Source organism: Sesamum indicum, linkage group LG2 (genome assembly GCF_026168435.1).
Source record: "Sesamum indicum cultivar Baizhima isolate 11 linkage group LG2, ASM2616843v1, whole genome shotgun sequence".
Classification (NCBI taxonomy): Eukaryota; Viridiplantae; Streptophyta; class Magnoliopsida; order Lamiales; family Pedaliaceae; genus Sesamum; species Sesamum indicum.
This window is the reverse complement of record NC_142658.1, coordinates 11241652-11313740: the sequence shown is the minus strand read 5'-3', so window position 1 is coordinate 11313740 and position 72089 is coordinate 11241652. Positions and strand designations below refer to the sequence as shown.

The following is a 72089-nucleotide window of genomic DNA, read 5'->3' as shown; positions in this document are numbered from 1 at the left end:
CATAATTTCCCTCCAAAACACCCACTTAACAGCCACATGAGTGTTATGTCGCTATTTTCGTCAATTATTTAATGGCCACGTGAGTACAAAAAATGAGACTCTTGTAATCATTCTCCACTCTGATGTCAATAACAAGATCTCCCTCCATCGCCATTTGTAGTCTTTAAAGTGAGAATCTCATTTGCAAGAGTTCTCATTTTTCTCAAACACGTTTTCTACCGTAATAACACATGATGCTTGATTTGAAAATAGTTGAATCACTTGTTAATGCCATATTTTTAGTGTGAGAAACTCAATTTTCGTGAGTTTAGAAGAACCCAGATGGTGTCAGCACTAACAGCAGGACGAAAAGTGAGAAAAATCTTAAGTTATTGTTTTTAAAGTGATAATCCAATAATCATTGGGACCAAAAGTAAACAAGGACTAAGTTAAGAGACCAAAAAGGAGATTTTTCTATGAGACACACATGCTTCGTTTTCCTCCAGAAAGCGCACTTAATGACAACGTATGCGCCGATTGTTTACTGGCGGGACTAAGAATAGACAAAATGTAGGATATTTTCCTTAAAGTGAGACTTTCATAATTATTGGGACTAAAAGTGAACCAACCTAAGTTATGGTAAGAAAAAATGAGATTTTTCTGCCTATCAAATACACAAGTATTGCATATCCATTATTTTACAACAAATCTAAGACAATATTGGTTGTGCATAATGGCAACTGAGTTTGTTACTGCATTGAACCTTGTTGTTTTTGATAGAGAAATTAATGCCTAATAGATGGCTACTTTCGATCCATGGGGACATGGGGATTTTCTATGCAAAATACTATATCATCAACGAGTTGGGTGATATGTTGTACAATATATATAGCTCAGCCAAGACTGCAAAAGATCATTGAGAGTCCTTAGACAAGAAATAGAAACAAAGATTCCGACTTGAAAAAATTCATAGCTGAAAAGTTTTTGAAATTCACAATAGTGAATTCCAAAATAGTAATGAGCTAGTCCAAGAATTCCATCTGATTGTGCATGATTTGTAGCTCAACAAATCCTCCTAGGTAGTTATTATGATGTAGAAGTTACCATCTATGTGAAAGGATTTCAAGAATTACCTAAAGCATAAGTGGGAGGAAATAGGGCTTGAGGATTTGATCGTCACACTAAAGATTGAAGAGGACAATCAATTATCTAATGTAAATTCCAAGAAAATCACGAAAAAAGCTAAGACAAATTTGATGGAATCAAGTGCAAATAATAGCGAGAAAAGAAAGTGTACTGGTGATAAGCCGAAAAATAAAAAGGCTGAAGAAGCTTAAAGGGAGTTGCTACAATTATGGTAAGCCTAATCACAGGGTCAAGAACGACCAACTCCAAAAAAAAAAAAAATCAATTCTTGACCTATAGATTTGGCATAATTCAATCTCTATATCGTAGTGTTTGAAGCCAACTTGGCGGACGACCCAAAGAGTGGTGGATTAACACTAGCATTACACACCATATTTGTTCTGACAATGGGATGTTCTCAACTACACCAATTATGGGAGGAAGCTGTTTATGGAGAATTCAGTAACCTTTGACATAGTTTGGCTTGACAAGATACTAAAAATGCTCGAAGGAATGAACCTCACTTTGATTAATGTGTTGCACGTTCTAGGTAGACCTGACTGATCAGTGGGGAAAATGCCTTTCCTCTAAGGACTCACCTCCTATTGTTGTTGGTGAAGAGAGTTTTGCCCCCTTTAAAGTGGAGGGAACTAAGTTTGCAGCAGAATCTTTTTAGCTGGTAAATGAATTTACCTTTCTCATGCAATGAAAAATAATTTATTACCAAAGAACAATCTGTTACCTCCTGTGTGAGGTTGAATTACTCGAGTGTGGACCTAAATATTTGATACTTATTTGGCACTAGGGTGCCTTAAGTTCTAGTTTTCCTCCAAACCCCCCACTTCTTTGGATGGTTTTCTTTATAAATCTACCTTACTATTTCTGCTTTTTCGTCTTATTGTTTTGCTGATGTGTTTTGAGTATTTTCTGCATAAATATGGGGGGCGATTAGTAGGCTTTCTCAACTTTTCGTACAGGGGGTACGAAGTAATAGCAGGATATTGGAATATCCCGGTACTTTACTAGGAATACATTTAAAACATGCATAAGTAACTTTTTGTAGGTAGTTAGTTGGACTTGGAATCTTACTAAATATTAAGTTGAATGTATCCATCATGTATACAAGTATACTCCTCTTTAGAGTATATTTGATGCTTATTTGGCACAAGATTCCTTGAATTCTAGTTCTCCCCCCTCTATTTCTTTTGATGGTTTTCTTTATAAATATGTCGTGTCATTTTTGCTTTATCGCCTTATTGTGACGTTGATATATTTGAGAATTTTATGCTTAAATATGGGGGGCGACTAATATGCTTTATCAACTTTTCCTAAAGGGTGTAAAAGGTAATAGAAGGATATTAGAATATCCCAGTACTTCACTAGAATGCACTTAATACATGCATGAATAATTTGTCTGTAGGTAATTAGTTGGACTTAGAATCTTACTGAATAGTAAGTTGAATACGTCCATCTTGTATGCAAATATGCTACTCGTCTGTAGTGTAGGAACTATATGTTTCCATAAGATGAGTATTCCTAAGAAATAAGTTGATTTGAACATATTTGGTGTAATACAATATACGATCTTTAGCTAAGTTTAGCTAAGTAAGGATATTCTTGCTAGAAGCGAAATCAGATGTTTTGCTGGCCTGCAAGAATGCTTTATGTTCTGAAGCAAGTTGGAAAATGCTTCATTGTATGTGTTACTCTGATGTTTGAGCAAGGTGGCTAGTGACCTCCTTCCTTCAGCAGAATAATAGCAACCAGGTTTACATTCCATGTAGCTTAGCGAGCTTGCTTTAAATCTTAAGTAAGCGAGTGTTTAAGCATGATTACAAGTTCAAGGATAATCCAGTTAGTAATCCAGCACATGTATACTTGTAAATTGCATCTTTTAAAGCTAAGTAAGTGTGCCAAATGAAGACAACTTGTTAGGGCTTATAGCCTAAAAAACGAGCAAGAATGCGCTAGCTAAGCGCGGCTTATTAAGGTTTATAGCTAGTAAGATGAGCAAGAGTACGCCAGCTAAGGATGACTTATTAAAACTCTAGACCAGTAACATGAAAAATAGTGCACTAGCTAAGAGAGACTTATTAGAGCCCGTCACTAGTTAAATGAGCAGGATTTCACCAACTAAAGGCAGCTTATTAGGGCTCGTGGCCGGCAGGGTTATCAACATTTTATCTATGCAAAATATAGCAAATGAACGAAAATTGTTCTTATTCAAGTAGCGGGATACTAATGGTTATTAGATGAAATAATAAACTCTTCTGTAAGGGCAAAATTTAAGAGTAAAACTTCCTGAGGTTGTAGGCATTTCATGGTCGTGAGAGTTTTCTTCCATCTTTATATTTGGGAAGTCGTGGTCCTTTCTTAGTGCCTTTAGGCAACTGTAGAGCAGGGTGTTTGTATATGGTCATCAGCATCCGTGTTGGGCTAGTCATAAGCGAGGTGAAATGCTCGTTCTGGGGTTGAGGGGATTGAAGCATCTTGTAGACTCCTCTATGCTCCTATAGGTAGGGGTACCTTCATTATCCCTCCTTTTGTCAGAGTTGTCTCCCTTCTTCACCAACTGAGCATATTCTAAATTAATGAATTTCCATTCACGGGCTAGTAGGTCATAGAAGTCGATGACATGCTTCTTGGCCAATGATTCAAAGAGAGATTCGACTTGAAACCTCTGCGTGAGAGCGTTGATCAGCATTTCCTAGCGGGCAGCTGGGACTTTCAAGATGGCGTTGGTGAAACATTGGACATATGCCCTCAGAGTCTTCTTTTTCTCCTGTTTTACTCCAAAAAGGTTTATCGTCAATTTCGGTATTTCTTGCTACTGTGAACTGGTATAGGAAAAAAAGTTGAGCTCTGCAAAAGAACGAAGTGATCCAGTTGGGAGCTAGTTGAACTGCTGTTAGGCAGAATCGGTTAGTGAAGTAAGAAATACTCAAAAATTAATATTATCAGTATACTTGTGCATACTGCATTATCAAACTTACGAAGGTGCTTAGCAGGGTCTGTGGTGCTATTGTAAGTAGGCAAGTGCATAGGCACCCTGAAATGATAAGGGTGTTCCTCTGCCATGATATCGTCGCTGAAGGGACCACACTCCGGTAGTAGGGCCTCCTTTACCCATTGGTGAAGTTCCACCACTTCTTTCCGAATAGAATACCAAATCTCTAGAGGTTCTTAGTTGACCCTCTCCTTGATGGTGGGATTAGCCAGTGTAGGTTCGTTCTGTTGGAGTACAAAAAGAGTCGATTTGTTAATTCCTTGATCTCGTTGAGTGCTGAGTTTCTCTTGCTTGGATGATTCTCCAACTTACTAGCACTGGAGCCCAGAGGTTGAGTTGATGGTCTTCACAATGAACTGGCGGAGCTGCTCACAGAAAAGTGGGTTGGCGACAACAGGTAGGGTTGCAGGAGCAAGAGCGGGAGCATTAAGATATCCCAATGTTTGTTCTGGAGGTGCAACTACATATCTTGCTACAACAAGGAGAGAAATGTTTCCCTCAAAAGAGTCATTAACACCACCATTATATGAGTCGGCCATTTCTCAGAACTCTAGAGCTTAAGAGTTTTCCACAGATGGGGCCAATGGCGTGTACTGGGGTCCAATCGCACCATAATGCTCAAAGGATCTTCATGAAAATCCAAAGATCAAAGGAAGACCTGAAAGAATCAAACTAACCTGCAAACTAGGGGTTCGCACTTTAATGCCTAAGTCAGTTATGGATTTACTGATAAAATAATTGAAAAACTTGAAGTAACATAAGAAATATGGTGAAATGATTGAAGTGGCTTGATAAAATATCAAGATAGAGTGATGATAATCGGTGGAGTGAAAAAATTATGAAGAAGCTTGCTGCAAATCAAGAGAGGAAAAGGAGAGTAAGAGTGAGGCTGCACAATGGCCTCTATTTATAAATTGATGGAGAGTGAATCTTGAAAGTGGTTGTGGCTTGTAATATACTGTTAGAAAGTTGTCTAAATAAAAAGAAAAAGGATTCTGATTTGGACTTATCATGAAGAAGTTATGATTCTTTGAATGAGTCACGCCAATCTGCTCGATTTATGCCTGTTTTGTTTTACCTGTTGCTTCTAGGTCAGGCCAATCTAGGAGGGGTTCATTGTAGATTTTTGAATATATATCTCTTACAATCACATGTGACATGTCATCTTGTTGTCAGTTGATCATCTTGCTAGATTAAGCTCGTTTCTGGGCTTGCCAAGTTATAAAAAATAGATGGGTTATGGACTTGATACATTGTTCATGGGCCAGTAGGGTCAAACTTGCTAAATTGGGCTCATCTTTAGGCTTGCCAAGTTAGAAAAAATAGATGAGTTATGAACTTGATACCTTGCTCATAGGCCAACAGGATCAGGCCTACTGGGTTGCTCGGTGCAGGCCCACATTCTTAGTTAAATGTTTGGGAAAAGAATATTTAAGGGGGCATCATCAACATGTATTAATTTCTTTATGCGGGGGATCAATGGAAATGGTGGATGAAAAGTTAAAGAATAATTTTATCTTTATTAGATTAAATTATAACAAGTGATTGGTTCCGATATGCGATACATAACAAGCTCATGACATGTGGATGATGCTTGATGGTGCCAGTCATCATCCAACCGTATCGAATCAATAGAATATGTGACAATCATTGAATGGTGTATCCTTCGACTGAAATAACATGTCTATTTTGATAAAATCATAGTCCTTTGGGTAAATTGGTTTGTCCATGTCGATGAAAAGTGATAACTTTTTACAATCATTTTTTTCAATTGGACATATCTATTCAATGTCACCTTTCCAACTTGTATAAATTGGTCCCTCCCATATCATTTTATTCCATCAATTTGGCAACCAATTTAGAGCATTTTAAAGTACTTTGCAAAATCAACATTTTTTCTTTTATTAAGAGAGTTTCACAATATTTTTTTTTGATTCGTGGTTCTCAAAGTTTGTAGTTTTACAACTTTGATATTATTAGTCATCGTGTCTTAGTAAACAAATTACCGTCACAGCTAGCACTAGAGCGAGGCAATATTGTTTTAAGGATAAATAGTTAAACTCTTACCTCTACTTACCTAATACAAACTACCGCATATTCTTCATGTTACATCATACACGAAAAAACCATTTAAATCTTTTCATATAATTTTCTGGAATGTATCACTGACTTGAAAATTCAAAAGTTATAGCCAAAAGTACGTCTACATCCTTAAAATATATGTGTACTGCTAATTAAATCTCAATGAAAAAAGAAAAAAATTGACTCAAAATATTTTAAAAAATTCTTACAGAAATCAAATCTTGTAACATAATTTGTTCGTATATGACCCGATTCGATCTGAACTAGAATTTCCAAAATATTGTCTATTATCATGTCTTGAATACATTACATAGATATAGCAGGAACGATAACTCCATATGGAAGATATCTCGGGCATAAGCAAAGGTGGATAAAGATAAGTTGTTCTATTTCCTGCAAAACGTTTAAGTTATTAATTTATGTGATGGATGCATCTAATCATATATGAGTGCAGTTTGTGCAATATGCCCTGTCGGCATATGGAATCAACGTCACGGGGTGAGTTTTACTTTTCCCAATTGCCACCCAATTCTGACTTCACAAGCTTTGAAACTTCACAAAATCAAACCAACAATAGTTGCATATGCACCCACCTCTTTGCTATCATTATCTCTTCATTATTTTTCGTTTTGATGAGCAGAAAAGTAATAGATTTCCCCAAAAGCCCCCAAAGCTCCTTGGCCTCACCTAAACCAACATATAGGGTAAATTATAATGAATCTTTTTTAGGTTAGATTTAATTGTATAAATACCCCTGTATTTTATAAAATTACAAATAGACCCTATAGTTGTAGCTGTAATTATAAATACATTCATTATTCAGTCACGAAATTTAACATAAGCATACTTTAAGTACATTATACTAATACCCTTAGGGGGTGTATCTGTAATTTTACGAAGAATAGGGGGTCTGAGGTGCAATATACTAACACACCTTCAGGGGTGTATATCTTTAATTTTAAAATAGTGAGGGATTATTTATGTAATTAAACCTAATTTTAAAAAATATCGATATAATTTATTTTTAAAAAAACACACAGAAAAGGGGGGGGGGGGGGGGTACACGTACATGTAAAAGTACATGTAATGTCTTCTGATGTAAAGGTAAAAAGGAGAGTTGGATTACTATTAACACACTTGCAAACTACACACAACTTTATTTTGTTTATGGAAATAAACAACTGAGTTCTTGTGTTCCCACCACTTTTAAGCCTCACCCATCTACTTAATTATTAAAGCTTACTTGGGTTTTGATCCCTCATTTCAACTTTTTAAATGAGTCTAATAATTAAGTCTATGTATGCAAATATTTTTTTACTAAGGAGAGGATATGTTAGTAGAATATTTAATTTTATGCATCATCTAATAATTAGAAACGGAAGTGAATTAGTCAATCACATGCTTCGGCTAGAAATCTAGACGAGAACTTGTGAATAATGATTATACAAAGTTATAAAATCTCAGTGTTTGCCACTTACATATAATAAAAAAGGTAAATAACGACGGGTTTTTCCTGAAATTTGCTATAATTACAAATACCCTAATAAATATCTCTTAAAAAAATTTGATTCTAGTTTCTCGATATAAATTGTTTATATTGAAAATAAACTTAGACTTAAGGCTATATGTGAAAATCCTTGTTGCCAAAATTATGCATTGAATTTTAAAATAGCTTTTTTGTCTAAATCAAATATATACCATCACACTCCAAATGAATATTCGTTGTACTGATTTTTGTAATTGGCCATATTTTTAAACTGATATTAAATATATGATAAGTGTAATATATTCTATTACATATAATTAGCTCAATTTAAATTAGAATTTTTCCTGATCGGAAGGTCAGTATTAAATATCAATATAATGCACTTAATGGGATATGTAAACTAAAAATAAATTATTAAGTGTATATTAATTTAGAGAACAAAACAACATTATATATTAACGGGATATGTAGATCCATTAAACTCGCATCATTATCTCATTCACCAACATATAATAACTAATATACTAATTATCAATATCAAATTGGCCAGAAGAGATGCTCAAAATTGTATAAACCACCAGATATTTTTGTGAACAAATCTAAGTAGGGGCATTTAGTTCTGGTGTTAACCTCCTGTATCAGTGCCTCATATGCATGGATTCTCTGCTGTAAACTTTCTTGCTGTAATATTAAAATAAAATTTCCTCCATGTAATATGAGTTTAAAAAATGTATCAAGAATTAATTGTTTATTAATTTTTTTGACATCATAGACGAATACAGTTTTAATTGATCATCTGCAATGACAATTACCCTTTTATTTTAAGTGAATTGATTGCAATTATATTATAAATTTAAATTATTAACAAATATATGAATCTACGTATCATGATCACCACCTACTGATATAATAAGCAGCAACTATTATTAGAATAGATAGTAATAATTATTGGGTCTTAATTTCGCCAATTAAAATATAACTCATTTTGACTTGGAATCCAAATACTCTGAACTCAAATATGTAATTGTTTTCAGCACAGAGCAACGGGACATCATTATATTTGTGTGTGGATGACATTTATGACTGTTTATTTTTCAAAATTTGGAGACTCACAGTACATGTTATACATTCAGTGCTAATGGGTTTGAATGAGCAAACTAAGGCAGAAATTATGAGGGTAAATTACAATGATCTTCGCTTAGATTTGACATAATTATAGACACCCTCGTTATTTGAAAAATTATCAATATATCTCTAATTCTATGGTCGTATAACAATTAGCTCAATTCGTTAGTCTCCTTTAGGGTTTCATCCATTTTGTGGTGAATTGACCAAAATGCCCTTGAAAACTAAGAACTATACTTTTATTTATTTTCTGTTTTTTATGAATTAAGTGGATAATTTTATTATAATTTTTCTTCCACTCCGTTCGATTTTCTTTTACTATTTTTTAATTTTTTTTAAAACTAGAATAAGGGAAAAGTTGACAATTTCATACCTCCATCCAAAAATTACACAATTTCATCAAACATCAGGGGAGTATTTGTAATTTTTCAAACGATAAAATATTTGTCATTATGCCAAAGTACAGCTACACCCTTTGAAGGGTGTTAGTGTAATATTTTTTACGGGGTGTTCGTGTAAGTTTTGCTTTTGAATAGGTAGTGTAATTGTAATTACAACTATAACATCAAGGGATATAACTGTAACTGTACAAAAAATAGGAGGTATTTGTATATTTTGGCCTAACCTCGGGAGGTATAAATATAATCTACCTTTCATTTTTTTATATAGATGCAATTTAGTCCATATATAAAATATACACTACATGCATGCACGTGTGTGCATGCAAACATATCAATTATTGGTAGAATAAATTCTCAAGTAAAAAGTACACATCGTATGGCCCGACCAACAAGTTCTAACTATCATTCAACCAGTGAAACGATAATCGTAAAAAGAAAACCAAATCGGTTATACTTGTCATTTGTGCATCAATGTTGTTCTCATCTTTTAGGCAAAAATTTGTAAGCATTAGTTGAACAAGAATGAAATCAAAGAATAAGATTCTTGTTGAGAAAACGTATTAATCATGTGTTAGTATTGCTTGTCATGAAAGACAGTGAAGTCTACATCAAGGTTGAACTAAACAGTGAGGTTTGAAATTAGCACTTTGCAGCCCCATTGATGACATTACAAGTCCGTCCATATATACATATGTTGTTTCTTTCGTAATACGTTGAGCTCGTTCGCAGGTTCAACTTATCGTTGTCTAGTCTAAAATTTAGGACATCTTAACTAAATATTTGACACTGCTTAATTTAAAATCATTAACCATTTACGGATTTATAAAAACACACACATTATAGTATATACTTCTATTTATTTAACAATTATATATAATTTTACTTAAGTATATTTACTTCAAGGACAAAATGTAAGTTCTGACGCCCTTGATTTGCTGCATTTGTAAAAAGGGTAACCAAATCAATTAAATATACAAAGAAACACAGAAAAAAGAACAAAGTATTGTGATATTTATTTTTTAATATACCTTAAATTTCATATTTTAGGTAATTTATAAGTTATAGTAAAATAAAAGAATATGAAAGAACGTAATTAATGAAAATCATAATAAGCGTTGACTCACTTACTATTATTTGATGCGGCTTGCGACTCGATCAGTGCCCTATTGTGCCAGGTATTGTCTGCTCTGACTTCGTATGAGTCTTACGGGTTTGTCCTAAAAAGGCACTTCGCTAGCGAGATCCACAAGAAAAAAATGACTATTGGCTACAATTTTAATAGCAGTGGACTAAAAATCGTGGTTTATAGACCACGGATAATAAAAACCGACGCAAAAACATAGATTTTCCACCAAAAAAAAGTTATTTGTCACGGCTAAGAGCCATGGTAAAATTATTTGTCATGACAAATGTTTTAGCCATCCTCGCAGATACCACGACCAACAACCATTGCATAACTGGGGCTAATGACTATTTGTTACGTCTATTTTATTTATAATCATTGCAATTAGCCATGGTTAAATGTTGCATTTTCTGTAGTGAGAAAAGGTCTTGGGGTTTATAAGCCACTCAAATTTCTCGTTTGCAACCAATGTAGGACGCTTTACCTACATCATCATCATCATCATCATCATCATTATTATTATTATTGTTATTGTTGTCATTGTTGTTATTATTATTATTACTGATTGCTACTTGCAAATAAAAGTGGCGGTCGAGTACCAACATAAAGTAGAAACTATCATGGCAGTAGTCCCATAATTTGCATAGGGATGAATAAGAATATATGTCAATTTTCAGATCGAATGTTCACTTTTGATCCTCCCTTGTTGCAATACGCAACATCCTTTAACTAAATTATTATTAACAAATAACTTGTAACTTAAATTTTTTTACTAGAATATTTGCAAAGTTCTCGTTTTATTTTTCTTTTTTTCGTATAAGATATCTTCTCTATATATATTTTGTTTGGAAGAAGGTACGTCCAACTCGTCCCATCTATAGATTTACATTTGCCTAAACTTTCAACACAACTCACACAAGAAAGTGGGTAGCTAAAGCAAGAACGAAAAAGTCATTTTTTACGTGCAACGTTTGAGTAGTAGGGGCCTCCCGAACGACATGAAAATAAGTACAAAAATATATAAAGATTTCTAGAAAGTTCGACTTTTGGCATGCTTTTATCAATTGCGACACACTCTAAAGACTATAGGAAAAGAATAAGTTTGGTTTTATAATGACAGTAATAATTCCTCCAAAAAGTTTGATTTTATCGCCTGTTGAATAACAACTTGAGTTAAAAAATTTTATTGTCACTTAAATATTTGTTTAGACATCAGCAAAACAACAAAGTTCTTGAGGGTCTTTTATTGCGCTTTAGTTTTATATATTGTTGTTAAAATGATATGTGACTGATGTTGAAAAGTGTAATTTACAATTCTCAAAGTATTGTGCATGTAATTTGACTCCTCAAAGTTATTAAGTCAAAAATTTTATCCGTAGAAAATTGTTAGTCAAATTTTTATTTTCATTGGAATATGTAACTGATTTAATGTTCGTTCTCTTATATAAATGCTTGTAATCTTGAAATTGTGAAATGAAAAATATTTGTAGAGCAAAAATCTCTCCAACGTATCTATAATTTTTCACTTCTCAAAATCTTCCTCCAAATTCCCAACAACTGACACAAGTCTCTTTTTCAAAAATTAAAAAAATATAATTAAATAAATTATTTATACTATTATATATGAAAATATTTTGTCGCTTTTCATTTTGAATACCTAAATTTACCTTTTTATTTGTTTCTTCCTTAAAAATATTCTGATCATAATTGATTTTAATATTTTTAATAATTTCACAATTATATATACTTTTTTCTCTGCCCACTACTCCACGTTTTTTCCTCACTTTACTTCTCCACATTTAACAAAAAAAAAATTTCCCATCATCTCATCTCACGGTTCTTTTTTAAATGCTCGTAGGGCCTATATGCGATGATGGCTAGTAATTAAAAAACGGGACCTTGTATCATATACGCGTGGATGTAACACCAGCACATGACATCAAAATATAATTGATGATTCTTCACCAAAATTCTATACTAGATAGCCATTGAACATATTAGTTATGGTATAATATTTACACATCTTTGTGCTTTTACTTATCCAAAGAAATAGGCCCGGGATGAATCAGGTTATTTTATAGCAGCAGTCAAAAGTTTTAGGCACTTAAAAATGGAGTGAAACTGGCTACATAATTGAAAATTAAACACCTTATTATTGAAATCCGACTCTAAACTTGTGTTTTATAACATTTTCAGGTATCGGGTTCATCAAATGGGATTCACCCCGTTATTACAGGACTTTTGGAGGAGCTCGACTGAGTTCCTCAACTTGCAGCTTGCATTATGCTATCGGGAGTCAAATCAAGCAGTAGATAAATTTTGACGACACCACTCATACAAACTTTCTAAAATTTTGTACTATATCATACAATAGTCTTTCGAACGGATCTATTATGTAAAAACTCTTTATTATTATATGTTAATATGTAGTTTGTTTTTCAGTTTAAAAAGAAAAATTGTATGTAAGGCAAGCTAACAATTATATCAACTCATACAAGGAGAAAAATAAAAGAATGAAGGAGACAAAAACATGATTCCTAATTAATAGCTAATTGTAGCTCTCGGGTGTTATTTTCATCGTGCAATTTCAGACCATAGTTGAATAAGATAGTCAAAAAATAATCCAATTGAGAAAAACAATAATAATACCATATATGTTTGTGATAAAATCAACCTCTTTTTAAGCATAGAATAGGAATGAATTAAATTATTTTATCTTTCAATTTGTTTGTTATATTTCATAAAAATTTCATGTCATATATATATATGTGTGTGTATTTTTGTCGTGTGATACGATTGTTAATACACTTTTAAAAAATTTATTGAAATATGTTTTGAAATATCAACTAAAGTATTTAACATTTCACTAATTAACAAAATAGTTAGTTGGCAAACATTCATTTTGGAGAGATATATATAATATTTTTATTTTAGTATTAATTTTATATATTTTAAAGTTGAAATGCGCAACATATATCTAATTTGTGTTTATTGCAAAATAAAATAGAATGAGATTGAATATAGAATCTCTTTCAAAGAAATTCATCCTCTCTTATAAAGTTTTTTTTTTTAAGACCATAAACTATTATTAATTAAAATAACTCGACTGCCATCTTTTCTGTCAAATATCAATACCTAAGAAAGATAATTATAACAATTATACAATGATCAACAAAATCAAATAAATAAAATTTAAACAATACTTACTTGCTGTAGAACAACATCCTACACATGTGGCAGGTTCAAACTCTAAGATTATGGGGCCTCAACTTCGCCAATTAAACTACAGAAGTTACACATTTGAAAATGTTCTATTCCTACATTCCAATAAAACTGTAAAAAAAAACATTATTTTACCTTATTTTCATTAACCATTGTGGAATGCGTGTTTGTATAGATAAATGAATTTCACTAATGGAAAAAGTCAAATATTAATCTAAACTTTTTGTCGCCTTTTGAATGATATACGAAAAATTCAGACCCTTAGAAGTTTATGAACTAACTATTTGCACAAGTTGAACTAAAAAATAATTGTTAATTCACCCTATAAATGGCAAAGTACCAACCACAAATGGAAATTTTTTATCCAACAACAGTCTTCTTTTTATTTATCTAGTGGCCGTTGTGGCACGTCGTTTTTGTGTGCATATAATAAATAATTTTTCACACTTTAAATTTTATTAGAAATTAGAGTGAGGTATACAAACCAATACATTACATTACAAAAAAGAAATAAAAGAAAAGAAAAATAATTTAATGTGAAAGGCATTTTTGACTTCACAAAAAATTGGTGCGGCAGTGTCACTAACCATCATTTGTAAGTATGAAGTAGTATAGATATAGATATAGATATATATCACAAGAGAGAGAAAGAAAAATCATGTGACAATTTTCATATCGTCAATAACTATCTATATTTATATGTTTAGTAAAGCAGAAACTCCGGGCAGCTACCGCAACGAGTGATTTCCTAGTTGGAAAGCACGAGTGGGCTATAAGCAAGGGGGGCTGCTTCTTTCCCGACCCTAGCCTGTTTCCCGTTAGCCCAAAAAGCGTTAGGGGAACAGGCATAGTAGAGGGGAAGGAGAAGCACCCCCAGAGAGAGCCAGAAATGGAGAGAGGGACCCGAAGGGGACCGAACGGTTAGCTAATAGGGGAGCGGGTAGAGAGCGGCTTCCTAGTTGGAAGGCGCGAACGCATAAGTAAGGCAGCAAACTAATACCTAAACAAAAGCAGGAAAGCTATGGCATTTCTTTCTTTACTCTCGCTTCCCGTAAGAGATAGAGATGAAGGTAAACTATCAGAGGAGGTTCTACAAGAGGCCTTAAAACGCACAAAAGAGGCAGCTCCTCTATTGCCGTAGGTGATCATAGAAACTAGTCGCAGTTATCGAATGAGGTTCTCGGGCTGCCTCACTTGCCTATTGGGGAATCATAAAGCGATAGCATCGAGACTAGACAAGACGGCTATGATTGGTATTTCCGGAGCTAGGTAGTAAGGAGTGAGGGGCTCGGCTGCATACCGCTCATTCCCCATTCCATTTACTTTCGAGTTTGGAGTGGGGCACAAAATGGGTACGTTGGATGAAGAAGATGGCTCCATACGGGATATATGGATGCTTTGGATTTGTGAAATATAACAAGGGCAAGCTACAAGGCAAACAACAAGGATTGGGGCATATAGTTTAATAAATATATTCATACTATTATAAAAGAAAACATTTTATGTACCAACTTTTAAATAATCAAATTTATCCCATAATTCGTTTCTTCCTTCCTTTTTTTTATCAAAATAGTAATTTTAATATTTTTTTAATAATTTATAATTTTTTTCTCTCATCCACTATTCCACGTTTCTCTTTCACCTTGCTTCTGCATGTTTTTTTTTCTCACAACTTTTATATTTTTAATAAATTCATAATTATAATTTTTTTTCCTCTAGCCCCACTTCGCATTTTTTTCCTCTTACAGATTTTTTTCTTTCTTATTCCCTCACACCACGATTATTTTTTCTTTTCATCTCATATCACAATTCTTTTCTATATGCTCGGAAAGTCGCATGCCTCAATGACTAGTTATATAAAAGAAAACTTTTGCAATACCAACTTTTAAATGCTCAAATTTACCTTTATTTTTTTTCCTTCAAAGAAAATTTGGTCAAAATATTAATGTTTATCTATACTATTATAAATAAAAACCTTTTGCCGTCCCAACTTTTGAATACACAAATTTATAGCTAAGTTACCTTTTTCTTCACATAAAAAAGGGACTTTTCCTTTTTAGTCCCATGGTTCCCATTTAGTCCTATTTCTTACAAAAAAAACTTTCAAGTTAATCCCAAACCCCATTTTTCATCAAATTTTAACTGAAGATGGAAATTCCGTTTAGTACAGTTGGTGCAGTTGGAATTTACTGTTTTGCCCTTTTTTGGAGGAAAAAATGAAAGTAAAAAAACAAACAATCAGCCTCTATAAACTGAGGGGGAAAAAAAAAGTAGCCCATCAAAATGGAGGCCAAAAGAAGAGAAAAAATACAAGGTTTCCCCTGTGATATTGGGAATATTTTAAAAATATATATATAAAAAATAAAGTATCAATTACACCCCCTATCATATGAAAAAAATTCAAAAAAACCTCTTAAAATCAGAATTGGTGGTACACGCACGTTGATGATTATAAATATGAAAAGTACATTTTCTCATCAATTTTGCCCTTCTTTCCAATCTATTATATATAATTATATAATATATATATATATAATCTAACCATTTTTTATATGCAAATATATAATTATATTAATATTTATAATATAAGATTTTTTAATTAAATTAATTAAAATTAATTTTAAAAAATAACAATGCCGCCGCTGCAGAGGAAGACGCACCCCTCCTCACTCCTAGGCGATGACGATTGCCCAGCAGCGAGGGTGACCGTCGTTGCCCACCATAGGCATGGTCAACAGGCGTCACCCTAGACATTTGGGTGATGGTGGTCGTGGGGTGGGGTGGGAATGGGGTTTTTTATTATTATTTTTTAAAATAATAGCATTTTTTTTTATAAATTATAATAATACATATAATATAAAAATACATGTGAGTATCACGTGTATGATTTTCCCTCTAATGTTAACAGCAGCTTAACAGACTCTCTATTCTTCCTTTTAAATTTGACGAAAAATGGGATTTGGGATTAAGTTGAAATTCTTTTAGTAAGAAATGGGACTAAATAAAAAATCACGTAAACTGTGGACCTGAAAAGAAAAAATCCCTTTTTTATAGGATGAAAAGGGTAATTTAGCCCAAAATTTACCCTTTAATTTGTTTTTTTCCTTCAAAGAAAAATTTGATCAAAATAGTATTTTTTATGTCTTTTTAAATATAACAACACAATTATAATTTTTTTTCCCTCTCAGTTCACTACTCCACATTTCTCTCACCTCATTCAAAGTTTCTTTCTTCTCAAAAACTTATTTTCTTTCTCATTTGCTCAAATTATGATGGTTTTTTTTCCATAATTTTTTTTTTTCTCATTATCTCATATCACAATACTTTTTTATATACTAGCAGACAACTCTTGTGACGATAACTAGTATATATTAATGACAATAATTTTTATTTTGTCATAATAAGAAATTTCATAATTTTGATAATGAATATTATTTTGTAAATTAAAGTTGTTTTTAGCAAAAGTTAGTAAAAAAAAGTTATGAATTAAGTTGTCAATAAAAATAATTAGTGATACATATATAGTGAGAACTCAACCAGCAACAACAAATAACCATTGTCATTATATTATGTTGTCATTATAAATGTGTCACTAAGTATCTACAGTGACAACTTTCTTATTACTTAAGAATTATATAATGACAAGATCAAAATTATTATCACTTTACATATATATATATATTCAAGGACCACTTTAAAATTATTGCTTGATATTTTGTTAGTAATATATATTTTATTATTATGTATTTATTAATTACAACGTACTTTACTATTTTGAGAGAGAATTTTTAAATTTTAGAATATAAATGGAGAAGTTGGAAATTTAACATTTATTATTTAAAAGATCATTATAATTTTGTGGCAAACTTTCCATAAACCGTGATCATGTATGATGCAAGAATACAAATTATAAAATACAATGTGAATGTGAACGTAGGAAGGGAACTATATCTTTTAGGTATAATTATATCTGTATTTTCTGTTCTAAAGTTTATTTATATAAATTATTTTTGTCTTTTAAAAAGTTAATATAATTTACATCAATTATTCCTGTTTTTTAAAAAATTACACATACACCTCAAAAGTTGTTAACAACATTATACAAATTGCCCTACTATTTGATTGTTTAGAATGATTTATATAATTATGCAAAAAACAGAGATAATTCCTTCAAATAGATTATAGATGATGAAGTATAAATATAATTATTCCTATCTTTTAAAAAGAAACAAAATATGATATATAGGTGAGAAGTGGGATAAACTTATGCTACAATAAAATATAATATTGGTCATAAGAAGTAACAATTTTATAGTTGTGAAATAAAAATATATAGTAATTAAGTAACAATAATTTTTATCTTATTATTAGAAAATTATGAAAATATTATTCTTTTTCTTCCTTTAACTTTACATTCATTAGTTTTAATCCTATAAGTATCTATTATTAATTTAATCCTGTAAGTTATAAAAATGGTGACAAATAGTCCTCCGATTGTTAAAATTTTAGTTTTTGGCTAAAAAATGACATGGCAGTCGAGTTAGACAATTTCTTAGAGTTTTTGATCTTATGTGGCTTTGGACATAAATTAGAAGACACGTTGGATATAATTTGGAGGGAGGAAATTTTTAACAAACTTTGAACTCTACATATTATATTATGTGTACAGTTGTAATTTAAAAAAAAAAGTTACTATAAGAAAAAAATAGCGCTATTTCTTCCCATCGGAGTATTCCACTATTCAAAGTAGAGGTTGTCCCAGGAGGAGGATGGCAACGAAGATGGCCTCTATCTTTGCCCTCTATTGTGGTGGGTGATGGTTGTCGTCCAGATAATTATAGATCCGATGAACGGTAGATGTGATGAGAGTGCAACGCCGTTGCCTTCACCATCATTTTTAAAAATATAAAAAGTTAATTAATTTAATTAAAAATAATTAAAAATTTAAGAAAAAAGTTAAGTTTTTAAAGGAAAGTTAAATTTTTTTAAAATTTTAAGAAAAGTGATTTACTTTTCTAATTTGGTAAATAATAATAATAGTAAGTATTTATATTATTTATAGCAAGTAATATAATTTATTAAAATATATTGTGAATACATGTGTCATAATAGGTCGATATATAGGTGGATAAGTTGTCGGACATTTTAGCAAATATCTGCCACGCTTTCAATTTCCGGCTTAAATTCAAAATGGTGTAAAATTCAATACAAAATCCTAAAAATCGGACTTAATCTTATTTTTTTCAAACTTACAGGATTAATTAATTAAAAAACATACTCAGATGACTAAAAGTAATAGAAGGTAAAATTAACGGGCGAAAAAAATAATTTTTCCTATTAGTGACCAGAATTGTAAATAAAATTGTCGATATATATAGATAATTAATTAATGACAACAATATAGCGACAATAAATAGTTACTGCACTAAATTAATACTACACATGTGTCACTAACTAGTTTTAATGACAACTTAATGCACAATCTTTTATCACTGATTCTTATTAATTATTGTATAAAAATTATTGTCATGGAATATGTTATAATTAGTGACAGTATCAAACTTATCGCTTAATCCTTTTGGTCACTAATTTTTTTTTTTTTATTTTTTGTAGTGTTATATCAATAAAATAAATTAAAACTGAAATAATATAAAAGAATCACCAATATCTAAAATAAGAGTTCCTTAACTCTTCCTATTCTTGTATTTATTTACTACATTTCATAATTAATTAATACCAAATATAACAAATTAAAATTAAATAAACATTAATTGATAGTAATATGGTATATATGACAAAGAATTTTAAACATTAGAGCGTTAATAGATAATGTGATAATGATATAAAATTCTCATTCAATTAATATTATTTAGCTCATAATTTCATTTTCATTTTATTTCATAATAATTCTCACTATAAAATTTCAATGTATTTAAAATAGAGAAACCTAACCCTGGTTAAATAGGCATAAAAATGGGCTAAATTTTGAACTAATTTAAATGCTATGAAATTAAAATCAAAATACCCTAATGTCCCAATAATTATTTGGTAATATATGAGGCTTAAATGATAATTAAAAAATAATAATAAAAAAAATGAACTAAAATCTGCTAAAAGAAATGAAAGAAATTAAAGTGATGTTCGAACAATAGTCAGAACGATGAAATTTCATGATGAACAGTAACGTCTCATGATAACAATATTGAATGGTTAGGTTCTCTTGGGAAAGGAGATTGCGTGCACAGATAGATCGATTATAGCTCATCCGGGATTAAAAGTTATTATCATTTGAAGTTTCATTATCAAACCATGCATTTCAAGCACTTTTCTTTTGATTTTCAGTTATCCGGACGCTTTTAGAATATATAACTCCAAAGTTATTAAAAAAAAATTAAATTTCTTTTTCACTCCAAATTTTAATTAAATTTCATGGTTCCCATATTTTGTGAATAACATATCAAATACTCCTAGTAGCTGCATTCTATATCCTAATTTAAAATTTGGTGTAATTATACATAAATTTATTGTGATTTGAGAAATTACATTTAGCACCTCCTGAAGTTTGCTTTCGCCTAACGAATAAGTCCCTCCGTTGGTAAAAATTCACCGAATTTGCTGATATTAATAAAAGAATTGAAAAAAAAAAAGAATCTATATTTATCTCGATTGACTTATTACTGACTTATAATATGTCGAATAATTTTTTTATAATTAAATTACTCTCATACGTCTTCACGCGTTAATGTATGTGAGGAAGTAAATTTTTATCGTTAGAAGAGTAGTTTATTTCGAAAAAAATTGTTTGATCTGCAATAAGTCAGTTTTAAGTCAATCAAGGGTAAATATTAATTTTTCATTCAGTTTTTTTGTTAATACCAGCAGATTCAGTTAATTTTGACTAACGGGAGACTTATTTATTAGACGGAAGCAAACATCAAAAGTGTTAGATGTAATTTTTCAAATCGTATAAGATTTACGTGTAATTAAAACCAAAACTTTAGAAATAAGAGTGTAATTAACCCTATTTTTAATTACATCAGAACCATATTCGTTGCGTATTTTTTTCATCTCTATTTATGTTTACAAAATATTCAATACTATATCTGATCATTTTAAAAATTAGGACACAATTAATACATCCACTTACGTGTCGAAATGACCATACGGCACATAATTCGTGCCCGCTTTATGCTTACATTTGTCAAATTACACAATAGCAAGGGGGGAAAGTCGAACATAATTTTTTATTTTTTATTTTATTATATATTTTATTTCAATTAACGTATATATATATTACGTATACAAAAATTATATTATTTATTTTATTTAATTTCTTTTATGCAGACGATAATGGTATATATATAAAATAAATAAAAATTAAAATAAAAAATCCAATTGGAGGCAAAGCATATATCCCATAACACAAAGAATCCAATTAAGGCAAAGAATAAGAAGAATATCCCATTCCCACCTATCACCAAACACTCATGAAAACCCAAAGAAACCAAAACCCTCTCATCAAAGAGAGGTAAAAATTACCAAAACACGCATACAAAATCTACTGACGTTAGACTCAAAAAAAGAAGAGTGCAAAAACATGCATGTGATGATGCATAGCATGGCCGCATAGACAAGGGACAGGTGCTTGGCGTGAGGATTTTGATAACCCGCGAGCAGAAATCCAAAGGAAAAGGAAAAGGGAAAGGGAAAGGAAAAGGGTTTTCATTTTTCTTCCCAATTCCCCTCTCCATTCGGCGTGCCCTAGGAGAAAGAGTTGAATAGCAGGCTCAGATTGACAGCGAGGGGGTGAGGAGACATTTGGTGAGCCAACCTCCTTCCCTACGTGACCCCATAGTAATTACTCTCGCTGTAGCGGTTTTGTTTTCGCTTTGGAGTTTCGACCCGAAATTTATTTTTCGTTTCCGTCGCATCAGTGGAAAGTGGTGGGAGGAATCCATCGTTGCTTGACTTTTTCTTTTTTGGTTTTCGAGAGAAAATATTTATGGGCATTAATGAAATTTTAGAAGTTTTTGCTTTATTATAGTTATTATTATTATTTTGTTGGAAATTTTCGGTGCCTATCTGTGCATAGAGGTGTGAATGTGGGTGGCCCTGTGGGCTATTGGTGAGGTGTTTTGAGTAAATTAAAGATTACTGTCCTCATTAATCCCTCCACCCATCTCTCAATTTCATACCACACCACCCACCATTTCATTCCATCTCATCTCTCCTCATCCCGGGTTTTCAAACTCTTTTTTTCTCTCTCTATTTTTTTTTTCTTTTCTGTGTGTAAAGAGGTTTGTGTTCACATCGTTCCCTTTTTTCTCAATTCTTCTTTGTATGAAGGAAGAAAAGAGAGGTGGGGTGGGGAGTTTTTGATCGTTGCTCAGAGTTTGTGGAATTCTTCCTTGCAAGAACGGATTTTTTTTTTCTTTTTTGAAAAAAAGAATTTGTTTTTGCTATTTTCAGGTCTTGACTTTAGATCTATCGCTGTATCTGCTGCTCCTTGGCTGGTAAAAATTCACGGATTCTTTTATCCATGTATTAATGTTCGATTAGACCATTGTTGTAGCTGTTTCTGTTTTTTTTTTTTTTTTTTTTTTTGGTGGTTTCTGTGACAAAAACTCGATCTTTTTTGGTGACCTTTTCGATTTTGGTTTCTGGGATTTACCTGCTATCCTGTGCTACCCTGTCTTTCCGCCTCCGATTGTGTTTTTATTTTTCTTTTCTGGGTGGGTTTTGGAATCTTTTCCTCCTTATCTTTTCTTTGGGGTAAAAAAAAAAAAGAGCAACTGGCTGTAGAACTTATAAATCTATGTCTTTTTTCTTTAAATTATTTTCTGGGAGAGATGTTTTGATTTTTTGTAGGTGATTCAAGACTGAATTTGTCTCAGGAATTTTTCTAAACTCGAAAATATTTTTGTAGCTTTAGAAAGGTTTTATCTAGCATCAGTTCTCTTTGTTATTCTCTTACTAAATGAAGCTAATACAACAATCTGGTGTATTTATGGTCAATGCTTCTGGGTATCTGGCTGTAAGTGTTGAAGTATTGATAAAGAAGCAGTTTTTTACCAAAGCTGAGCTTTCTTTTCTTTTTTGGTTCCTTTTACTCCTTTGTTTTAGCTACCTTCAGTACAATGTTGCTGTTTGGTTGGTGATGCTCCTTGCTCACTTAACTTTGGTGGGAAATTCATGTGTGTTAGTTTTGTTGCTTTAAGTTTTTAGGACTTACGAGAAGGATATAACTGGCTCTTTCTTACTGTTGAACATTCAACTATTTACTTAGTCAGAAATTCAGAGTTTTGTCTATCTCAGGTGAGATTAGGGCAATGATAATTCCTGTGGCCGCAACCAATGATCTTTTTATACCATTGCTTGAGTTGTTCAATGGGCTTTTTTGTTAAATTTGAAATAAAACTTTTGGGTTGATATGGCTGAGAGATAGATGATAGAATGTTTGTCTTAATCACTAATCTCTCAGTTTGATACAATGTGAAGACATGAAATCAAGATAATAATGTATTTATTCCAAGTGCTGGTAGTTCTATAGAAAGGCTTTGATGGTGACAAGAAATTTGTTGCTTCAGTTATCTGCTTGAATGAACAAATGAGAATCTAAGGTCTCCGGTGCTTGCTTGAACTGTATGACATCTCAGCTGACACTAATTCAGCATACGGCAGGAACTATAGGTCTCACAAGGACTTTTCTTAAATTGTAGCATTCATGACATATGTCCTACTCTGGACAAAAGTTTTAGATTGAAATGGTTCCAGATCATAGTTTTTACTAATGCATGCACCATTTTTGTTTTACTATTCTTTAATGGTGCATTCTATTCCCACCTATTATGCTCATTGTACTTCTGTAAACTTCTGTAGTATCAAAGGTTGACATTTATTAATGAGTTTAGCTGTCCTGGCAGGGTTGCTGAAGGGCAGAAGTGCTCATATTCTGTCACCCATTTATCGGAACTGTTCACGAGTACTTAGATAAGTTCAACTCTAGCCCTAATGCAAGGGCATAGGAGTTCTGTCAGTGCCTTACCTGAAAATCTAAGCTTTGATCATGGCTCTACGTCAAGTGATGCTGGCATAGATTCTCAAGCACCCTGGAACAGTATGCAGACTTCTGCCCAAAATCGGCTACCAGAATACAGGATATCATCAAGTGAGAACAATGTCCAATATCTGCAACATGTAAGGCCTGAGGGACGGAACGCTGAGTGGAGTTTAGGTGAAACTAGTTCCAGTGCTGCACAGCATCATGGTGACCAAAATGAAAGGAAAACAGAACATACATGGACCTACTGCTCTCGAGCTTTGGAAGAACAGCAATATGAACCACCTAATAATCTTTCATCGGATAATGTTGACGTAAATTTAAATGGCAACCAGACTATAAATGGATCATTTCTTCTTCAGCATTCTAGCTCGAATGCCCTTCCTCAGGATCTCAATATGAGTTTTGAAGATCAAGAGGATGATGAATGTCAGGTAGTTGAGCGTCCCAGTGGGTACATATCTATTGGATCATCTAATGAGCAGATGCGATCAACTGGTAGTTCCTCTGATTCTTTTAGCATGTCTTCTGGATGCGGTGGATATGTGATGGAAGATAGTGAGGACAGGCCAGGGTGTTCCTTGGATGGTCGGCGCATGTCATGCAAGAGAAAAGCACTTGAAGTGCATGGGGGACAGCCTTCTGGAGTGGGAGGTTCAAATTGTTTCCAGAATACTGAAAGAAGTCAATGGCATACTGTACCAGCTGCTCAGGTTGCTTCTGGCAGCATTAGTATGCCAATGCCAACAGCAAATGACCCTGTCATTAATAATGTGACTGTGCAGGAAAATCCAAGGCTTAGGCTTGGTGTTGGAGGCGCTGCTTCTGCAAGTCCTTTCTCTTTGACTGCTTCAGGAAATGCAGAAAGTTCTCGCAGAAATTTCCGCTTGCGCATTCATGGATTACACCAGGAAGATCCTATACCGGACAATCCATTTCCAACTGAGGCTCATGTTGGAAATGTAGATGTTTCATCTTCCCGTCATTCTTCAAGATTAGTTCTTCGTAATCGTCCTTTTGATTTGAATCCAGCTCCCCCGGTGGAAAATGGAAGCCTTCATGGGCGGTCAGTGCATGTTCCTTCTGTGCGTCGAAACCATCAATCTCGGTGGGGTGGAGCATCAAGTTCAAGAACTAGCAGCTCATCTGCTTCTACTATTCCCGACGAGAGGAATTTTCCACTTTATGAAGAACCTAGACCAAGATATATTCCCAGAAGCATTTCAGAACATCCCATGTTTCTTCCTGCTAGTGAGATTGGAAGTTCATCTCAAAATCCTACAACTTGGAACTTGGCTAGTGGGAATAACAGTGTTGCTGGAAATGTCGCATCTACTTCTCGGGCAGGCCCTAGTACAGGAGCCAATTCTTCTTCACCTAGTTGGTCGCATCGGAGTTGTCCACAATATCCTCGGAGACTATCAGAAATTGTTCGAAGATCTCTGCTGTCCTCAGCAGCTACTGAGCCTGGAGGTCAGAGCAGTAATCGTGCTGCACGATCAAGTTCCTCTGCTATCTCTCAGGAGATTGCGCTTCCACCTGGACCAGATAATCATGGTCACCGTGCTTCAAGCTCAAGGTCAGCATTGTTGGAGAGACATCTTGATGGTGCTTTTGGAATACCTTATTCTTTTAGAACTTTGGCTGCTGGAGGTGAAGGAAGAAGCAGTATAATGTCTGAGGTACATCTATGTCTTTTTTTGTCATTTCAGGGGGGAATAGTTATTATCATGGTTGATAGTCACTGAGTTTGCATAAAACTTCTGTTTTCTCTGATGATTGACATTGCTTTTTATGCTTGACTGGTTGACTTGGATTCAGAAATGTCATGCTTACTGTGAAGTACCTAGCATATGAGATGATGTTCATCACATCCACCTCTGGAAAAATTTGGAAAATATTTCTTCAAGCACAAGCAATCTCCAGAATTTGGTTGTTTTTCTTTATCACGTCAAAGTTTTCTTCTTGGCGATACATGGATGTGGATGATTTCATGTTTTGCTTCACCTTATGTACCTTATGGAAAATTACCTCTGTGATTGTTGATATTGTCATTCTAATTGCTTGCTCAGTTATGATATTCTCCACTCCCCCCGAACATGGTCAACAGGTCAGACATCATCCTCAATGCTAATGGAAAATTAAGTGACTCTTGCAAAGTACTGAGGCAATTTAGGAAACTATGATTGTGCAACCTGTACTTTTTGCGAGACTCTTTTAGATGCTATCGATCTGAACAAACGCCCAAAGTGGAGTTTCTGTATTAAATTGGCACCGATAGAAAATGTATTTGCTGCAGATTTTTAGGCCCGTGGTAGTAAATGTGGGACTTGTTTAGGCTCTTGTCATTTGACCCGTCATCATAGAACTTGCAGGCTTTTTGAAACTTGTGAGCAAAGACCAGACTGAAATCAACAAGGGGTTACCATTATCTACCGACTGTTACCAGAATTTTAGGGTAACTGGTACTGCTGAACCTAATTGACCTGAATACTAGACTCCCTCTTGTTGAACTAAAGTATTAGTATAGAAAGCTGTCCAAGACACAGAACTCTTCCACCTCTCTTAGTATTGAATCTAACTTGCCTATGGCTTGGTATTTTCATATTGGCTGCCTTTTTTGTCAAGTTAGTAGGCCTTATCGACACATTGCTATTTAATGATTCGAATAGGGTTCTTGATTTATGTTTCCTTGAAGTTAAAAACTTTCCGTGTAGATTAGAAGTGATTTTTAGTTGTAATGTTGCGCGCTAGGTTTTGATATTATATCCATGAAATTGACTTTAATACTTAATTCTTAAAAGCTGTCCATGTAGATTGAGGAGCTTTTGTTTGTAACATTAGGCCCTCGAATTTGGTACGACATCAAGTAGCGTTCTTGATTTATGTTTCCTTTTAGTTAAGAACTTTCCATGTAGATGTGATTTTTAATTGTAATGTTGCGCGCTAGGTTTTGATATGATAACCATGAAATTGGCTTTAATACTTAATTCTTAAAAAGCTGTCCATGTAGATTGGGAATTGATTTTTATTTGTAATGTTAGGCCCTTGGATTTGGTATGACATCAAATGATACTAAAGAGATTTATTTCAAATGTTTCTCCTTCTTATTTGGCCCCATAAGTGGAACAAGTATGTTACTTCCCTGAACAGAAGCTTCTGCATTTCTTATAGCCACAGAACTCGAAAGGAACTTGTGTGTATTATAAGGATGAGGACAAGCTCTATAGAAGAAGACTATTGGACGTTGGTTGATTAGAGGTTGGGATAGTTAGACTTTTAGGCCCCTCATCTTAGTCACTCTTTTAAATTAATCCATCTAATGAAATCCTAACTAAAAATTAGTCAGTAGTCCTTCCCTGTTTCAACAAATTTAGTAATTACTCTCAACTCTCGGTTGATTGCTAATGGAGTTGCACATGTGTCGGCAACTGAAATTATTAGATATTTTAACTTTAAGGGAACCAAGCTGTAAAAGATTTAAATATATAGTGCCAAACTGGTAATGTTTTCAATGGTTGTGTGTTTTGTACATGAGCAGTTGAGGTGTCACAAAATTAAAATGGCAGCACATTCTGCATAAAAATGACAAACCGAGGAGCTACAGGGACTAAAATTTTATCGGTGGCTAAGATGAATCACAATAAAGTAATTGGCCCGTCGAAGGTCTATTAGAAGCAAGGAGTACTAATGTTCTGCTGATTTCTTTGTACTTCAACTTGATGATTCTATGGTCTTTAAACGCTCACTCTTTGGAGGAAACATTGTCAGATTGTGCTGTTGACAGCAAGTGTAATTGTGCTTTACTGGAAATGATGAGTTGACTTTTGCTTGAAATATACTTTCTTAGAGACTTCTAGTATCATTTGATACAAACTTAATCATCCTTCAGTTTTCTTTTGAGCCAGTTTTGCAACTCATGTAGATAAGTTGATGATTTTGATTTATTCCTTATACGACGAATCTTTACAATAACTATGCAACTAATTGTTTGCTGTCTTTAGCAGATACGCCATGTCCTGGATCTCATGCGAAGAGGAGAGGGCCTGAGATTTGAGGTTTGCTATTTCTCTTTTCTAAGAGCAATTATTGTCGAGAGTTACATTTGTAACAGTGGCATGTATAAATGTGTTTGCACGAATTAGTTAATTTAATTGATTGGCAACCCATGTTTTAAAGTTTCTCCTATATTTTCATTCCTTCTTTTTGGCAAAACCCTCTACAAGCCCTTTCACCATTTCCCCCCTCTCTTTCCCAACTGCAGTTATTCTCTTGCTTTGTACTCTTGTGACATGTTTGTTTCCCCCCAACTTAAACATCTATCTTCGTTGTGCTTGGTAGGATGTGATGATCCTCGATCACTCAGTCCTTTTTGGACTTGCTGATATTCATGATCGACATCGGGATATGAGATTGGATGTTGATAACATGTCTTATGAGGTGGGGATGCGGCAGTGCCTTTTCATCTTCCTCTCATACTTTCCCAGTATTTTCAATCTCAACAGTTTTGTTTCCAGGAGTTATTGGCCCTGGAAGAGCGCATTGGAAATGTCTGCACTGGATTGAGCGAAGAAACCATAGCGAGTCGTTTGAAGCAACAGAAATATGTAGGCAGCAAAGCAGAAGACGAGGCGGAGACAGAGCCTTGCAGTATATGTCGAGTATGGATGTTTTCTTCCACTTGAAATATGGTTTAATTCCATTTGTCACTCATTTTCTTGCACTGCTCTATTATTTGATGCAGGAGGAATACAATGATGGAGAAGATCTTGGAATGCTAGAATGTGGCCATGATTTTCACACCGACTGTATCAAACAATGGCTGACGCAGAAAAACCTGTGCCCGATTTGTAAAACGACCGGTCTGACTACGTGAAACGTGGCCAGCCAATTCAAACTGTCTTGACCTCCAGTTCTATTGGGAGACGTGTTTCGCCAACTTAAAACAATGAAGGCCACGGTTGCTCTCAACTTCAAGCGGGCTTGATGGCATTTCTATGTCCTTTTTCCCCCTTTCTCCCCCTTCCTAAATTATCTTGCTCACATGTTGAGTTTAAAATGATTCTTAAAGTGAAAATAGAACCTTTTCCAGCTTTACGTTTAAGCCATCAATGGCACTAGATTATTGAAAATTCAACCTTTTTTTGTTTTTAATTTAATTTCAATTGTTGTCGAACATTTGACAATTTATCTGTCCTATGATCTTTAATTGTTTATGTTGTCTTTGCTGCACTTCTTTGTTGCGAAACAGTTGAGGTTTGGGGTGAAATTCGTACTGGAAGTCTGGATGAAGTCTGTAAGACTGCGATCCTATCTGTTCAAATAAACAGGAAAAAGCCTACTAATCTTTAAGTGCAAGACTACTAGGTGCTCTCATGCAAATTTTTCTTTCAACACCTCTTTAAAGAAATGTCTTGAAGTCAGAGCAGGGTTGAAAAATAAATCAAATTATTTCATGTTCAATTAAAATCGATCTATAAAAATTCAGTTGAAATTGATTTCTTAATTCTTCAACGAAAAAGAAATCAACACTCACTTATCTCTATTTTTCTCTCTCTATTTCTAAAACACAAAACAAAACAATTAAAACACAAATCCAAACATAATGAATTTGTTTGTTTGACAGGCTTTGAGGCTCTGTTTGAACTTAATTTGATTAGTATATAAATTATAAAATCATACTTAAAAATATTGAAGTAGTTGAACATTCATGTTTTTTAAGTTGGGTAAATAAATAAAACAAACTTGAAAACGTGTATGTAATATTAGCAACACTCGACCACAACTTGCAAGAATAAGAAGTTGCAAGAAAGCTCGATTTTTTTCTCTTTAAACTTTCATTTTCGTGCTCATCCACTCGAATACTTACAACCCATTTTGATTTTATTTTCAAATGGGCCTTCCTAATTTTAACGTTACAAATTTCAAAACTCATGTATTTAGCTGAGAAGGTCCATCTTCATTACAAAAGTTTCTTAACCAAGCCCCATGATTTTTTCTTCCATTTCAACACTTATGGCAGAATAAAGTACGTTTTCAATTATTTTTATGTTCAATATGTGAAAATTTTAAGGTGATAGGATAAAATTATCAAAATGATTTCGTGCTGGAATGAAAGTACCACCGCATATGCATAGGACTAAAATTACGAATTTTCCCTAACTCTCCTTCCACTCACGACCAAACACTACACATGATCAGCATAAAATTTTTTTTTGTGGAGTCCTCTGACGAAAACCTTGTCGATCTCTGATTGCGAAATGTTTGAAGGTATTTTTTGCTGGTTGTCCTCTATCTAAATGTCTCATTTCTCTAAAATACTTCAACCAAGTGAATGTCGTCACACTGATTGTGAAGTGAGCAACACTATTCCATCACCGTTTTTACGTGAATTGGTGTAATGGATGTATTGATTGGAGTACATCTATATGTATTCCTATGTTGAGTATCTTTGTCAGGTTGAGTATGTACTTACAACATTGTTCGTATTTAAATTATTTGATTTTTTTAAAAGAAAAAACTTTTTATACTTGTCTCTTGCGCTGGACATCATGGTTTCATTTTTGTACTGATAATCCTATAGGTTTTGGTTTTCTGAACGACTTGTATTGGATGCATGACTTGTGTTATTTTAGTTAACGCTCTGTGTATGTGTTGTTTAAATATTTCTTAAATGATTTTCCCCATTTTTCGTATAAATCACTATTGTTGAATAATGTGTTATTAGGATGTGCTAAGAAGAAAAGTTTGAGATATTTGTTCCATCCAAGAGTTTATGGTTGATGCATTGATAATATTAGTTTTATTGTAGGCGTCAAGGTGCCTTGACCTTCAACATATAGCCTAAAAGGTGCAAAGTTCCTCATTAGGCTCGAGCAATGAGAAGATTGACTAAAATAACTGACACGACATCTGTAGATAATTTATAAACCAGTCGAAACACTTTTAGGAGGTTTTGCCAATCTTATAACAAATGGATGGTCTTTCGGACACAATACATCTCCTATAATATCTCCAAGCGGCTCCTAGTAGATTGATGGCAAATAAGTTGGGAATCCACGAGTAACGGATTCCCAGATTTTCAGGTAGACTTGGCATGACTTGGTAAAATAGTCATATCTCTTTTAATATTTATTCGAATCACAAAAGATTTTTTTCTAGATGATGGCCAACTCAAAGGGCTTTCCAACGGCGTATGGTACTACACAATAACCCCCGTATCCTGCTTTGTACATTCCTATTAATAGAAGTCTTGTGTAGTCATTTGGTAACATCATTTCTCACTCTCAAACTGTCACTTATTCTCATTTCTCTCTCGATGTTTAGGCTATTTTGATCCTGTATTTTATACTTCACACAAATACATACACTTTATCATCATTTCCTACCATTATTCTCACTTTAATTTAAGTTTTCTTTACTCTTTTTTAGTAAAATCGTTACTGAGTTAATAATTAGAATACTAACTTCTGTTTTGTAGGGTTAGTCCCTGTTGATCTTAACATTTTTTCTTAAAATTCCTTCAACCTTATGGTGTGACCAAAAATTTGGTACACATCTATATTTAATTTTTGAATTTTATATACTATTCTAATACTATTCATTTTAAATTTTATAGTGCCTAATAAATTAATATTTTTAATATTTCTAACAAATCAATCACGTAGAAATATTATTTTTCATTTACTTTTTTTAGTTGAATATATTTATCATTAATGTCGAAGTAATTCAGAAACATTAGATTTAGGACTCTTAAGTAGTTTTCTTTTAATAGAAATTTATCTCCTAAAACTAATTTTAATTTATTATTATTCAAAATATTACTTAAAAATATAAATATCTTTTCACAATAAGAAGAAAAACATGAGAAAATCATACTTTCATATATATATATATATATATATATAATATAGATTGATTATACACTGTTGATGCATTATAGATCAATAATTAATGCAATAAATTGTTGTTGTGTTTTCCCATTACCCATTTATTTACATGCTAACTTTTGGTATTTAAGCTCAAAATTCTCCTCAAAGGCACTATAAGTCTGCAACTTCATGTCATACTTTTCCCCTTTTGACTAAATAAGGGAAAAATATTATTTTAGTCCGCTAAGTATGTCTAGTTTTAATTTTAGTTTGATAACTATATTCATTTTTATTTAGATCCAGTAACTTATGAAATTGCTTACTTTTAGTCCTCTAGCAGATGTTCGGACAATTTTACCCCTATGAGTGCATATGGACTAAAACTGCTTTTCAAAAGTTGCATAGGGGTAAAATTGTCCAAAAATCTGCAAGAAGACTAAAAGTAAGTAATTTCGTAAGTTATTGGACCTAAACAAAAATGGACATAATTATCAAACTAAAATTAAAATTAAACATACTTAACGGACTAAAATAATACTTTTTCCACTAAAAAGAACAAAACCTCTTTTGCACAACCACCATAAAATCAGAGAGCTTTGTCCTACTCTTAATAAACTAATCACTAAAACTATCTCCACATATATATAATCATCACCAAACTTCCAATCTACCGTATCTATACCAAATACCCCAGCAAAAACCAAGAAAGAAATACACTCCAAAAATATACAAATAAAATAAAAGAGAATACACACCACCTACCAACCATCAAAAGCAATCATTGCTATTACCTCATATCAATCCAAAATACAACCTAACAAAGAGGAAAAAGGAAAAAAAGAAGAAAGAATAAGAATATTGCACCCAATGCACATAGTGGTGGTCGGCTTGGTAGCTAATAAAAAGGTTTTTGGTTCGGGTGAAAAATGAATGTATAAAAATATGTTCATATTTGGTTAGAGAATATGAATGAGGAAAAGTAAAATTGGAGGTATAAAAGATTTCTCTAAAGCCCAATCTTGTTTCAGTTTAGAATTTAGAATTGGAAGTATTTATACTGTTAAAAAAAAAATTGTCGTACCAATTTTTTAAAATATTCAAATTTTATCTTTTTATTTATTTATTTTTCTTAAAATAAGTTGGCCGTAACACTAATTTAATATTTTTAATAAATTCATTATTATAATTTATTTTTTCCCTCTCATCCGACTTTACGATTTTTTCTGACGTTCGTGGGAGTTTGTGTGCAGCGATTACTAGTAAGATTGAAAGACTAGAAAGTAATTACTTGTAGACGTAATTAATCTATAAAAAGAACTCAATTTATTTTATTCTTGTTATTGTTGGATGCGTATTTTTATTAATAAAGTTTTTAGTTTAGTTTTTAATTTTTTGATATTTTAAATTATTTTAGTGTTAATTAATTTATTTTTAGTACAAAATAATAAAAAAATTATAAAATTATTTTTATTTGACATTCGATTTTATTGATATAAAGTATGTGAAAATATTTGAAATGCCCTTTCTATTTTCATGTTATCAAACAATTTAATGAAAAAGTATTGATTCTTTCCTCTTCCTTTTAACTTCACTTCCCCTCTCTTTTTTCACTTGCCTTTTCCAGTTTTCCTCCGCCGAACCAAACAAAGCCTAAAACACTACTTAAATTACTACTTTAGTTGTGTATTTATTACTTGTTGGTAGTATTCTTGCAGTATTAAACAACTATAGTTGTGTCCATTAATGGATTCATACACAAAACAAACTCAAGATTTATGTGTTGCTGACTATAAGCAAGGAAATGTTAGTGGGTCCTCTTCCATTTCCCTGAAGTCCCATCATTACAGCTTGCCTCAGCCACCCCCCACCCCACCCCGTCCCACCCCCACTGGCCTCAGTGTCTTCTTCTGCTACTACTCACTATCATGGTTCTGTCTTTTACGCCCCTGTGTGCTGAGCAAGTCAAATAGCCAGAAAGAAGAGAGCTTTTATGAGCTGAGCAAGAAGATAGAATTGATTGAGTGTGCTGTGTGAGGGACGGGGGAGAGAATGTCTGATGGGAAGCCAGCGTTTCTGAACGATGAGCTATCAAAACGGACCTCGATTTTCGGGTTGCGTTTGTGGGTTGTTCTTGGAATCTGCGTCGGTGCGGCGATTGTCATCTTCCTCTTCCTCATCTCTCTCTGGTTCACCTCAAGAAGGAACAAGAAGACCTCATCACTGTTGCTAACTCACAAGAATTCCGCCATCCCGAATGTTTCCAGGGAAATCCAGGAAATCCGGGTTGACCCGACCCGGAAGCCTGAGACGAACCCGAAGCTGCTCCTCCCGGCACCTGGGTCCGACCCAGTTCCGGAAGCCGACCCCGGTGAGGACCAGAGAATCCACATTGAGATTGGAAAGGGGCACCGGATTGCCTACCCCGAGAAGGTCGGCCCGGTGGGTTCAGGGTCGGGTCATGGGAGTGGTGAGGCCCGGCCCGGTGCTGAGGCGGGTGCTGCCATGCCCGGGCCAGAAGTTTCGCACTTGGGCTGGGGCCATTGGTACACTCTAAGGGAGCTCGAGGAGTCTACCAACGGATTTGCTGATGAGAATGTGATCGGGGAAGGAGGCTATGGAATTGTTTACAGAGGTGTTTTGGAGGATAATACTAATGTGGCTGTCAAGAATTTGCTCAATAACAGGTAATCTGATACAAAAAGCTTTAAAATTCTGATCTTCTGATGCAATTTCTGCTGTAATATGTGTATGCATTGAATCTCATGCAAGTGGTCTTTGTAGGATCTGTTGTAATTTGCACTTTAAATCTCATTGCATGTGTTCAAAGTGATAAATTCAACAATTTCATGGTGTGAATGTGAAATTTGCCCAATTCTTTGTGAATTCCTATACTTTTTTGCATTATGTTTTGGGATAATGAGCATATGTTTGGACAGGGAAGATTGCAGATGACGAAAGTATTATCCCTTCTAAGTCGAGCTTTTGTTTGCATGTTTGTCGGAATGATGTTTGTTTGTTGATTGAGGGTCTGAAATTGATTGTTTGTTCAGGGGTCAAGCAGAGAGGGAGTTTAAGGTCGAAGTTGAAGCGATTGGACGCGTTCGACATAAGAATTTGGTGAGGTTGCTTGGCTATTGTGCTGAAGGAGCTCATAGGTACTTCCAAACTTCAGGGTTAACTTTGTACTCTTATTTGTCTTTTGCTCTAGGAACTGACATTATGTGACGTTACCTGAACGAATGCCTTAGAATGTCAAGTAATACTAAAACTGATCTTAAAATGGATTTGTAACTTTTGGATGTCCGTCTGTCAGGATGCTTGTGTACGAGTATGTCAATAATGGAAACTTAGAACAGTGGCTTCATGGTGACGTAGGGCCTTATAGCCCTCTTACATGGGAAATTCGAATGAACATCATTCTTGGAACGGCAAAGGGGTAAATGCAAATTTGTTAATTTTCAGTTCTATCAATCTCAAGCACTTGTTGGACACATTTTTACGGTGTATAGTAACTAAAGCTTTGTGATTTCCTCAGGTTGACGTACCTACATGAGTGTCTTGAACCTAAGGTTGTTCACCGTGATATTAAATCGAGCAACATTTTATTGGACAAACAGTGGAATGCTAAGGTATCAGACTTTGGTCTGGCGAAGCTCATAGGCTCAGAAAGGAGTTACATCACCACACGAGTTATGGGAACGTTTGGGTGAGTCATCTGTCTCACGATGTAATTGTTGTCTCACTGCTACACCCCAAACAAATAGAAAAATGACTGGCTTTTGGCTGCTTGTTCTTGTCTAGCTATGTCGCTCCAGAATACGCCAGCACTGGCATGTTGAACGAGAGAAGTGATGTTTATAGTTTCGGCATTCTCATAATGGAAATTATTACAGGGAGAAATCCAGTGGATTATAGCCGTCCCCCAGGGGAGGTACGTATTCAACCATAAAGCTTAATGCATTTTGCCACCATTGGTTTCATTACTTCCGTATCTTTAAACTTCGTATGAGTCGAAATTCACAGGTGAACCTGGTTGATTGGCTTAAAACAATGGTTTCGAATCGGAATTCGGAAGGAGTTCTGGACCCCAAGTTACATGAAAAGCCTTCTTCGAGAGCATTGAAACGAACCCTTTTGGTGGCTTTACGCTGTGTTGACCCGAACGCCCAAAAGAGGCCGAAGATGGGGCACGTAGTACACATGCTAGAGGCTGATGATTTTCCATTCCGTGATGTAAGTTTGACTTATCTAATTATACAAATCACACGCTAGAGACTGCACATTCACAGTATGTATTTCATATTAACCTAGTTTACTCTTTCCGGGCATGCTCCCTCGTAGTAAGAATTTCCATAATTATGCAATAGAACTAGAGTTACAGTTATATCAATTAGACGTCCGTTCTCCCAAATTGGTGGTTGTATGTTGGTGAACATCAAATGCGTTGTATAAGTCTTTGACTTGGAAGTTCTTCTAAGGAAATTTACACATTTTCTCGCCAACTTTGAGCTGTGGCTATAAATTCTAGACTGGGCTGTGTTCTGCTGAACTAAAGTGATCACATAATAACTGCATCACAAGGACCATACAATTGTTGACTTGTATAGTCATAAGAGAGTGAACAATCATATGAAAAGCACAATAACACTTGCCATTTGATTGGTTCGATCTGGCTAAACCTCATTTGAAAATTTTCTGTTGTTTTCGATTCTTTGTATAGGAGCGAAGGGGTGGAAGGGAGCATGGTCGATCACATCGTGACAGCATGAAAGACAGGGTAGTGGAGAAGCGCATAACCGAACCAGGAGACAGTAGCGGATATGAAAGCAGTGTCCAAACTGACAGGTCTTTGTTGAGGAAGCAAGAAACCGATGAAGAACGGTAAGAAAAAGACCACCCTGTCGTCTGTTTCGCTGTCCTGAAACTATCGGTACACTGCTATCCTATGTAAATATCATCGTTTTGCCTTTCGCAATTTGAGTTACATCATAGTTGTGAGTGTTCATGCTATGTAGCAGATGTTGAGGTTGTTTTAAGTTGCACATTTCTTGAAATTGATTCGTTTGTTTGTCGATGTTTGATTTGATTCAAGCCCCCCCCCCCCCCCAAATCCGAGGAAGAAGAGAATGGTTTCTCCTAATGAAAGACGAGAATTAATTTAACCATCTCTGAGAAATTCATCGATGTAATATACACAGAAGAATTGCTGTGTATTTTTCAATAAATATCTTCTTTTTTTAGGCAATTTTTCTCTACGTTCTGGAACACATAGTAGAGATGGATTCGATTGTGTAAATTTGATCGTTTCAAGGAAAATTCTTATCCGAATCAGCAATCACAAATCAAATGTAATACATGCCATGTGATGTGATGGGTCATTTTTTTTAATTGTACATTAATTTCATAGCAAATGTATTGCATTTGTTATATAATTGAATTCAGGTTCGATTAAACTCGATCAGAGTTAGAATTTTTTTCCTCGTTGCAAATTATACCATCACACCTAATTAATAATTGTTCCTTTATTATAATAAATAATTAAACAATAAATATTAAAGTAGAGGGAAATTATTACAAAATAGATTAAATACTTAGACAAATTGATCTAGGACTTCAATTATTTGTACAATGATTAATAAAATAGCGAGAAGAGAATAATTATTTTTTTTATAATTAAATAATACCTATATATATAGAGAAAGTTTCCTTTAGATTATTATTTTAGTAAGTTGTAGATACGTTAAAAAATAAATCAAACTACTTGATACTCAATAATCAAACTACTCGATACTCAATTGGAATTGATCGAAGAAACTCATTCGAGCACGACCATCTTACTTCAGAAACCAGGCTTGAAACAACATTTTCTATTTGTTCAATAAGCTTGCCAGCTCGGCTCGATCAATAAAAGTATAATATTTAAATGATTCGAGTCGAGTTCAAATTTATTTGAATTATTATCGAATTTATATATTATGTTTGAATTCTGTTTGGTTAATGATGTAATCAAGATCAAATGAATTTTAATTGGATCAAACATGAATCGAGCTCGAATAATTTGATATTTGAAGTATATTTTGTTATTTTCGGATTAATCAAATTGAGCTCAAGTCAAGCTTGAAAGTTTTTCGAACAAATCCTTTTTTTCAAGTTTGACTTGTTAAATTTAACAAATCTAGTCCGAACAAGGTTTTTTTTTTTCCTTTTTCTTTTTATGAATTTCAATCAAGTATCGAATTTAAAAAGTATCAAATCACTTGAGCTCTACTTGTCAATTAAGTTAAAGTTCGTTCACAATCGATTCGATTAACAATAAAACAAAACTCATAAACATATTTTTTGAATTCAGAATAATGCTAAACAATAATGCATTCGTTTCGATTCGATGAACAAGTATAATGCTATTCAAATTTCTTCCAGTTTTTGGCAATCAAACTATCACAACAAGATAGCGATTAGCGAGGTATCCTTACCATTTTTCGTGAAGTAAGAGAATTGATTGAAATAAATTAAATATGATTATTTTTGTCAATCAACATCTAATAAAAACTAATAAAAATAACATTTTACGCATAAGATGGAGTTCGTACTTATGACCTCTAAAATCATAAAACCTCAATTTCGCCAACTGATTAAACATTGTTGAAAAGTATCCTAAGCATTATGTGTGGCTAATCAGATAAGTTTGAGTAAATGCTCAAATGTGCAACACCATCATGAGGGAGCACGTTTTCTTCTTTGAACGTTGAACAATATACCCCCATTAATCAATGACGACTAATTATATAAAAGTAGTTCACGTTATCACGATTTCTGACAGTGGGCCATAACTGATATAAATTAGATTGGTCCCAGAGCCCACATCCATCATCAAAAATTAAAAAGTCAAACAACAAAATGAGATGAAAGAAAGGGGCATTGTAAGGAAGAGTTGGGCGTCCTTGGCAACGACAGCTGAAGGTATGAGTGCTGAAGAAATCGTTGATTGATGGACCCCGCTTTTAATGTCAATCAATCTATGATTAAATTATTGCGACATCCGTTCAAATTACGGACTTATTTGATTAGGATGAAATCACCAAAAAAGTTATAACATTTACCTACGGTTAATTGTCATGTTTAATAACAAATAACCGTAGCAATAGTTATTGACCACAGCTATGCAACAGTTGTGGCCGTAGTTTTGTTAGGGTGGCTAAAACATTTGTCATGGCTCTCAGCCGTGACAAATAATTTTATCATGATGGAAAAATTAATTTTTTATATTGATTTTATTTAATCATAGTTAATAGTAGTAATTTACTATGACTTTCAGCCATAGCCACTAATACTGTAGCTAATAGTAATTTTTTTCCAAGTGAATGCAAGTGTATAAGAGACAATGGAAGTGAAAAATGAGTATATAAAAATAAGTTTGATGTTTAGTTAGAGATAATAGATAGAGCAGAAGTAAAGTTCGACGTATATGAAATCCTTCCGAAGACTAATTTTGTTTTCGTTCAAAATTTGGCGGATAAGTGAATGTATAAAAACTAAAAAGTCAAAAAAGTATGTATTTTTTTTATTTACTCTATTACTTATATACATAATTTTTTTTTCAATTTTTTCTCATTCTTGCTGATAGTACCGGTACATAATTTTTAAATTTGAATTTAATTTCTTTATTTGAGGGGATTGATAGTAATTTTTATTTATTTAAATTGAATGGTTTTAGAATAAATTAAGAACACTCATTTTTGATAAATATTTTTATTAATAAAAAATTTTCTTGTTGTTTGAGGAATATTTCTATTAATAAGATTTTTAAATTTTTATGTACTAACAATTATTTGAGTATAATATTAACTTGTTTATTTCTAATATAAAATAAATAGAATTGGTTAATTAATAAAATTACAAAAATTAATTTTTTTTCTCAATCCATTTTCTTGTACCAAACAAGGAGAAGTATTTGAGATTTACTATTCTTCGTATCATACTAAACAAGTTAAAGCAAAACTATTATTCTTACCAATCCCTTTCACTTGAACCGAACGAACCTTAAATTAAATTATATAAATACCGAAATCCTCTATAAAGTTATAAATATACATTTTGAAAAGGCCAGAGGGTGTTAATGTAATTTACTTGAGTAGGTGTTGATGTAAATTACAATTACAATTACAATTTAAAAAGTGCGTTTGTAATTTGTTGAGAATGTGGGTTGTCTGTGTAATTAGATTCAATTTTAGGAAATATCAATGTGATTTGTACATTAATTAATTTAATTATTCTTGTGAAAATAAACTATACGAAAAAATAAAATTTTCTTATATTAATTGAAGAAAATTATGAATCATGTCGTATCAGCACAATATAAATTACATAGGTAATAAGATATAATATAAGTAAGATGATTGTACCAACCAGGTATATATCTAAGGGGCTAGTGAAAATTATATGGAGGGCCATATATATATATATATAGTGGTACCTTGACTAGTACTTTGAAATAATGTCTGGTTTGGGGTATTAATTATTCAAATTAGGATGCGTGTACAAATTATATAAAATAATATTTATATATTTCACTATAATTATAAAAAAGATAATTAAATCCCATACTTGTTTTAACATTTTGCTATAATTTTTTTCAATTAAATATTAAATTGAAGTTAAAATGTCATAATAATTGTAGGAAACCATGTGGTTGCTGCTATATAGAATATGAATTGGTAACTTTCATGGATGAAATAATGTTAATTAAAGAGATTTTCTACATTTTAGTTGAAAAGGATATTTTTAGTAAGTTATATATATATATATATTAAAATATACCCAAACTCATTTGGTGGATTCTTATTGGATTACATGAGAGGGAATGCAATTTATTTATGCGAAATGACCAAAAAATTTCCTCTAAAAAAAAATTAGCAAATTGTCCGTATTAATGGTTTAGATAAAGGGATAATTTTCTTCATTTTTTTTAAAATATATAAGATAATTTGTAATTTTTTTCCATAATTTTTTTTTTTTGCTCATTTATCGTATTACATGGGGGTAAATTGCATTTTTCTCTTACAGTGGATAGTGTTCATAACCTAATAATTGATGAGAAGAAGCGTGTGTAATAAATGCGACTTATCTTGACTAATCAAGAGGAGATGGTACAACCGTGAAGGGTTGATGGGTAAAGACTAAAACATAGCATTTCCATGTTTTACATTGCTTAGATGAATTTTCTTAACTTGTTTAAGGAAAAACTAGAAGAATGTTCAGATTGGTTTTTCAGCTGGATTTCAACTGGTCTTTCAATTTGTTCAAGAAAAAATTCCTTCAATCTTCATCTAGTTTTTGAACTGGTTAAAAGACATCAAGTGTTTGATGTCAGCTAATTTCCAAACTTAACGTTCGGAAATTAATACCAAACACTCGTCACATTTTTTAATACACTTTTCAAGACCTGTCACAAAACCAAAAGTCATTGGTTCAAATTTTACAAAACCTGCGTTGAAAGAACTCCAAACAAAGCCATAGATGATTGTCGGTAAACAAAAGACTAACATCATGGATGTCACTGTCATAGTGACATTGAGCTGTTACTTGCACTAATATGTTAGTAGCAGAAATGTACCATGAGATTTGATAATTCCGTGAGTAATGACTCAGCAAGATTTGAACAAGATAAGGTGTGATTCTTGAGCAAAAGTTGAGGAAAAAAGTCTCTAAAATGCTGCCGTCAGTTCTTTCTTTCTGTTAAAAGCTTGATTCGATACTCTTTCTGTTGAGATACAGGCAAAAACATGGAGCTGCTTCAGTTATTTTCTCTGATTCTTCTGCTCTCTTTGTTTCTGTTGGCTGATCGTCATGTTCTTCAGGCTTCTGCTGAAAGAAGTACGTTTATTGTCCACATGGACAAATCTTTCATGCCTAAGGCATTTTCTAGCCATCATTACTGGTATTCTTCCATGCTTCAGTCTCTAAAATCAGTAGCCCAGACATCATTTGATCGAGACAACCTGGAACCGAAGCTTGTCTATACTTATGACAGTGCCTTCCATGGATTCAGTGCAGTGATGTCCAAACCTGAACTGGAAGCGCTGAAGAAGTCGCCGGGGTTCCTGTCAGCTTACCTTGACGGTGTTGTAATACCGGACACTACCCACACCTATAAATTCCTTTCGTTGAATACAGCAATAGGGCTGTGGCCAGCATCCCAGTACGGGAAAGACGTGATCATAGGAGTTATTGATACTGGAGTCTGGCCGGAGAGCCTGAGTTTTAAAGATGACGGTATGACTGAAATTCCCGCGAGGTGGAGGGGAATTTGCCAAGAAGGTGAAGAATTCAATTCGTCGTTGTGCAACAAGAAGCTGATTGGAGCTAGGTACTTCAATGAGGGAGTCCGAGCGGCGAATCCTGGTGTTACGATTACTATGAACTCCGCGAGGGATGATGACGGCCACGGCACGCATGTGGCGTCCACTGCTGCTGGAAATTATGTTGATGGTGTCTCGTTTTTTGGCTATGCGCCTGGAACGGCTAGAGGGGTTGCCCCGCGTGCTCGGGTGGCGGCGTATAAGGTACTGTGGGATGAAGGAAGTTATGAATCTGATGCACTTGCAGGTATTGATCAGGCTGTGGCTGATGGAGTTGATATACTGTCGATTTCCTTGAGTTACCGTAGGACAGACTTGTATGAGAATCCCATTGCAATAGCAGGGTTTGGTGCTAGAGAAAAGGGAATTCTTGTCTCTGTCTCGGCAGGGAATCGCGGCCCGAATTTTGCCACTCTGCTCGAGGGGATACCATGGGCATTCGTAGTCGCATCAGGGACTGTTGATCGGTGGTTTACTGGTAGGTTGACGCTAGGGAACGGTAAAACAATCACTGGATGGACGATGTTCCCTGCAAGAGCTTTAGTCAGAAACTTGCCTCTTGTCTACAATGAAACTTTATCTCCCTGCAATTCAACTGAATTACTGGCGGAAGCCCCTGACCGGAGTATCATCATATGCAATATAACTGATGAAAGTACTAGTTTGTTTTTCCTAATGAATGATCTATCCAGATCAAATGTCGCTGCAGCCGTCATAATTTCAGAAGATACAAGCATACTGCGATCCACCTCGTTTCGTTACCCTGGAGTTGTAATTACGCCCTCAGAAGCTCGAGAGGTGATTGATTACACATCAAATAGTGATACACCAACAGCAACCATCGACTTCCAGCAAACAGTTCTTGGGACAGAGCCGAGAGCTGCTCCGGCCCTGTCAGGCTCCTCCTCGAGAGGCCCTGGGCGGAGCTATCCTGGAATCTTGAAACCTGACATAATGGCACCAGGAGTTTTGATCTTAGCAGCATACAATCCACACTCTTTCGGGCCAGGAATCGGAAACAACATAGTCCTGTCGAGCGACTATACTCTCTTGTCAGGCACATCGATGGCCTGCCCTCATATCTCCGGAATTGCTGCTCTTCTAAAAGCTGCTCATCCCGAGTGGAGCCCCGCAGCTATCCAATCTGCCATGATGACGACTGCAAATGCACTCGATAACACCAAACAACCCATCAAGGATATGGCCTTTGATTATCGGGTTGCAACCCCTTTAGGCATTGGAGCAGGACAAGTTGATCCAAACCGTGCGCTCAATCCAGGCCTCATTTACGATGCCACAGTGCAAGACTACGTTAATCTTGTTTGTTCCATGAACTTCACACCTGAACAAACTCGAACTATCATAAGATCAAGCTACAACTGCTCGACTCCGTCCCCTGACTTGAACTACCCAACGTTTATTGCTCTGTATGAAGTTCAAGAAACGAGAACGACATTAACGAGGAAATTCAAGAGGACACTCACAAATGTAGGGGATGGGGCGGCCACATACAAAGTCAAGGTGAAAGAGCCAAATGGTTCAACGATCACCGTTTCACCACAGACTTTAGTGTTCAGAAAGAAATATGAGAAGCAGAGCTATTCCCTGACCATTCGTTACAGGAGTAACAGTGAGTTTGTCATCACAGATGGTTCAATCACTTGGATTGAAGAAAATGGCAAGCACACTGTAAGAAGTCCGATTGTGGTGTCTCCGGGAGTGAACGAAGACTAGTTTCTTGAAAATTCTACTGTAAATTGAATTTTGTCGGACCTGGACCTGAACCACAATTTAATAAAAGTGGCAGATGACAAGTGTATTACACTTACTTATCATTCATTTGATTCGATTAAACCTGATATGAGTAAGAATTTTCTTTAATTTATCCGCCTACGACTCTGAATATGTCTTCCAGATCAGGATGGTTTAATCTGAATGCTCATGATATTGGGCTAATCCTGTCATAATCATACATGAAATTATGATGTGTACAATCTATCTACCTATATCTATTTATTTATTGTTTGTTTTATTCTATTGTAGATATATGAATGTTTCTTTTATTTTTTGAATGGACTTAATTGTCCTTGTTAATTTTATCTTTTTTGAGGGTAAATGAAGATCTTGATTGAATTCTAATTATTCACTTCCGATAATCTTTTAATTAACATCTTAGATTAGTTACAAAAAGATATTATTTTGAATGTTGAGCTTAGACTTTAATTCGTGATAAGATTTTATTAAATCAGTGAATTATATAAATTAATTTCTAAAATTACTAAATTTCCAATTGGTCAACGGAAGATATATTGTGTTGAAGCATTGAACTTAGATTTTATCTTTTTGATAAGATTTCATTGATTAATACATAAATTCATTTATAACGATTGTTATATATTCAATTGATTTCCTAAATAGATATCTTTATGTATGCACTACCAAAAAATTATTTTAGTGGGGAATTTTCGAACGGCAAAATTAGTCGAAGAAACCGTCGCAATTTTGGATGAATCCGTAGCGAATATGGGGTAGTTTCCGACTGATTTCAATCGGCAGACGAGGGTCTCGCCATATCCGTCAAAAGAAAAATATTTGTCAGAAACTTCATTAGAAAATAGGACATAAAAAATTGTCCGTCCCTAATGGTCCGCAATTTGGTAGGTATATTTTTTTGGTTAACTATTTATGATGGCTTTTCTGATAGAATACGTTCCATTACGTCATAAATTTTATTCTCGATGGTCGTCCGAGGATCTAATTTCTTATGGTTGTTCGTCAAAAAAGTAGTGGCGAAATTTCAAGTTGAGATGGTGTTTCGGACGAGAGTAAACGACAAAACTATAATGTCTAAATGATATCGTCCCAAATGCCGCTCCAAAAATCAATGGAAAAAACTTCTAACAGCTCTATTTCAATTGATATATCATAACAACTAAATAAGCTCCCATTCTATTGCATCATTCCTATCAAATAAGCTCCCAAATTGAATATATATATATATATATATATATCAACATTTATTTTTTTATATTATATATATATATATAATTCGCGTGGTCTAGAATTTGCAATAAGTCGTACTGTTTTGAAAATTTGAAGGGAGGAGGTGCATCATTATGCAAGTATTAAATAATGTAACTATTTAAACTATGATGTTGTTCTTGTTTTTAATATTTATATATTAATTTATATAAAGTTAATTATATATATAATTATGCAACTCTGCTCGAGGGAATCTCGTGGGCCTCTGTAGCTGCAGCGGGGACTGTTGATCGGTGGTTCGCTGGTACGTTGACGTTCGGGAACGGTAAAACAATCATTGGATGGACTCTGTTTCCTGCAAGAAATAAAGTCAGAGACTTCCCTGTTGTTTACAGTGAGACGTTATCTGCCCGCAACTCAACAAAATTACTGCAGAAGCCCCTCATAGCAGTATCATTATATGCAACATAACTGATAACCATTATAGTTTCTCGTCCCTGATGAAAGATTCGGCAGGAACATCTATCCCAGGAGTCATCATCATTTCTGAAGATCCACGTATATTAGAGAAGTACACCTTCTTTATTCACCCTGCAGTCGTAATTACGCCCTCACAGGCACGACAGGTGATTGATTACGTGTCAAATAGTGATACACCAACAGCAACCATTGATTTCCAGCAAACAGTTCTTGGGATGGAACCGAGAGCTGCTCCGGCCCTGTCAAACTTCTCGTGGAGAGGCCCTAGTCAGAGCTATCCAGGAATCTTGAAACCGGACATAATGGCACCAGGAGTTTTGATCTTAGCAGCATACAGTCCTTACCCTTCCCGAGCAAGTATTGGGAACAACATGCACTTGCCAAGCGACTATGATCTCATTTCCGGCACATCAATGGCTTGCCCTCATATCTCTGGAATTGCTGCTCTTCTGAAAGCTGCCCATCCGGAGTGGAGCCCTGCAGCTATTCAATCTGCCATGATGACCACTGCAAATGCACGCGATAACACTAATCAACCCTTCAAGGATATGGGCTTTAATTATCAGGTGGCCACTCCTTTAGGCATTGGAGCAGGGCAAGTTGATCCAAACCATGCACTCGATCCGGGCCTCATTTACAATGCCACCATTCAAGACTACGCCAGTCTTGTTTGTTCCATGAATTACACACAACTGCACAAACTCAAACCATCATAAGATCAAGCTACAACTGCTCCACTCCATCCTCTGACTTGAACAACCCGTCTTTTATTGTTCTGTATGAAACTCAAGAAACAAGAACCACGTCAATGAGCAAATTCAGGCGTACACTCACAAATGTAGGGAACGGGCCGACTGCATACAAAGTCAAGGTGGAAGAGCCAAATGGTTCCACTATCTCCGTTTCACCACAGACTTTAATGTTCCGAAGGAAATACGAGAAGCAGAGCTATTCGTTACACGATTAGTAGTGAGTTTGTCGTCGCTCCTGGTTCAATCACTTGGATAGAAGAGAATGGCAAGCACACAGTGAGGAGTCCCATTCTGGTGTCTGCTCACTAACATTGACTAGATTCTACAGTAGTACTCTGACTATCTCCAGGGATCATTCTTCTAAATGCCCACGACTTTGAGCTAATTCTGTCAACATCATAATCTGAGCAACCAATTCTTTAAACTCGATGTCAAAGTTCAAATAAATCCTCCTGATGTGATTCGTGCTAGTAAGTACATGAAAACAAGTTTGTTTACTTCCATAAAATATCCTGCGGCCGTATTTTGGAAACGTTGGCAGAAAAAAATAGATCAACTTGGCTAGCATGTGCAACTGCTGCAAGTTATATACACTTGGAAACAACAAGCGATGAACAAAAACGCAGTAACTTGTCCCTCAGCTTCAGGTACATGGTGTTCTGAAGCAGCCTGGCTGACTGGTCCGAAGTTCTTATGGAATCGTCATGTTCCAAATAAGATGGAAGTATTTTGCTGGAAGGCCTGTCGAAATGTTGACAAATCTAGCTAGTAAAAGAATGGAGGTCTCTAATCTCTGTCGCATTTGGAGTCGGTTGAATCAGATGGTTTTCTGGTCTTCGTTGCTCATTATTCTAAATACTATTCATTTTACATTTTATTGTGCCTAATGATTTAATATTTTTAATATTTAAAAATGACTTCAATAAATTAATCACATAGAAATAGTATTTGCCTATTTATTTATATATTTCAATTGGATATATTTATCATTAGTGTCCAAGTAGTTTAGAGGAATTGGAATTTAGGACTCTTAAAAAGTCTTCTTTTGATAAAATTTTATCTTCTAGAACTAATTTTGATTTGTTATTTAAAAGATTACTCAAGCAAGGATATAAAAGTCCTTTCACAATAGGAACAAAACACATGAGAGATTTATATTTTTATATATAGACATAGATATAGATATAGATATATATGCCAATAAGGTCTAGCTCAATTTGAACCCGCTATATGCTAGGATGTTGTTTTACTATAATCGAGTTATTTCAATTGGTTATTTCAAATATATGATACTTGTAATGGAGTTATTTCAATTATCAGTAGTTCATACCTTCGTATAAAAAAGAATATATATATATATATATAAGTGCACTATATATATTTGTCAAAAAATCGAGAACAATCAAGAATGACTTAAATTAGGTTGTGCACACAAAGCAAGTGAAAGAAAGTAATTATATTAAGGGTAAATTACAATCACCTTTCTTGAGATTTGGCATAGTTACAAATATCCCTAATTGTTCGAAAAATTACCAACAACTCCCTAATTTTAACGACCATCTAACAATTAGCCCCATTCGTTAGATTTTCATCCATTTTTTATAGTGAACTGAACAAAATGCACTTGTTGATTAAAAATTAAAATTTTATTTATTTTAAAAAAATTATTTTTTTATGGATTAAGTGGATTGTTTTTTATAATTTTAAAAGAATTTTCATCCATCCCGTTCGATTTTTTTATAAGTTTTTATTTTTTAAAGAAAATAAAAAAATATAGTAAGGACAAAGTTGACAATTCCATACTTCCATCTAAGGTTACATAATTTTATCAAACATTAGGACGGTATTTATAATCTTTCAAATAATAAGAAAGTATTTATAATTATACAAAACGTGTTATTTTAATTTACCCTTATATTAAAGAAAGAATCATAAAAGAGAGTGCAAAATTATCCCTCACCAACGAGATTGTAGTAATATTTGATTGTCGGCCAGAATTTTCAGACATGCCCTAACAGTTGTGACTTGCAATATATCTCAGGAGCTGTTGAACATCATAATGTGTAGAGGTCACATAGTGTGGTACGCTTGTGGACCTGAGGTCCCATTAAAATGCATGTATCTACCTATCTGCCCAACTGTTGCCTATTAATCAATTATTCAAATGTTTTATTCCGTCGCCAATTGCTTTGGAAAGGAAAGTTCTTATTGAGAGTAACGAATCATATAGCAAGTTTAATATATTTATCAGAGTGATTTATCTCTCGTTTTGAACTACACCAACAACAAATATAGTACCGGTTTTATATAATTGGTTGTCGTTTTTTTTTACACACACCCAACACACTCGTGCACCTAACCGGATTTAATTCTCGGCCACATATGAAGAAGATAAGGTGTCATAATTGAGCAGAAGTTGAGGAAGAAAGTCTCGAAATTCCAGACGCCAATGCTTTCTTTGGGTTGAAAGAATGAATCATCTTATGATCTTTCTCTCCTCTTTCTATTCACATACATGGAAAAAAATGCAGTTGCTTCAGTTATTGGCTCAGATTCTGGTTTCTTTGTTTCTGTTGGCTGATCATGTTCCTCATGCTTCAGCTGAAAGAAGTACGTATATTGTACATATGGACAAATCTTTCATGCCTTTGGCATTTTCTAGCCACCATTACTGGTATTCTTCCGTGCTTCAATCTGCAAAATCAGTAGCTCAGACATCACTTGATCGAGACAACCTGGAACCGAAGCTCGTCTATACTTATGACAATGCCTTTCATGGATTCAGTGCAGTCATGTCCAAACCGGAACTGGAAGCCGTGCAGAAGTCTCCAGGGTTCCTGTCAGCTTACCCTGACGGGGTTGTAATACCAGACACCACCCACACCTATAAATTCCTCTCGTTGAATACAGCAACAGGGCTCTGGCCAGCATCTCAGTACGGAAAAGATGTGATCATCGGAGTTGTTGATACTGGAGTGTTGCCCGAGAGCCTGAGTTTTAAAGATGATGGTATGACTGCAATTCCAGCAAGGTGGAGGGGAATTTGCCAGGAAGGTGAAGGATTCAATTCGTCATTGTGCAACAAGAAGCTGATTGGAGTTAGGTACTTCAATGAGGGAGTCCGAGCGGCGAATCCTGGAGTTAAGATTTTTCCGAACTCTGCCAGGGACGAAACTGGTCACGGCACGCATGTTGCGGCCACAGCTGCTGGAAACTATGTTGACGGTGTCTCGTTTTTCGGCTATGCACCTGGAACGGCCAGAGGGGTTGCCCCGCGAGCTTGTCTGGCAGTATATAAGGTACTCTGGCTTGAAGGAAGCTTTGAGTCTGATGCACTAGCAGGTATTGATCAGGCTGTGGCCGACGGAGTTGATATACTGTCGATTTCTCTAAGTTATCGCAGGAGAGATTTGTATGAGAATCCCATTGCAATAGCCGGGTTTGGTGCCAGAGAAAAGGGAATCCTTGTTTCTGTCTCGGCTGGGAATCGCGGCCCGGGGTTTGCAACTCTGCTCGAGGGAATCCCGTGGGCCTTCGTAGTTGCAGCAGGGACTGTTGATCGGTGGTTCGCTGGCACTTTGACGCTCGGGAACGGTAAAACAATCACTGGATGGGCTATGTTGCCTGCAAAAGCGATAGTCAGAGACTTCCCTATTGTTTACAACGAGACGTTATCTGCCTGCAACTCAACAGAATTACTGGCAGAAGCCCCTCATAGCAGTATTATTATATGCAACCTAACTGATCATCTTAGTTTCTTGTTTCTGATGAATGATTTAGCAACAACATATATCCCAGGAGTCATCGCCATTTCTGAAGATCCAAGTATATTAGAGACTTCCACCAACTTTCGTCACCCTGCAGTCGTAATTACGCCCTCAGAAGCACGAGAGGTGATTGATTACGCAACAAATAGCGATACACCAACAGCATCCATTGATTTCCAGCAAACAGTTCTTGGGACAGAACCGAGAGCTGCTCCGGCCCTGGCAAGTTTTTCATCCAGAGGCCCCGGCCAGGGCTATCCTGGAATCTTGAAACCAGACATAATGGCACCTGGAGTTTTGGTCTTAGCAGCACACAGTCCTTACTCTTCCCGAGCGAGTATCGGGACCAACATACAGCTGTCAAGCGACTATAATCTCTTGTCCGGCACATCAATGGCTTGCCCTCATATCTCTGGAATTGCTGCTCTTCTAAAAGCTGCTCATCCCGAGTGGAGCCCTGCGGCTATCCAATCTGCCATGATGACCACTGCAAATCCACTCGATAACGCTAATCAACCGATCAAGGATATGGGCTTTGGCTATCAGGTGGCCACTCCTTTAGGCATTGGAGCAGGGCAAGTTGATCCAAACCGTGCGCTCGATCCAGGCCTCATTTACGATGCCACCATGCAGGACTACGTCGATCTTGTTTGTTCCATGAATTTCACAACTGCACAAACGCAAACCATCCTAAGATCAAGCTACAACTGCTCCACTCCATCCTCTGACTTAAACTACCCATCTTTTATTGTTCTGTATGAAACTCAAGAAACAACAACAACGTCAACAAGGAAATTCAGGCGTACACTCACAAATGTAGGGAACGGACCGGCTGCATACAAAGTCAAGGTGGAAGAACCAAATGGTTCCACTATCGCCGTTTCACCCCAGACTTTAATGTTCACAAGGAAAGACGAGAAGCAGAGCTATTCATTGACTATTCGTTACACGATTAGCAGTGAGTTTGTCCTCGCTCCTGGTTCAATCACTTGGATAGAAGAGAATGGCAACCACACGGTGAGGAGTCCCATTGTGGTGTCTACTCACTAATAATGACTAGTTTCTTCAGTAGAACTCTGAATATCTCCAGGGATCACTCTTCTAAATGCTCATGTCTGTGAGCTAATTCTGTCAGCATCATCATCTGACCAGCCAATTCTTCCAACTCTATAATGTTTAGTCAATAATAATTATCATATGAGGAAAAGAATTGTGTGAACTATGTCAAAGTTCAAACAAATCCTTCTGATGTGATTAGTCCTGTGGCAGTGTTTTGGGAATCTTGGCAGGAAAAAAATAGATCAACTTTGCTAGCATGTGCACCTGATTTGAACTAGAATTTTTCGTACAACTGAAATTATAAACACATTTAAACAACTAGGGACGAGCAAACTTGCAGCAACTTGTCGTCATCTATATTTATATATCTATATATCTTTTATTATGAGTCACTTAAAAAGCTTTTTTTTCTTTTTTTAGATTAAATTAATCTTGTAATATTATTTTAAGTATAAAAATATAAAATAATATACTTATTAATTCTTATTAATTATTTTTCACATTTTTCACATTTATTCTTATTAATTACTTTCACATTATTCATATTTATTTCTATTAATTACTTTTCACATTATACTTATTTACTCATATCATCTTTTTTTTGTATATTATGCTCATAAATAATGTGTGTTGAAGCCATCAAAAATATTATCCTACTAAAAACTTGTGAAAGTAATGAATAGGGTTGAATTCACAGAAATTGATTTCAAATTGATTCCTATTTTAGAGTAGAAGTGAAGATAAAAGGGGCGGTTTTGATTAAAATCTAAGTTTAAAATTAATTAGAATAAAAGAGTATTTAAAAGAGAAGTAAATATGAGAGAAATATTCCAGCAAAAGACAGGACGATGTTCAATTCAACGGTTGATCATAGATGCAAAGATGACAATTATTCATAATAGATAAATTAATTATAGTCATTGGTACGACCTAACAACCTCATTTTTTTTTTACCTTATCCATAGTTAAGAAATGTCCGTTGACTAAATCCCTATTAGTAAACAATAATAAATGGGAACGTACTCAATGTTTAATTTACCAACAGTATTAAGAACTAGAAAGGCCCAATTCTTCCAATAAAATTCCTACGAGGATTTATTTAAATTAGATTGTGCATTCCCTACAACATAATCGAAAACTACTGCATAATCAATTATATTACGTTACCACTAGTTTAATTGATTAGGTAAATATTTTTTACAGTTAGCAATTGACCCTATCATTCATAAATCAGATTATTCGTAATAAGAGCACATAGAATAACACAAATACCAACACGAATGATAGTAGAAAGTACAAAATTAGATATCGCAACTCATAGGGGTTACGCATTCACCGAGTCTTTATTCGAAATTAGAGAATTTAACTAGACATGCCTATAGAAGAACACATAAAAAGAAAAGAGGAAAGTATTATAAAAACGCAGATATCCAAGATTCAAAGGTTCAAAGATATCTCTAATGTCAATTACATCACGTAGATATACTAACTAGTTATCTAATTACTGAAAAAGGTAAATTTCTAATTGAACTAAAAGACTAAAGGAATTAAAACTGTTGTCTTTAAGAAGTTTCTCCAACAATTATAGTCTGCAACCATCAAAATGTATCTCAATCAGCTTCAAATCTTTTCAGAAATCAAGTTTTGAACCTTCCTTTTGCAGCCACATTCCTACGCCTAACTCATCCTTCTAATTCGTCAAGTTTTAATTTTTGACTTCTTTTTCCCTTTTTCACTTCATCAATCCATTATAAGCTAATACTGCAAATTAGGAGCATTTTGACACAAAAAAAAGTAAAATACCACTTGAAATTATAGTAAAATGCACTCATATCAATAAATAATACGCATACTAGATCAGACTACCTTTATGATAACAAGAAAAATGACTAGAAAACAAAAACGTGAAAATTGAAAGGTTATCGTTGAGAAATTTTTTTCCAGCATAGATATAAACAGGAATTAATTAAACCACTTGGCATATTATAATAGGTCAAAAGATAAATAAAATTATTTAAATGAATTGTCATGTAAAACAAGCATTTTGAGGAGTAACATAGGTTAAAAGATAAAAATGAGAATCAATTATAATTACTTATCATGTAAACTGAACACTTTTTGTACTAAGATAGACTAAAATGTCATTTGAGCATTTGAGGTGTAATTATTGGGTACATTAAATGATTTTTTTTTTATCATCTCTAATATAATAAAACAAAATATTAGTACACAAGATTGATCTTTTCAACAATGTACGACAAAATTATGACATAGATATAAGAATTACCAACTTGGCACATATTAAAATATAAATAAACCATAATTGACCAATCATATTTATTACAATTATTCTTATTTTATTTTATTTTGTAATATTTATATAGTCACCATAAATTTGTCCAAGGTCTTTTAAAATTCAAATAAACTGATTTTCTTAAAAACAAAGTAACTAATAATTATTAAGCTAATGTATGTTTAGTGTATCATTTAATAAAAAGAATTTACTTAATGTATGTTTAGTACAATTTCTTTCACTTTGATCATAGTAATTAGCCATAACAAATTCATATTTGGTGTCAATTATTTTTTTATAATGAGTAATAGCGTCATACGTGAAAGAATGGGTATGGTCCAAAACCCCACGAGAACGCAACGAAAACATAAAAATAAGCCTATTTTAAATTCTAAACCTGGAAGGGAACTAGTTACCATCTAATTCTCTTTCTACCTAATTTTGCACTCCTTAATTAGAATTAATTGCTTCCTGTACTCCTCGTGACAATTATGATGCTATTCTGGTAAACAAATTACAAGATGCTATTGCTTTTCCTTCTTTCTGTATAGCAGCCACCTTTCTGATGATCAATTTATTAAGAATTTGGCCCAACAGCGGAAATTCCGCGCAGCATTCGTCCGTCGCTTGCAATGGCTGCCCTACCAATATCAAGGATGCTTCAAAAAAGTCTTGTTTAATGAATTGAAAATGTTGCACCATGTGAATTTTATTCCTGCAGTCACTAAAATATTCAAAAGAAAAACAGACACTTAGGAAGATGAGTATGGGTTATTAAAGAAAGCTGCCCCTTCTCACTATATGATATAGTAAATTCAGACCAGATCTTATCCTATGCTACCAAATTTCAGAGGAGAATGGTGCTGGTTAAGGCAGTTCCTCTAGTTTTGTTCTCATGGTTTCTCTTGGCTCATCATGCTTCGGCACAAAGATCAACTTATATTGTCCATATGGACAAGTCTTCCATGCCCAAGGCCTTTTCCGGTGGCCACCATTGGTACTCTAGTATCTTGGGATCCATCAAATCGGTCGGTCTCAAGTCATCGGATGGGGACCAGCCCGGTCCGAAGCTGGTCCATAGCTATGACAATGCGTTTCATGGATTCAGTGCAGTGATGTCGAAGGATGAGCTTGAATCCTTGAGGAAATCACCCGGTTTCCTCTCGGCTCATGTTGACCGGCCCGTCACACCTGACACCACTCATACATACAAATTTCTTGGGCTGAACACTGCCTCCGGAATATGGCCAGCATCTCAATATGGGAAAGATGCGATTATTGGTGTCGTTGACTCTGGTATCTGGCCGGAAAGTCCAAGCTTCAGGGATGAAGGAATGACTGAAGTTCCAGCAAGGTGGAGGGGGGCTTGTGTGGTGGGCCAAGATTTCAATTCATCATTGTGTAATAAGAAAATTATTGGAGCTAGATGGTTCAATCAGGGGGTTCTAGCAGCCAATCCTGATGGTACAATTAGTATGAACTCCACAAGAGATACCTATGGTCATGGCACACACGTCGCTTCCATTGCGGCTGGGAATTATGTCAAGGATGTTTCCTTCTTTGGCTATGCTCCAGGGACAGCAAGAGGGGTAGCTCCTCATGCTAGGCTGGCCATATACAAAGTCCTTTGGGATGAAGGAGGCTACGAGTCTGATGCACTTGCAGGTATTGATCAGGCGGTTGCTGATGGCGTTGATGTCTTATCGATCTCTTTAAGTTACCAAACAATTGATTTGTATGAGAATCCTATTGCAATTGCTGCATTTGGTGCAATGGAGAAAGGCATCCTTGTTTCTGTTTCGGCAGGAAATCGTGGTCCAAATTTTGGAACTTTACTCGAGGGAATCCCTTGGGCAGTGATAGCAGCATCAGGAACAGTTGATCGCTGGTTTGCTGGGATCTTGACGCTGGGGAACGGTTTGACTATCATGGGCTGGACCATGTTTCCTGCAAGGGCAACAATCAGAAACTTGCCTCTCTATTACAATAAGACCTTATCAGCTTGCAGTTCAGCTGAACTATTGGCAGAAGCTCCCTCTGCTATCATCATTTGCATCCAATCTTTTGATACTGCAGAATTCTCTGATCAAATCAGCTATGTTTCTCAATCAAATGCCCTGGCAGCTATTTTTATTTCTGAAGATACTAGTATAATTCGATCCACATCTTTTCCTTATCCTGGTGTTGTAATTACCCCCAAAGAAGGAAAACGTGTGATCAGGTATGCCTCAAATAGCTCCGAACCAACAGCAAGCATCAACTTCCAGCAGACAATCCTGGGGAAGGAGCCAAGACCTGCTCCAGCTGTATCTGAATCGTCATCAAGGGGTCCAGCACGAAGCTATCCAGGCATTTTGAAGCCCGACATAATGGCACCTGGTGTATTAATATTATCCGCCTATAATCCATACACGAGTGTAGCAAATATCGGTTCCAACATACAATTGTCTAGTGACTACAATCTAGAGTCAGGCACATCAATGGCTTGTCCACATATCTCTGGAGTTGCTGCACTCCTGAAAGCTGCGCATCCTGAGTGGAGTCCTGCTGCTATTCGGTCAGCCATGATGACCACTGCAAATCCAATCGATAACACTCAGAAACCCATCAAAGACATGGGGCATCGTTATGACATTGCCACACCGTTGGACATGGGAGCAGGACAAGTTGATCCAAATCGTGCACTTGATCCAGGACTTATATATGATGTCACTGCTCAAGACTATGTAAATCTGGTATGTGCCCTGAATTATACTCGTGAACAAACTCAATCTATCATAAGATCAACCTACAACTGCTCAAGCCCATCCACTGATCTTAATTACCCAGCATTCGTTGCACTATACGACCCACTACAAGAAAGAACTACTCTAACCCAGAAATTCCAAAGAACTGTCACAAACGTTGGGAACGGTGCTGCTACATACAAAGTAAAGGTGAAAAGGCCAAAGGATTCTGTGATCACAGTATCCCCAGAGAAATTAGTCTTTCAGAAGAAAAATGAGAAGCAAAGATTCTCTTTAACCATACGCTATAAGAGTTACGATGAGTATGTCATCAATCATGGATCGATCACTTGGGTGGAAGAGAATGGCAAGCACAACGTGAGGAGTCCTATTGTGGTGACCCCGCCAGAGCCCTCATAATTCCTTCAGCAATCAATGGCTCCATCAAATCATTGCTTGAGATTTTACTGCATGTAATTCACCAAACTTTGTCAAATCTATTGAAGCTTTTTCTCTAATAAATCTGCCACAAGAACACAAAAAACACGAGCAGCTGCAATCATTTCCATCCCTGTAAGTTAGATTCCTCGTCACAATTGTTCCCTGTGGAAGTCTTGATGCCCAAAAGCCTTTATGCTGCACAATCCAACTATGCTGTAACCATCAACCAAAAGTACATAGACCAGAAAACATTATATACAACGAAACAGGATTTCCAACACCTTTTAAGTGTTTTTCCTTTCTACTCCTACAGATTATGTTGAAAATCTTTACAAGATATTAATATTAAACAATTATCTTTTTTAAAAGTTTAAACTTTTAGATGATACGGTTGTTTAGCATCCTATCAGAGCACGACCATACAAGCCAAACAAGAGATTTTGGTCCCAAATCTCGTTGCATCCATTCATATATAAAAAAAGAAAAATGTTTTGCACGCAGAGTTTGCACGTGATACTAAATGATTCTCCATTCTAACAAATTAGACTTTTAATTGAGGTGGTCGTTTAACATATTCAAACTTTCTTTCACCATGTCCATTTCGTATTACACAGACACAAACACAATCACAATCATACACACAAGTGACCATGTACAAAGATTAATCCAAAACTTTGAAAGATAATCAATGAACTACCAAGCAAAACAACTACTGAGTATTTTAGGCATCATGGACTGATTGTTGGTTTATGAAATTGGTTTATGGTATAGAGCACTACTTCATCATGAGATGGATAATAAGTGTCAATTGTCATTAAGCAGTGTAATTAGATATTGTTACTGTATTGTGATGAATTTTAAGCTGACAATCCACTCAGTCTCCTCAATATTAAGTGCTCCTTGTCAGGATTTTTAGACTTGTTGGTACTTTAATGTTGCTGTCAGAACCATTTTAATCTGAGTGTATTTCTGTATTGAACGCTGTTCAAGATATTATCTGCTTCAAGATTGAAATATGAGTGTTGTATTCTTGCATTGCCAGGTATCTAGAGATATAAATCATTCTCAGGCCTTTTAGTCCAATTTTCAGCTTGATAAAAATGGTTTTGCGGACATGGATTATGTCAATGTTTGATTGTCAAATGACTACATGTACACATGTGGTAATTGGGTTGCAAGTTTTTAGCTGCTAAACTATTCCATTATATCTTTGAAGGTTCAGTTTTCACAATCAGTACATGTTCAGTCACTGGTGTTTTCCATTTGTACATTGTTGTGACATTGTTGTCTATGTGATCCAGTTCGATTCTATGCGACCTTGATCAATGACTGCAATCTAAGTCGCGTCACCTCCCCAGATCTGAGATGGGGCCTGAGGATAAAACAGGAAAGTTCGGGTTCGTCCCCGACGACGACCCTCGCTTAAGTTAAGTGGTGATCGAAGGAAAATAATACGATCTCAATATGCGATTTAAGATAATGGGTCTGAAAGTACCTCTTCTCAATATGGCTTGGGTATTTATAGGACTTAAACGGGTCCCACTACCCGACACGTGTCGTTTCCCGGACTATTCATGCGTTGATTAAGCATTGTCCTGTGGCTCCACCTATCTGGGTCGATATACGGGTCGGATCCGAACAACTTGACCCGGCTGCCAGCACCATGACCCGAAGCGACCAACGACCTCTGATGAAATGCCCATTTTGCCCTTAACGAAAGATTGTCCTTCTATAATTTGGCAATAAAATCCTCATCACTACGGAAATCTTCTTTTCTTTTCTGGTAACTCTTTCTTTTTGCTGATTCTTTCTCTTCTATATTAGTATATTTCTGAATAATACCTCATATCGCTCGTTACTCTTTCTTGTGCAATGACAATTTCTGTCATACACCCTATAAAGAAAATAATAGATACGTATTTCATGTTTATAAATATTAGCTTAAACTCAAGAGTTTTATGAGTAGTTTTCCATGTGAATTTTTTTTATGGTTTTCAAGATTTATAATTATATATTTTATTTGTAAATATTAATAAGGTATGGTCTCTTAGTGATATGGTTTTCATATGATTCACTGCATTTTCACGTAATAACCAATGAATCTTAATTCTAACAACTTATTTTTAAAATTAAAAATTTCTATAAGTTCATCAAAATGCTCTCTTTGAGTTTGGCATTAATTTTTAATTGGCAATAGAGTTGCACTTATGTTTTGAAAGTTATATATTGTAATTTGAAAAGGAAAACAACTCATTAATTTTTTGAATTGACATTACCTCTTTTGTTTTAAGAGAAGCTTTTGAGGTTAAATCCCATTATTAATTACAAAAATAATAATGATAAACCACATAGAAAGATAGAGAATTCTCATAATTATAAGTTTAAGAAATAATTTTTTATTTACTCGTTTATGACTAGTTGACTTGTTTGCTTGGATAAATTTTTGTTTCAAGATATTAACTGTTTTACGACAAATCTTTCCAGCTACCTCTAGTGAGTTTAAAAATAAACATTCTCTCAAAATATTACAAAGAGTTGGGACCTTGATGTTGCTGATGTCCTCGAGCGCTTTCCTTTTCTAATACTGCCTTGCCTATGCTTTTGATGTTGTCCGTGTATGATTTCCAGTTTACTTTTCCGTTGTTTGCCACTGGAAAGTTTGAAACTATATACATAAAAATTTTCGCTCGAATCTTTATCCTAATGTCAGAGTTTGAGACACACGAGACTTACATTCACCATTGAGCTTAGACCAAGTTGCATCACAAATTACGTACATTTAAGTGTAATTATTTACTTAGTTTGGAATAATTGACAATCCATGGATCATATTTTGACCATAACCAATACGTTTCAAGTAATTTTACATTATTATTTTCTTTAATCTTTCATGCTCATTTTATGTATATAATTTTTTCATAAACTCTTTATGTACCATACAGGCAATTTAATCAAGTTGTATAAGAACAAAGTAAACCCACGAAATCACGACTTCTTTTCTAAAAATATTTTACCAAAACAAAGCCCTCTTCCATATAAAAAAAAAAAGCAACATCGACTAAGTAATTTTATTCAACTTATTTTGATTTCTTCCTCTTTACTGATCCCAACTCGTCATCCTTAGCCTACCATCGGCACAAAGGGTTCGGCCAAAACTCTGTAATGGTCATCATGGAAAACATAGACGCGATTGCAGCAGTGATCCGTCAGCCGTCCCTGATTTTGGCGCATGAAAACGACAGTCACCAACGGGTTGTCATACTCGATTATGATTCTGGCTTGAGTGCGATCCATGCCGACTACGTCAGGCCATATGGATTTGTACCCTATTTATGTTCAAAATTCATATCTAATAATCAGAAAGAACAACACAACTCTGATACAAACAACAGTTAGGAGAATGTATTTTTTGAGTTACAAACTACAACGAATATTATACCTTTGGAGCACCCAGAACTTGCACAAGGAGGATAAGGCAGTCTTTGAGCCATTTGCTATGGTTTTGGTTTGTTGTGTGGGTGAAGATGCCACCCAATTAGAGGTATTTATACACATATATTAGGGTATGTGCTGGAGAAAATTTATCATCTCCTTCCTAATTACAAGAAGATTCTGTGTATTTTCACATAGAAATTCTACAAACGTATATGGAATTGAAGTATTTATGGCAATTGAATCTTGTCTTATCAATCAAGGAATTAAATGCCGATAATTTGGTAATTCTGAATGATGAAGGGTCAATCAATTCGCACAATTTGGTTGATTAGAAAAAGTAACTTAAATAAAAGCGTTTTTCCAATTGAATGCCAACTTAATGACCACATTGTAACTTAAAGTAGGCCTAATTAATCACCATTTTGCCTTTTTAAAAAAACGTATAGTACCAATTGTTTTTTTCCTATACGATCAGGCCCAACATGTTTGTGAGAATAAAATTAAGCCTTTATAAATTCATACATTTCTCTGACTGCCTTATTTCTGGGTATTCAAATCCTCGATATTTTCAAGTAGTGTGGTTGGAGAAAGTCCGTAAAACCGAAAATTTGGAATACTCCTGGAACAAGGCGAGAAAAAATTCACTATAAGAATTATAACATTTGACTATGGTTAATTGTCATGGTTAATAACAAATAGTCGAAGCAAATAGTAATTTACCATTGCCGCGGAACGGTTGTTAACTGTGGTTTTTGCGAAGGTGGCTAAAATATTTGTCATGGCTCTCAGTCATGGCAAATAATTTTTTTCATGATGGGAAGTTAGTTTTTTCAATCAATTTTGTTTAACCGTAGTTAATAATAATTATTTACCATGGTTTTTAGCAATAACCATTAATATTGTAGTCATCAGTAACTTTTTTTCTAGTGTATGGATTTATGCAGGCTTAATCTTATTTTCGAAAGTATGTTGGGCCTGATCATGAGCTTAGAAAAAAGATAGTTTGACTATATCTTTTCTTTGAAAAGGGTAAAATGATCATTAATTAGGCCTAAGGATCGAAACTATAAATTTTTAAAAGTTGAAGGATTAAAATAAAATTTTAATATATTTAAAAAATAAAAATAAATTAGTAGCAATATACGAGGACCAAAACTATAATTATCCTGAGTTTTTGTTTAAATTTGAGTTTAATTTTGTTCCACATGATCCCTTTTTATTTTTCTTTCTTAATTTCAATCTTATATGCTAATGTCACAACTCTTGTCTTGTAATTGTTTTGATTCTTTTCATCTTTCATTTAATCTGTAATCCATAACAATTATAGCTATTAGATGGCTTTAGATGGCCTATACAACAATAATTAGCTTACAAATGCCCAAGTTAAAATATCAATTCAAGGAACTTAGAAAATACAAATTATCTTATGATATTCCTTTAGTTATATGCAATATTTAGTTTTAATGTAATTTTATCTTTAAATATAATGATAATTTAGGAATACTTTTAATCATTAATTCAAATAAAACAGTAAAATAAAAATAATAAATATTGAAATCAGCATCAAGATAATTGTACTAAAAAATGCAAATTTAAAGTCTAAATTTATTGGTACAATTGGAGCTTCGTGGCAAAAGGTGATGATTTATGTGGTTGCTTTTACTATGAATTTGCCGTTGTAATGAAATCTACTTTTTTGTAGTAAATATTTATGTGATGGATACAACTGGACAACCATAGCAAAAGGCGGTGATTTTTGTCATTGTTTTCGCTACGAAAACAATATCGTAACAAATGTTAATTTTCTATAGCAAATACTGGTTCGCTACGAATTTTGTCCGTAGCGAAGCATTTGCTACGCCAATCTTCCCTACGACAAAAACTCGTAGCGAAAAAGTTTTTATTATGAATTTTGGCCTTTTACTACGATTTTTGCACAATAGCTAAAAATATTTTTTCTTATAGTCAAAAGTCATTAAGTACATCAGGGATACAGCGGTCAAACAGGGGAAAATTGTAACATCGTTAGTGCAAGTGTTAAAAAGGGCATGTGAGCTAACTAAAATAAAACAGGATGGGGTTTTTAGCCTATTTTGAAAATAGGAGGGTATTTTTTGCTGACCTTGTAAAACACAGAGGAGTTTTATGCATTTTGTCCAGAATTTTTTAAAATTTTAGGTTTCGAATTATCTGATATTTTTAAATTAAATCATCGGGTCGGGTCGGTAGGACAGCCCTACCCGATCCGTGCAGGACGGTTTTTTTTTTTTTTAAAATAAAATATGTTTAAAACAGAGTGTTTGAGGTTTAGTTTTTCTACTTTGAAGTTATTAGTGGCATGTCAATATCCATGCCCTGGCCCATGATTTTACCAAATGGAGCTCCTACCCGACTCATACATCGGGCCATTTTGCTAATGGAGCTATCATAATCGGGCGATCATACATCTGGCTGCTAATGGTATAGATTTCGGAAATAGCTATACTTATTTTTGTACCTATAAATACATATATACCAACATTTACTATTGTTTGATTAAAACGAATGCCCTATTTTTTTAGTATTGTTTACTTTTAGAAAATTATAAATAAAACACATACTACATTATTTTTATTGAAAGGAAGAACGAGAAATTCATCGGTGTTATGTTTGGATTGAAAATTTTAAATTCAAAATAAAAGAATTATCAGATTAATATGAATAAATTCACGCCATAAAACATTACAAGTCTTTAAATTTTCATTTTGAACTATATTATGTCGTATTGTGATGGACTTCAAATCCATTTAAGATGGAGTCATTTGAAATCTTTACATCAAACGTCTTCTCTTGTCACGCAGCGGAATATATTTTTCGCCCGTGCGGCGTCTCAGGTTTCACCCAACCTTCGACCAGCTTTCGCACATCTCAGAGTTTACCGACTGCTCGTCGCGTGTCTTCGACACTGAAGCTCGCTAGCACGACATCTGAACGCATCCCAGCGCGGCACCGCGTGCCCTTGCGCTCGCCTATCCAAAATGCCCATGTTCGCCGAGGCTCTCGGCCCGCACGCCTTAGCGTCTCTTAGCGGCCGACCCCGACTAGCTAGTCTGCCGCCATGCGTTTCGCCCACAATCTCGGAACCCGCCGACGCATCCCTCGATAGCAAGGAGCATCCTCGCTCCGCCTCGGCATTACGGCGCTCCGCATGCGCCCGTAACGCCCATCTCATGTCCAACACACACTCGGGGCATCCTTGGCGCACGCCTTCGTCGTGGCCGTCTTCTATGCCTCGCCCGAGTAGAACCGCACCTTAAGTCCGAGGCCCACATGATATGCCAACATCCTGCCTTGATCCCGCATGGCATGCCCGACATGCCTTCTTGCCTTTCGGCGTGGCTACATAATTTGCCCACAGTGCGGCGTCGCCCCACGACCGCTTATCTTGGCCAACGGACCCCCATGGACGGCTAGAACCCGATAGCGCGTGCCATGAGTTGGATCACGAGGTCTTGGAGTGCTTGCCTCGATCACCCATTCACACGAGAGGTGTTGCCCCAAATATCTCGCAGCCCGCGGAGCAACCTTGCACGTCACATGGAACCTCTCGGCCGCATTTGTGCCCAACGTAGGCCGTCCTGGCCCTACGCTGCCCGTTCGGTTCCCATGCCTTTCGGGGACTCTAAACACTCCTTTGAGATGCCTAGAGCCGGCCCTTGGAGGCCCCCAACATGCCCCCAAGAGATGCTCATTTAGTGCCGACGTTGCCTACCGCCATTGCCGTCGTGCACGGGGAGGGCCGGCTGGAGCTCACCGCATCATACCCCCCTTATAATAGGCTTAAGAAAGTTTTTCCTATTTCCAGCAGTAGACATTGAAAGGGTTGAGGAGCGCACTTTTTTCACATCTCCCTCAACCGATGTCCAAATCACGTGCCGCTTGAACCGTAGCGTAGCCTACGACTTCTACATCATAACTCTTGAATTTCAGCCCCATCCGATCATCCATCGCTGAGGAATTGCCCATGCAATATTCTAAAATTACAGTCTCGCCACTGCACTGGCAGACTCTGAAGATCGTCGTCGTTTCCTACCCAAACGGAACCGTCTACCTCTGAAACATATTGGAGGTGTTCCCAACACTCCAAGGATCTCGCCATAGAAACAGTTTTGCAAATCTCCAAAGATAAAGCACTCTGCTTCACACATTTCTCTCCTGCTCGCACGCAGGGTGGCGCCTGATCGTCGCGCTTATATCTCCTTGCCCAAACGTCCTCGGAATGACTTCATACTTGGCGGATAGCATCCCCACACATCAAGGAAGTTCCCATACGAACAGTTTTGCAATCCCCAATCATTAAGAGTCTCTGCTCGAAGGCTGTTTGCGCACCTGCATGCCGGCTGGCATCCCCTAGCCGCCCGCACGTCCTCCGCAAGTCACTGCCGGCCGTCTTGCCCAAGGAGCGGCCAGTGACATTCTCCCCCACTCGATCTGTTGACGTCCTCGTCAACACATACACGAAGGATTGAGGTGTATGCGGTGCCCAATACTCTCTCTCAGTATCGCGCGACACCAGACCGTCCTCCTGCTCTTTCGAGCACTTCGGTCGTGAAGTGCCTCTTCAACACCCCATGTGGTCTCCCCACAAACGGTGCCTCTGCCGCACCTGATATGATCATCTCAACGCAAGTGGAAGTCCGTATACTCGTCGACACCCTCTTCCCAAATCTGTGCTAAGCTCCCCCACAAAACATAGTGCCCCAAACGCACTCAATTCATCACGAAAACTCAAAGCGGAAGTCTGTGCCTCTCTCTGCACTCTCTTCCCAAAGTGACGGGTAGCTCTCCACAATCGTGCCTCAATGCACTGCATTTCTCATTGTCTGCTCAAGTTGGAAGTCTGTGTACTCCTCTACACTCTCTTCCCCATTGTAGCCCACGTTGGAAGTCTGTGCCTCTCTCTGCACTCTCTTCCCAATTGTAGCTCAACCGATTATTTGCCCCCACAAATAGTGTCTGAATACACCCAATGCCGGAAGTCTGTACACACATTCTATACTCTCTTCACAACTTTTCACACGGGTGGGTAGCAAACTGTGCTTCAAGTCCCGTCAAGTGCGCCTCTGAAATCTCCAATGCTCCTCAAGACAGTGCCTCCAATACACTCGAATTGATCTGGAACGAAAGGAATGTCTGATGTTCCTCAAGACAGTGCCTCATATACACTCGAATTGATCTGGAACGACTGAAGTGTGGAGTCTGTGCGCACGCTTCGCACTCTCTACCCCACTCGAGGTGTTGCCGCCCTCGGCAAACACGCGAACCCGCCTCTGCGGTAGACTACACTCAAACCAACTTAAAAGCACATCATGGGCCGCCTGCCCAATTGTCGGAACCACGCCGCTAGTGGACCGAATACCTGATCTGCTAGCACTGTGAATTACCTTATACCTACGCAGTAGGAAGGATATGGAGCACCTACTTCTACTGGTCGTCTGCTCTCTCGAGGTCGTCCTTCGCTAGGTAGAAAAAGGACATTACGGGATATCTCCAAAATTCGATGTACTTCTTCAAGTATAGGACACATCTCATGTTTGCCGAATCTAAAAACCATCGCCTTTGCATCCTAACACTTCACTGCGGCTATGATCAGATCCCAGTGTTGGTTCACTTTTTACTTTAACGACCATCTAACAATTAGCCCAAACCATTATATTTCCATTCATTTTTACGATGAACTGATCAAACTGCCCTTGTGGATTAAAAATTATAATTTTATTTATTTTTTTAAAAAAATATATTTTTTACAGACTAAGTGGATAATTTATTTAAAAATTTTCATCCATCCCCTTCGATTTTTTTATAAGTTTTAAATTTTTTTTAAAAAACTAAAAAAATACAGTAAGCACAAAGTTGATAATCTCATACATCCATCCAAGAATTTACATGATTTCATCAAACATTAAGCCCCGTATTTGTGTTTTTTCAAATAACAAGGGGATATTTGTAATTATGCTAAACCTCAATCGCTGTCATTGTAATTTACCCTAAAAAATAAAATGAAATGAATTTAGTTAAAATGAGATATTTTTTTTTTTGTTAGTATGTAATTGACATGAGATGAATGTATAATTATGATAGGTGAGGTTACACGTATAATGTAGGGATGTTCGAAAAAATCGTCGGATCATTACAACTTATTAGCCCACCCAAATCGCCGACAATTGACAGGTTAAGAATGGATTGAGTTGGTTCTGAATTAGTAAAAAAAGATCATATTTTAATAATTATATATATATTTAGTTAAACAGCATAAACCGCATTCGAAATTAGTAAATTGGGTTTGAGATATTTTGTGTTTATTTATTTATTAATTTTAGATGACCAAACAAACCCGTAACCTAGTCCGATGAGATGAGATGGAAAGTTTCCCAGAAAGAGGCACAGCTCTAACTTCTATGATTCTTTCATTCACAGGTAGCTAGACATCAGCCCTTGATCGTATAGAATATCTTCTGTTCTTTTTTTTCTTTAATAAATAAAATATTCGATATACATCATATTACAAACTTAAATTATTTAAAATTAAAAAATGATTAGTGTGTTATATTTCTAGCATCCTCCAATCATCGATATTATATAACTAAATTGTTGAAAATAATTTTACAATATTAAAATATATATTTATATTATTATAAAAAAGAAAGGTCTTTTGCAGTTACAAACGACGGTTGATGACATAGCTGTAATAATTTCTAAATATGACAATTATATTTTTTATTAGATAATTTTAAAAATTAATTGCAATTATTTTTTCGTACAAAATTGACTCTAGGCCATTTTAAAATCATTACACCAACTCTTTTGTTGTGTCAATAATAATTTAAGCTGCTTTAATTTTTCTTTTAAATACGATTTGTTGGTTTATATATTTTAGTTTTATTTATAATATACTTTTAAATACAAAAAAATATTTATTATATTTAAGAAAATTTTAAGCCCATTACTGTATTTTACAGAACGAGATGATAATTAACACCACTAAAGTCGGACAAAATTTTTTATTCCAAATTATATTATATATTTTACTTAATTTAATACGTACTCACCCCTTCTGCCATCATATATTTTATTTAAAAAAAAATTGACATACATAACAAATAAATATTAAATAAAATAAAAAATACAATACAATTTAAAATCGAAAATTCAATCACCATAATACGTGGAAAAGAAGTTATAATAGTGTTGTGGACCACAAGATATTTAAATTTTGTGCAAGTTTTGGAGTTTTTATGTGGCCATTGCTACATATCATATTTCCATCCTCTATTCTGCTTTTAGATTCCCTGATCTCTTCCACCATTATTAAACTCCATGATTGGTGGTGGGGAATCCCATAGCTCATCACACCACCTATGCCTTGCAACCCAATTTTATCCCTTGTACGTACAACTTGTTTCATTTATATTCATTATTCATAACTCTTTTTAGTAAAATAATTGCACGTAAACTAGCCTACCTAATCCTAGTATTTTATTAAGTATAAAATAGGAAAAAATTGCAATTTCGGCCCTCTGTGAATTTATTTTGATAATTTTATTGTGTACGTAATGTAAAATTTTGGCGCTTTGAGAATAAAAGCGACTGAAACTTGCTAAAAAAGCTGGAAAAGAGCGATACATTATGGAGGTCTGTTGAATTTCTATGTATTGTTAAAAGCGAACGAGTGATATTTCAATATTTTAAGCTTGAAAGAAACGATATTTTGAGAATTTCGACACGAGTGTAATAGATAATTATAGTAACTCTCCGAGAATCATTGTAATTAGACCCTATTTATACAAAGTAGAGTCTGCCATAATATTGAAAGAAGTTCGTAGGAGGTTTCCAACTTAATGGACAAAATTAGGGGGTCCATAGTGTGTGTCTGTGTGTGTGATTATGTGTGTTACAAATGGACAAAGTGAAAGACAAGTTGAAGTTTCCCATGCCTTCCCTGTGCTATATATAAGAGCGATGTCTTATTATTAGAGTATGCTCTAACTCCCCATTTCATTGCAAAAACATGACAATTCTCAACATTTTGTGTCTGTGTTTGTGTTTTCTCGCCATCACTGTTCCACAGTTGATGTCAACTTCCACAGACTCTGACACTTACATTGTCCACATGGACTTAACTGCCATGCCCAAAGCTTTCTCCAGCCACCGCACCTGGTACTCGACCACACTTTCCTCCGTTTCTAACAGCAACAAGGCCACCACTACTTCTAATCTTGTCTATGCCTACACCACTGCCATCAATGGTTTTAGTGCAGTTCTTTCATCTAGTGAACTCGACGCCATCAAGAATTCGGCGGGGTATGTCTCTTCAATTAGAGACACGACGGTTAAAGTCGACACGACTCAGTCGTACCGATTCCTCGGCCTAAATTCTGACAATGGGGCATGGCCAGCTTCTGATTACGGTAAGGACGTTATCGTTGGTGTGGTGGACACGGGAGTTTGGCCCGAGAGCAGAAGCTTCAACGATGATGGAATGACCGAAATTCCAGCACGATGGAGAGGGGAGTGTGAGAGTGGCACCCAATTCAACACCTCTTTGTGCAACAAGAAGCTCATCGGAGCACGTTATTTCAACAAAGGGCTACTTGCCAAGAATCCTAACTTGACTATTTCCATGAACTCTGCCCGTGACACAGATGGACACGGAACTCACACGTCCTCCACTGCTGCCGGGAGCTATGTTGAGGGTGCATCATTTTTTGGCTACGCCTCAGGGACTGCTAGAGGAATGGCTCCAAATGCTCGTGTCGCAATGTATAAGGCGTTGTGGGACGAAGGGGCTTATCTGTCTGATGTTCTTGCTGCTATAGATCAGGCAATCCTAGACGGCGTTGATGTCTTATCCTTATCATTAGGCATTGATGGCCTTGCTTTGTATGCTGATCCTATTGCTGTAGCAGCATTTGCAGCCATGGAGAAGGGCATTTTTGTCTCCACTTCGTCGGGGAACGAGGGGCCATTCCTTGAGACGTTGCACAACGGGACGCCTTGGGTTCTTAATGTTGCTGCTGGTACAATTGACAGGGAATTTCAAGGGACTTTATCTCTGGGCAATGGAGCTTCAGCCACAGGCTTGTCCCTCTACCCTGGAAACTCCTCTTCATCCGAATTCCCAATAGTTTATGTTGGCGCCTGCGAAAATGAGGACTCACTGAAGAAAGTGGGACACAAAATCGTCGTCTGCCTGGACTCGAATGACACATTGAGTGAACAACTTTATTATGTTCGCAATGCCAACGTTCTTGGTGGTGTCTTCATATCAAACAACACAGACTTAACGTTCTACATCCAAACTACATTTCCAGCCATATTTTTCACACTCGAGGAAGGCCAGAAAATTCAAGACTACATCAAAAGCGACTCCAAGCCTAAAGCCAGCTTTAAGTTCCAAGAAACAGGCCTTGCCACAAAGCCAGCCCCAAAATTGGCAAGCTACAGCTCAAGAGGACCATCACAGAGCTGTCCGTTCGTCCTAAAGCCCGACATTACGGCTCCTGGGGACCTAATTCTTGCTTCTTGGCCTTCAAACTCTCCTGTAACGGATATCAGTTCAGGACAACTTTACAACAACTTCAACCTTGTATCAGGAACATCAATGTCGTGCCCACACGCTGCTGGCGTGGCTGCCCTCCTGAAAGGGGCACACCCTGATTGGAGTCCAGCAGCCATCCGATCAGCCATGATGACCACCGCCAATGTGTTGGACAACACGAAGAGTCCCATTAAAGATAGCGGATCAAATAACAAACCAGCCACTCCTCTAGCCATGGGAGCCGGCCATATTGATCCAAACAAGGCATTAGACCCCGGACTTATCTATGATGCAAGTTCAGAAGATTACATCAATCTCCTATGTGCATTGAACTTCACTGCAAAACAGATACAGACAATCACCAGGTCAACTTCTTACGACTGCAAGAATCCATCACTCGACCTGAACTACCCCTCCTTCATCGCTTACTTCAACACAAACGACACCAATTCCACCAGCACGACAGTGAAAGAATTTCAGAGAACTGTCACTAACATCGGAGATGAAAATTCAATTTACATCGCGAAGTTGACAGCATTGGATGGACTGAAAGTTAGTGTTTCGCCCGGCAGGTTGGAGTTCAGCAAGAAATACGAGAAGAAAAGCTACAAACTGCGAATTGAAGGTCCAGGACTTATGAGAGATGGGCTGATTCATGGTTCCTTGACCTGGATTGATTCCAGTGGAAAATACAGCGTGAGAAGTCCCATAGTTGCTACAAATTTAATTCCCTGAAACATTTCCAGGCACTGATACCTTGACTGATTAACTTGTTTATCTTCATATGTGATTAATAAATTGTTTAGTAATTTGATTTTCTTTAATTTCTTGGACATTGTACGTAGTTTGTCTGAATATCTGAATTTCTTGAATTTCAGTGATTGTCAGTGTTCGTTCATATGATGCAAAATCCTTAAAAACAATTAAATTATGTTCGAGTTGGAGAGGACATAAAGTGATGACAATGGGAAGATGGGGACGTTTTACCATAGAAATGGATTGTGCTTTCTTATGAGACCCTTTTGGTTTCCAGTACTTCAAGAAATTGGGAATCTTGCTCAACAAATTCGGAAAAGATTAATAATGTGCATGAGACCATGATATCATCTTATCATTACAAGTAAGATTAAATGAAGTTCAAAATTTTGCTGCCCTTGCATTGTTTGTCCTTTTCATATATACATCCATAATATGTTTACGTGTAATTATCCAATTCGTTTGTAATTAATATGAAACGTGTAATAATATCATTGGTTTCCTGAGTGAGGGGCTTGGTATTGAGACACTCTTTTTTAACAAAGGGTGCTAAACAATTTGCAACTACATGGGACGCCTAAAATAATTTTAAGCTCCCTGAGATCAATACCATCAGCTCCCTAAACGAGCAATTTGGAACTCACTCATGGTCTCGTTTTTACAACGTGTGTCAAATGATGCGGCACGCATAATTGATGTCTTGTTTTTTAGGAAAATCGTCCGCTTAAACTCTCTAACCTTAATTATTTTTGTATAAGTAAATTAAATATGTCGTGAATTTAGCTTATTGCGGAGAATTCATGCATAACTTTAAGGTTATGGATTTAAATCTCATAAGTTTGTAGAATATTATAATAGTTTACAAAGAAATATTCTTCTATTTAAAAAATAAAAAATCATGCATAATGATAAATTTGTATGGGGGCCATTTGGGCTAAAATCCAAATGCATGTGATTGCTCAAGAATGTGAGTTGAGCAGTCATGTCTGTATCTCTGCAATTGGAGTCATTCTGGTATTCGTTTTTGCTCCTCCATATCTTTACATTTCTTGCTAAGTAAATATTGTACTCTTATCTGTCACCTTATCCATCAATCGGACCCTCAATTACACTATATTTCCTAAACCCATTATTAAAGAATCTGCATGCACAAACTATTCTTGGATATTTGTTATTTGACAGGTATTTTTTAGATTATTTTTCAGCAATGATTTGTATAATTCTTATCTACTTCTTAATAAAATAATAAAAAAAAATTGATGAAGTGCAAGAAACTAATAATCTCCAGCAGTCCAGCTCATGGTTGTTGGCAAATTATCGGGCGTTTTGCAAACGTTGAAAATAAGTGCTTATTTATTTATTATTAAAAAAAATTAAAAATAATAATTTCTTTTACGGTTTTGATTTTGAATTGTTTAAATTAAGTTGATTTAAGTCAAAATTAGAAGAAAAAAAAATAAAGACGAATTCAAATCGAACCGGTTCCAGACAAATCATACGTGAGAAAAATACAAATAATTAGCATACAATTTAGAATTAAAAAAAAAAAAAAGAAAAAGTGGCCTGTCAAACTACAACTAAAATGTTTACGTTATTAACATTCCCACATTTTGTGTTGAACGTGTAGTTGACTAAAAAACGAGAATAAATAGTATTTTCCCTTCAAATAATTGGTGTACCAATTTTTTTGTATGTTTTTATTTTCAATTTGAAGTGAAAAATAGGCTTAAATGAAGTTTTGATTCCGTAACTTAAGTTATTTGGTGTTTTTATTCTTTAACTTTCTAAAATAACATTCTGATCGGGTTAAATACAATTTACCTCCCTGTGTTAATATCTTTTGAACATTTGCAAATTTAGTCCTTTTTCTGCTCGTGAAGGTGACAAAAGGACTGAAATCACAAAAATTAAAAAAATACAGGACGAAAATACCAAATAATTAAAGTTACAAATCCAAAAATACAATGAATCCATGGAAAGTA

General features: G+C 35.3%; 5 protein-coding genes and 2 pseudogenes across 7 annotated transcripts; all 7 read left to right on the top strand.

Annotated features, from left to right (window-relative positions):
- The first annotated feature begins 21018 nt into the window (after positions 1-21018).
- LOC105155484 (putative E3 ubiquitin-protein ligase RHG1A) lies at positions 21019-28826 on the top strand. Of its 3 annotated transcripts, none has more exons than XM_011071363.3 (6): positions 21019-21371; positions 23474-25292; positions 27615-27668; positions 27952-28050; positions 28128-28271; positions 28355-28826. In XM_011071363.3, the coding sequence occupies exons 2-6, from the start codon at positions 23562-23564 to the stop codon at positions 28484-28486; spliced, it is 2160 nt and encodes a 719-aa protein (XP_011069665.2). In that variant the 5' UTR covers positions 21019-21371; positions 23474-23561; the 3' UTR covers positions 28487-28826. The 3 variants fall into 3 exon arrangements, with proteins under 3 accessions (XP_011069665.2, XP_020554454.2, XP_011069666.2); XM_020698795.2 differs by lacking the exon at positions 21019-21371 and adding an exon at positions 21665-22063; XM_011071364.3 differs by lacking the exon at positions 21019-21371 and adding an exon at positions 21666-22063 and having other exon boundaries at positions 27618-27668.
- A 4445-nt stretch (positions 28827-33271) lies between these two features.
- LOC105155483 (putative serine/threonine-protein kinase At1g01540) lies at positions 33272-36555 on the top strand. Its single transcript, XM_011071362.3, has 7 exons — positions 33272-34165; positions 34532-34636; positions 34795-34917; positions 35017-35187; positions 35283-35412; positions 35505-35714; positions 36202-36555. The coding sequence occupies exons 1-7, from the start codon at positions 33531-33533 to the stop codon at positions 36364-36366; spliced, it is 1539 nt and encodes a 512-aa protein (XP_011069664.1). The 5' UTR covers positions 33272-33530; the 3' UTR covers positions 36367-36555.
- A 4437-nt stretch (positions 36556-40992) lies between these two features.
- Positions 40993-43724, top strand: LOC105155482 (subtilisin-like protease SBT3). The gene has a single exon (XM_011071360.3). It carries the CDS (start codon positions 41264-41266, stop codon positions 43571-43573), a length of 2310 nt encoding a protein of 769 aa, XP_011069662.2. The 5' UTR covers positions 40993-41263; the 3' UTR covers positions 43574-43724.
- A 757-nt stretch (positions 43725-44481) lies between these two features.
- Positions 44482-46362, top strand: LOC148789162 (subtilisin-like protease SBT3 pseudogene; annotated as a pseudogene).
- Positions 46363-48347: 1985 nt separating this feature from the next.
- LOC105155481 (subtilisin-like protease SBT3) lies at positions 48348-51136 on the top strand. The gene has a single exon (XM_011071359.3). The coding sequence runs from the start codon at positions 48525-48527 to the stop codon at positions 50868-50870; it is 2346 nt and encodes a 781-aa protein (XP_011069661.1). The 5' UTR covers positions 48348-48524; the 3' UTR covers positions 50871-51136.
- Positions 51137-53800: 2664 nt separating this feature from the next.
- Positions 53801-56442, top strand: LOC105155480 (subtilisin-like protease SBT3). Its single transcript, XM_011071358.3, has one exon. It carries the CDS (start codon positions 54030-54032, stop codon positions 56316-56318), a length of 2289 nt encoding a protein of 762 aa, XP_011069660.2. The 5' UTR covers positions 53801-54029; the 3' UTR covers positions 56319-56442.
- Positions 56443-67819: 11377 nt separating this feature from the next.
- Positions 67820-70184, top strand: LOC105155478 (subtilisin-like protease SBT3 pseudogene; annotated as a pseudogene).
- The last annotated feature ends 1905 nt before the right edge of the window (positions 70185-72089 follow it).

What these genes read in the sequence shown, in the direction of transcription:
- LOC105155483 (XM_011071362.3), top strand. Translation starts at nt 33,531, where the DNA reads ATGTCTGATGGGAAGCCAGCGTTTCTGAACGATGAGCTATCAAAACGG. An exon ending in ATAGCCGTCCCCCAGGGGAG is followed by an intron (nt 35,413 to 35,504) that starts GTACGTATTCAA and finishes CGAAATTCACAG; the next exon opens with GTGAACCTGGTTGATTGGCT. An exon ending in ATGATTTTCCATTCCGTGAT is followed by an intron (nt 35,715 to 36,201) that starts GTAAGTTTGACT and finishes TTCTTTGTATAG; the next exon opens with GAGCGAAGGGGTGGAAGGGA.
- LOC105155481 (XM_011071359.3), top strand. Translation starts at nt 48,525, where the DNA reads ATGAATCATCTTATGATCTTTCTCTCCTCTTTCTATTCACATACATGG.
- LOC105155484 (XM_011071363.3), top strand. Translation starts at nt 23,562, where the DNA reads ATGCAAGGGCATAGGAGTTCTGTCAGTGCCTTACCTGAAAATCTAAGC. An exon ending in GAAGCAGTATAATGTCTGAG is followed by an intron (nt 25,293 to 27,614) that starts GTACATCTATGT and finishes TGCTGTCTTTAG; the next exon opens with CAGATACGCCATGTCCTGGA. An exon ending in TTGATAACATGTCTTATGAG is followed by an intron (nt 28,051 to 28,127) that starts GTGGGGATGCGG and finishes TTTTGTTTCCAG; the next exon opens with GAGTTATTGGCCCTGGAAGA.
- LOC105155482 (XM_011071360.3), top strand. Translation starts at nt 41,264, where the DNA reads ATGGAGCTGCTTCAGTTATTTTCTCTGATTCTTCTGCTCTCTTTGTTT.
- LOC105155480 (XM_011071358.3), top strand. Translation starts at nt 54,030, where the DNA reads ATGGTGCTGGTTAAGGCAGTTCCTCTAGTTTTGTTCTCATGGTTTCTC.